Source organism: Colias croceus, chromosome 6 (assembly GCF_905220415.1).
Source record: "Colias croceus chromosome 6, ilColCroc2.1".
Taxonomy (NCBI): domain Eukaryota; kingdom Metazoa; phylum Arthropoda; class Insecta; order Lepidoptera; family Pieridae; genus Colias; species Colias croceus.
The window spans coordinates 10,823,265-10,895,353 of record NC_059542.1 but is presented as its reverse complement, the minus strand read 5'-3'; the positions used below and the strand labels follow the sequence as shown (position 1 = coordinate 10,895,353).

The window sequence follows — 72,089 nt, the reverse complement described above, 5'->3', positions numbered from 1 at the left end:
AACATTGTCCGGTAACCTTTTAATGAAATCGTACATAATTATAATCTAATATTGCTAGAATCAATATTTTAATTTTAATACCTATCCTGTATACAAAACTAAACATTTTTAAGATTTGTTGACTGAATATTAATAATTTCTTATCTACTTTGTTGTGTACCTTTTTTTTATAGTGGGGAAATTTTCCAAAGATACCCACGGCCCTCGGGGAAGGAGCCGTGGGTTATGTCGGATTCTTACCGACTAAAACCCCACTGTTTTCCATCGAGCCGCTTTAATGATGGGGCCGCGGGTATTGGTTGTTTACTATTGCGATAGTTGCAAAATTTACAATTTTATAATTTTAACTGAAACTGACCTATTCTAATATTTTGATACATATTTTTTTTTTATTTTACAATTATTATTTATCATGGAATTATTATTTATTATTATTATTTATTACTAGTGGTCCGCCCCGGCTCCGCCCGTGGTACATATTTCGCAATAAAAGGTAGCCTATGTCCTTTCTCGGGTATCAAAATATCTCCATACCAAATTTCATGCAAATTGGTTCAGTAGTTTAGGCGTGATTGAGTAACAGACAGACAGACAGACAGAGTTACTTTCGCATTTATAATATTAGTATGGATTATTTATTATATTCACTACTTTTATCATGGAAAAAGCAAATAAATAAATAAATATTACATCACCACTAATCAGAACGGTGAAGGAAAACATCGTGAGGAAACCGACAAGTCTAACGGTACATTTACTTCAAAGTTCAAACGAACATAGAGCTAGAGCAAGATTATTTCGTGATCTTTTAGTGTAAACAAAAACTTGTATTCAGTGTTGTTCAGTATTAGAACGTTGCATAGAATATTTTCTAACGCACGCAAGAACAACGACAGATCACAGAATGCTCTATGCCTGTTTACACTATAAAAATTTGACATAGTGGGGTTAGAATGAGCATCCGCTCGTTTGATGTAAATGCACCAGAATCAAATGCTCGGCGACATGTGACATCTGTCAACCCACACTTGGCCAGCGTGGACTGCGATGGAAAGTACACTAATAGGACGTGTTCCAGCAGTGGGAACGTATATGGGCTGATGATAATGATGATAAGACGTCATTATAACCTGATCTAATCGGCATTTATCATACTAATAAAGATTTTTATACGATGCTTACCGTGTCCATTAGGTCGACAATTTTCAGAAGGAAATAATAATACACCAAACTGGCCATCGCCAAGGCGCTTTCTGAATTAGTTGGGTCAAGTGGTTCGCATATCCACTTGTATTTAGATATCCAGATCCGTACCGACTGAAATGGTAATTATTAAGATTATAACAAGAGTTATGAATGTCACTCAATAATAAATACATAATAAAAAATATACACGGTGTCCCAATATTGGCATTATAAGTACCTACAAAGGGACTTGTAGTTTTGCATACACTGATTACGCAAAAAATACTTACTAAGGGCTGATTTTTCAATCCTTGAACTTATTCATCGAATAACGTATTAAAATACCATTTCAAAAATGTATTCTAATTCTCCGTATTTGACAGTAAACAGGTGACATTTTAACCAAGGATTGAAAAATCGGCCCTTAAACAATAAAATTACGTCAAAAAAATTGTATTCGAAATATATTTGCAAGATTTCTTTCCTGCCAAAAATAACTCTTAAGCCTTGTCAAGCCATCTACAAGAGCATGCTCAGGCGAATGAGCGGCTCATTTTGGCAGGAAAGAACCATATACTTATTAATAATGTTTTATTCAAATTTTACAAAATACTTACGGCTATAAAAAGATACGCACAAGCAACTACTTGTATTGCGTTATATACGATGAGGGTACGTTCCAAATTAAAGGGCTTTCTATTCTTCATCCACTGAGGACCCCATTTGAACACGAAAACAAGGTACAGGGCCAGCATTGACATTACAAGGTAGGGCTTCGCTACTAGCGGCCATTCCTTCGTTCTGGTATCTGAAAAATATTATAAGATTAATAAAAAAAGACGTGTGGCACTCGGGGACTGCCGCGGTAAAGCTATTGCATAGCATGCCTTCAAGCCACACCTCCGAGGCCGTCGGAGTGGGGAGCGGTGGACGGAATTTCTCGATTCGGTCCCCGCGCTCAAGGCCCGTGATAGAAGCTATGCAATAGATTAAAAATTAAATCATGGTTTTCTTACGAGTAAGGCTACAAAATAAATTAAAGAAAAATGAGAAACAAACAAGAAAGTTTATAAAATACTAGCTGTGCCTTGCGTTTTTACCCGCAGTGCTCCGCTCCTGAGATGATATTTATAGCGTCGATAAATGGGCTATCTAACACCGAAAGAATTTTTTAAATCGGACCAGTAGTTCCTGAGATTAGCGCGTTCAAACTAACAAACTATTCAGCTTTATAATATTAGTATAGATTGTACTGAGGCTTATTTTCCTTTAATTAATAATAATTATTCATACAAACATAAAAAGTATGAAAGGTCAATCACGCAGAGAAATTTCCACAATACGTTACAATTTTGTTTTTATTGAATTTATAATTACCAATAATTAATATTAAATATGATGTGAATTAATTTTCACTATTCATGCTTAAAAACTACTTTAGCATACATTTGCATAATATCAGCAAGCAAACAAGTGAATTCAGATTTCTGGGTTGATTAAATTTGTCGATATTATTTCTAATGCCTTTTCACCTTTAGTTAAAATATCCTACTTCACTACATAGTATAAAACAAAGCTTTCGCTTTCCTTATGTCTCTTTGTATGCTTAAATCTTTAAAACTACGCAACGGATTACGATGCGGTTTTTTTTATTAGATAGATAGATTCAAGAGGAAGGTTTTAGTATATAATATATTAGGTTTTAGACCAAGCGGGTGAAGCCGCGGGCGGTTAGCTAGTCCTATCCTATCCTACTAATATTCTAAATGCGAAAGTTTATGAGGATGTGTGTGTCTTTGTTACTCTTTCACGCAAATACTACTTAACCGATTACAAAGAAATTTGGCACACGTATAGATATGGCAACTTGGATTAGGATAGGTTTTTCGGGTAGGATTAGGATAGGCTTTCCGCCCACGGCTTCGCCCGCATTTTCAAGTAAAAGCCGCATAGTTCCCGTTCCCGTGGGATTTCCGGGATAAAACCTATCCTATGTGTTAAATCAAGTTATCTTCTATGTGTGTGCTTAATTTTATTGTAATCGGTTCAGTAATATTTGTGTGAAATCCACACCAAATCTTCCATCCTCACAAACTTTCGCATTTATAATATTTCTAGCGGTCCGCCCCGGCTTCCCCCGTGGTACATATTTCGCAATAAAAGGTAGCCTTTGTTCTTTCTCAAGGTCTAAAGATTGTCTGTGCCAAATTTCATCAAAATTGGTTGAAAGGCTTAAGCGGGAAAGCGTAACAGATAGACAGACTTACTTTACTTTTGCATTTATAATATTGGTATGATTAGTAGGATAGGATTAGTAGGAATTAGTAGGACTATTCAAATTCGTCTACGAAATTAAACTACTAATGGTATAAAATAGTAGTCACATACTGTAAATAGTTCATACGTAAATTGTATGTTTAAAATTCGGGAATTCAATGTACCTATTTAATTTCAAATGATCTTTAACACTGTTCTATGACAAGTTTTGTCCAGTAAATACAATATATATTACTAGCTTACCGCCCGCGGCTTCGCCCGCTTTGTCTAAAACCTAATATATTTTATACTAAAACCTTCCTCTTGAATCAGTCTATCTATTAAAAAAACAGCATCAAAATCCGTTGCGTAGTTTTAAAGATTTAAGCATACAAAGCGACATAAGGACAGAGAAAGCGACTTTGTTTTATACTATGTAGTGATAATTATGTAGGTATGTAATTATTAGTGTTTGTATTTACTTAAAATCGAACGTTTATTCTTACAACTAGACATCCTTCGGGAGTTCGAATGCCGAAATTGTTTAATTTAATAGATATGTATTATGTTTTTTATGTAAGTAGTATGTAGGTAGGCATTTTTATATTCATCTTCTTTTAAAGGCTTATTATAGTACGGGAGCTAGCAACGTTTAAAAAAAAAGTCATTTTAGTATAGTTGGGTTTTTGATATACTGTTTCTCTTGCTATTTCGGTTAGAGTCCGGGCTGTCTGGCTGGCCGCAGTGGTTGCGTTTATTAGTGCGCATCTTATCTGCACAGGAAAATATCCTTAATTTAAAGTCATTTTTTAACGCGTAATTTTTAATCTTTTGCCTTTAGATAGATCCATCAGACATAATTTTTTTATTGCAAGACGTTTTTTTCGTTGTAAAATAGGTGCCATACGCAATTTTTATTTCAAAATAACTAAAATGTCATCGAAATAAGTGAAATTACATCAACATGAGTCCGCTTAAAAGGTAAGTAATAACTTTATTATTTATATTATATTATCCTTTTTTAATACTTATATTGAATAATTAGTAAACTAATATTTTTAATAGATGGTTTCATATTTATTACACTTTTGGGTATAAATATGAATTTGATGATATTTGTATTTTCTGGTGTTTGATTTTACGCGAGTATTATACATTTTGAAATTAAAGACTTGGGAAAATAATACAATGAATAAATCGCGTTTAAAATCCGTTAAAAAGTCTTTAATTTCTTGATGATATTTGGTTTTTATCAAGTTTACATTAACGTCCTATTTGAGGTTCGTTAGGAAAAAGGAGGCGATATGGTAGATTGTTGCAAAAAAACTGTAAATAGTAAAATGAATATTATATATAGTATAAATAACACAGTGATTACTTATCCTTCACTTGGACTCATGTTGATGGAATTTCACTTATTTCGATGATATTTTAATTATTTTGAAATAAAAATTGCGTCTGGCACCTATTTAACAACGAAAAAAACGTCTTGCAATAAAAAATGTATGTCTAATGGATCTATCTAAAGGTAAACGATTAAAAATTACGCATTAAAAAATGACTTTAAATTAAGGATATTTTCCTGTGCAGATAAGATGCGCACTAATAAACGCAACCACTGCGGCCAGCCAGACAGCCCGGACTGTAACCGAAATAGCAAGAGGAACAGCATATCAAAGAACCAACTATACTAAAATGCTCACTTGTCAACGTTGCTACCTCCTAGAATATTAGACTTTACTAAATTCAGTCTTCTAGATGATTTAAGCAATAAATTCAGACAAATGCAATCGCATTTAGGAAGGTAGGTTTCTAAATTTAGTAAAAAGTACGGCTACTGACTCACTAAATCGTTGAGGAACCTACCTAATTTGAATCTTTAGAAGACTGAATTTAGTAAGGTGTAATAAGCATTTTGCACTATCCCCTAAATCTTTTACATTTCATTTCCTAGGTTGCCTGGCAGAGATTGCGTTATAGCAATAAGGCCGCCTTTTGTGCAAAATGTTTGTACCGCATTAATTAGTATATACCTAAGGTCTACTTATAATGTTTTGTATATGAAATGTGAAGTATGAAATGATATCTAAGATTAGAATATGAAGTACCCACTATATTATTATGTAAAGATATAAAATAATTATATAACAGATTCAGTCAAAATATAAACTTTCGAATCGATTTCAATTCTTTGTCTTTATTTATTTATTTACTTGGAGCACCAACAAGATATTTATGTTCCGATAAATACATAAAGAACGCGATGGCGGCGCACTGTAGACGCCCTCTGCCCCACATAGGGGCCACAGGACATTAAGTCAAGTAAGTCAAATACATAAAGCCAATTAATGATTTATTATATAATAGGTTTCCGCCCGCGGCTTCGCTCACGCAGTCAAAGAAAAACCCCTAGTTCCCGTTCCCGAGGGACTTCCGGGATCGCGTCATTTTCCCGGGATAAAAAGTAGCCTATGTCCTTTCTCGGGTATCAAAATATCTCCATACCAAATTTCATGAAAATTGGTTCATTAGTTTAGGCGTGATTGAGTAACAGACAGACAGACAGAGTTACTTTCGCATTTATAATATTAGTATGGATTTATGACTTGAATTAATTCCGAGTAAGATTAAAACAAAAATATGAAAATTATAAACACTTACCAACCAATTCGTCAAACAAAAAATTGTAACCCACAAATAACTTCCTAATTAAAACCGCCATTTTGAAAAATAATTTTTATTATTAAAAATAGACCCTTCCTATTGCCAACCGGTGCTGTACTAAACAAAAAATAAGAAATAGCTCCACTTGTCGGAGTGTACATACATTTACATTTATTTTATAAATTCACTTCATTAGTAATTTTTTCTACTGACTCATTAAATTACTTTGTTAATGCAGACGAATTCAAATTATTACTTCGCTCTTAATGCTTTGTTTAGTATAAAAAGTAAACAAAAAAGGTCACCGACTTTCTTAAATTCGAAGTATATTATGTTTTATTCGATTTTTATTGAAGTGAAACTTCTTTATCGGGGTTGGAAAAAAAATTAGTGTAAGTAACATTTTTTCGTTACGCGTGATGTTTTACCGTTACGCGCCATCTTTTTCGTATCCCTACCACGCGTGATTTGACGTATTTCTTTAAAGTTTTAATATTGTAAATTATTTTTTGAAAAATAAGGTCATAAACGACCTTCCTAATGTACTAAGATCAGCCCAATGTCTCATGTTCGCCGATGACTTAAAACTATTCTTAACTATCGAATCTTATTCTGATTGCTTATCTTTCACCTATTGTATACCCAATTACCCATACAGCTTAGAAGGCACAACGCTGCGCAGAGTCGACCACATCCGCGATTTAGGAATACTTTTTGACAAAACCTTAACGTTTGAACACACAGTTTGAACATATTTAGGCTCTGTGTCAAAAAGCGTACAAATCCCTCGGCTTTATCGTACGGCAATCGGTGAGGTTTCAGGATAGAAACACTGTCGTCGTATTGTACTCGGCCTACGTACGCAGTATATTGGAATACAACGCAATAATATGGATAATGGAGCCCTCACGAAAAGAAATACACACTACTGCTCGAGAGGGTTCAGAGAAAGTTTGCTCGTTATTTGTATTTAAAACTTTACGGATATTATCCTTACATGTATCCATCTGTTTTCGTTATAGGCATGGTTGGCTTAAATACACTGGAATTGAGATGAAAACTTGCTCTCTTAATTCACTATTACTTATTATTAAATAATCGTGTCGACAATCCTATCGCTTTGGGTATGTGCGGGTTGTGGGCGCCGCCTCCCGGCGTGTTACTGCGACGCGCGTGTGCTGGCCTCCGATGCCACAATTGACATTTTTGCTAGCAGTACAAATACTGTCCTAGACCTCTGTATCAGGTACTTGGATGCACATTAGGGTGGAGTGATAATGTATGAAAGAATTTTTTTTTTGTTTTTTTCAAATGGCATAGCGACAGAAAGGTGCCTTTTAATGAGTGAATTCAGCATACAAAATATTGTTTACGTGTCTTGATGTTTTGAGGTGCCCCAACCCAATTGAAAATTAGAAAAATATGATTTTTTAGCAAACTTTGATTTATTTTTTAATCACAGTATTTTTATGGCCTTCAAGTCTATTATATATAACAAACTTCTTTGTGATACATTAAATAATAGTCTGATTAGTTGTTTTAACGTTTTACATTAATGAAAATCGTAATATAGAGGAATGAAAATATCAGAAATAAGTAATTATTTAGTACTAGCTGCGCTTCGCGGTTTCACCCGCGTGGCTCCGCTCCTGTTAATCTAAGGGTAATGTTATACAGACTATAGCCTTCCTCGATAAATGGGCTATCTAACACCGAAAGAACTTTTCAAATCGGACCAGTAGTTCTTGAGATTAGCGCGTTCAAACAAACAATATCTTCAGCTTTATAATATTAGTATATCTTTTAAGGTTTCTTCAGATAAATTAGAAGTCAGAGGCTCAGTTTTCTTACATTCTTGCCGCATAGTTAAGTCGGTATAATCTTTTGACCAAGTACAAGAGAGTTAAAAAAAATGCATTTGCAACTTCAAATATCAAATAACCTTTGGTACCGAGTGACAAAATACTTCAGTTATCTTTTCTTGTTCTTTTTTGTTCGTTTGTCGGTCTTGATAAGGTTTTAATAAGCGTCTATATTCATCGAATATGGTGTGTCGAATAAGTTGTAGTACTCTGTTAAAGCTAATAGTGGAAAGCGATGCTTTTCGCCACACATCAAACATTTCCGTAGCTAATCTTTCGGATAAATCATGAATTTTGTTATTTTATCAGGTTTAAATTCATATTTAATAAATAAGTAATAGTTTCTTAGCATCAGTATAAGTTGGTAATTGATTCACTGGGTACTTCTCTGGCAAACAAAATACAGAACAACATGTCGTTTGTCGTATTTTGACTTGCAACATTTTACTGTAACAAAGCGAAATTATAGATAGAACTCACTTCAAAAATATGAAACTATGATCTTAATTGTATCTACGTGTAACATTTAATTTAGAAGTATTACTAACATTAGTGTTATTTCCTTAACGGCACTGTTTAAAATCAATGTTTCCTACAATAAGAGTCGGCGCAAACGGGCCACCGACCAGAGCCACTGGTAGCCAGCAATAGCCACTTTTTTATATATTGAAATATTGTGTATTCTGTGTCTTCCCGTTGGCAACCAACGAGATAACACAGAATCTGATTTAGCGTTAATTTGTCAAAATTAAACTTTAATGATTTTCGACAAAATTTTTAGAATTTCTTAAAGTTCATGATGTTGGGGGCACCTCTAAATGTATCATCTGCAAAGTATAATTTTGCATGTGTATTTATGAGCAATAATGACATCTTTTTACAGGTATGCCGAAACGAAAATGAAAAAAAATATTTTTCACTCCACCCTAATGCACATAGTATGTAACTCCGTTTTGTTTGTATTTTTGATAACATAATATTGTCACTAAATTCTATGTACGCTTTGGTATTTAGGTTCTGTTAGTACAAAGAATGATTCTGTATCAATAAATAAATAAAGAAGTTTCACTTCTTACGTGTGTACACTAGTACACGCACACATTTTTAACTAACTTTAAATAACTAACTGTCCCAGACGTTGTTCTGTCTTATTGCCCTTTTCATGAATAAAAGCATAAAAAATTCCCTTCCTTGTGCGACAAAAACGTTAAAAACATTTGCAAACATTTGGCACTTCATTTTTATTACATAGATAAGTAGCGGTCCTCCCCGGCTTCGCCTGTGGTACCTACATGTTTACGTTATCTCTCAATAAGAAAAAAGAATTAACGAAATTGGTTCAGCTGTTCTCGAGTTATGCGCACCAATACATTTTGCGATTAATTTTTATATTATATTATCTATACATAAAACTTTATCACTAGACTTTCTTATGTACAATCGTGGTACAGTTATAAAATAAATTCTTATGCTCGTGAAATCACTTTAGATGTTATTATTCTCTATTAACTGAATTTAATGGGAGATAGAATATCAGAATATTAATGGTTTCTGTAAAAAAAGTCATTTTCGGTTTGTATCTATTTAGTTGAAATAACCGAGTAGCACTTGTTCAATAAAGTGTATACAGAAAAATCCATAGATGTTTTTATATTTTGTGGGATTAGAGCAAAGCAAATTTATTAGGAACATTTAATAAATATGGAAATGGCCCTTTGGGAGAATCTAGAAATATCGGACGGCCCTTCAGGACGGGTGAGTCGAAAATTGCTAAAAGATGAAAATTTCACAAAATTTATAACCGATGTTGAATTTAAATTATAGAGAGGTACTGTGTTGGTTAATCTAAGGTAAATTGAAAGCACCACATTATAAAACAAAATTGTGAAAAAGATGTTGAAAACCTTCACTTACCTACTTTATGAGCAAATCCGAACATAAAGCTACACTTGCCCCACAGTCTCCTGGATAGATTTCCAGATAATCTGGAAAATTTTCCGGAGAAACAGGAAGAACGTATCTCAAAAGACCTAAAAATTATTAAATAAGGGCCGATTTTTCAATGCTTGGATAAAACTTATTCATCGAATAATGTATAAAACTACCACTTTAAAAACGTATTCTAATTGCCCGTATTTGACAGTTTACGTGACATTTTAATATTTTTGTGTAATAAATTGTAAATACTTTATTGGACGGATAAGTTTTATCCAAGCATTGAAAAATCGGCCCTAAAGGTAACAAAGTACATGGGCAAGCACATGAAGGCAGATTACTGATGGTCCTTTAGAAACGATTGTGCACAAATTAAATATACTTACAAGAAAAGCTTATAAAATGTTAATGATTTTTGTTTGTTTTTATTTATTTATTTTTTTTTTTTTTGAACACACTGCTCAGGAATTTGACCGCCATCTCACCTGATGGTAAGTGAAGATGCGGTCTTTCAGGTTAGCATGCCTGATCAGTAAGGTAAAGCCTATTCACTTTGGCCTTGAATAGATCCAAATTGTATCTATCGGGAAACACGGATGGCGGTAGGGAGTTCCACATCTTCGCGGTTTTTATTAAAAAACTGTTTTCGAAGCGCTTGGTGCGCACATGGGGTATCTCGACCACGAAGGGGTGGAAACCAGTATTTCGTCGCGACGTCCTGTATTGGAAAGGAGAAGGTGGTATAAGGTGGTGTAATTCAGTCCCACATTCACCGAAGTGAAGCCGGTAGAAGACTGAAAGGCAAGCAATTTTGCGTCTGTGCTCCAGAGTGTAGAGTTTGCCGCTGAGCAGACTCGGGTCGGCTATAAGTTTTTTAGCACGCCTTTCCATCGAATCTAAGGCGCCTAGATGAGTTTTTGCAGCTCCAGCCCATATATGGCTGCAATATTCCACACAAGACCGAACTTGGGCTTGGTATAATCTAAGAAGCTGGTCAGGTGTGAAGTATTGCCTTACTTTGGCCAAAATGCCGAGCTTTTTTGCAGCAAGTTGCGCCTTAGATTCGATGAACTGTCTGAAGTTGAGGTTCGACGAAACGGTGACGCCAAGCAACTGCAGACTGTCTGACACCACGATCGGCACATCACGAAAAGTCGGAGCTAGATGAAGTGGACTTTTTTTCGCTGTGAACAGGCACGCCTGCGTTTTTGACGCATTAAATCTCACCAGATTCGCATCGCCCCATTTGGAGATATCCAGTAAAGTGCTATTCACTCGTTCAATCATGGCCTCTCTCTCAGTCGCTATAGTTTCTTTGGATGCAGCAGCATTGGATAGGTATCTTTCTACAACTGTACTGTCGTCCGCGTACCCAAAAATGTTTGGCCGTAGCATATCATTTATGTGCAGCAGGAACAGCGTTGCAGAAAGTACAGACCCCTGAGGAACACCCGCGTTAATATCCAGAGGATCAGATATGCATCCGTCGATAACTACTTGAATAGAACGCTCTCTCAGGAAGTCGGCTATCCAAGTGCAGAGATCAGGGGGTATTCCGTATGAAGGAAGCTTGCTTAGGAGGCTAGCGTGCCAGACTTTATCGAAAGCCTTAGAGATATCAAGGGAGACAGCAAGTGCCTCACCGTGATTCTCTATGGCTTCTCCCCAAATATGAGTAGCGTGTACCAGGAGATCGCCAGTCGATCTATTCTTGCGGAAACCATACTGCCGGTCATTAAGAAGATCGTTGGCCTCTAGGTACGCAAGGAGCCGGTTGTTCAATACACGCTCCATAATCTTGCAGAGTATGGAGGTGATTGAAATCGGGCGATAGTTAGTGGGGTCCGCACGACTGCCTTTTTTGGGCACAGGTTGCACGTTTGCAAGCTTCCAGGACTTAGGGACTAGACCTGACTCTAAAGACAACCGAAACAAGCGGGTCAAGATAGGAGACAGCTCAGGAGCACACATTTTCAGGACTATTCCAGGGATCCCATCCGGACCACTTGCTTTATTGACGTCAAGACCACGCATAATGTTAAGAACATCTTTTTGCCTTATACTTATGCTAGGCATAACTGAGTGGCAATGTGGTAAGGAAGGTGGTGTTGTGTTCGTTGGATCAAGACGTGAATTTTGTGCGAAGAGATGTATTTCTATGTAAATTAATTAAAAAAAGCAAAACAATTAGTAAAAGATTGTCATTAATAAATGATATAAAAAATCTACTATTTCTTTCTGCGTTTCATAGTCTAATAAGAAAATTAGGATAAAAAAAAACTAGAGCCAATCTAACAAGGCCGATAGGGATATGGGAGATATTTTGTTTCATAACATAAACAACAATTTTAGATGTTCAAAAATTTTAGATATCTTTCATTGAACAACATAAAAGTAGGTAATATACTTAAAAAAATAATTGTTTAATAATAAGTCTTAAATACTTTTCGATGTCCTGCCACTTTTTAATAGCTAAATATTCTGAAGAGCGCCTTTTAAAAAAATATAATTAATAATTTATAATATGAAATTTCTAGCAACTTCTAGAAAAAGTCAAGTTTTGCATGCAAATTATTATCGTTATAAAGTTTCACAAATCTCAGGGATATTTTATTTTTGTTTTAAAATTATCGCGTTGGATAAAAAGTGAAGTCCCATGTCCAAATAAAAATATATTTATTGACATAATATCATACGTTGTGAAACGTCTTCTATTTTTCAAATTTAAAGAACTAATAAACATACCTCGCACACTCTTGCTTGTATTGTATGCGCAAAAACCTAGCACCGCTGGGCAGTTTCCACCAGAGCTTTGCTAAATAAAGCTTTACTATTGGTTCTTAAATGGACATTCCTCGTTACACACCCTCGCACATTATTAATGGAAAAGCACCCTTAAAGATCAGCCAGAAGAAAAAATAAAACCACTTGAAATTAGGCATACAATTTATTTATTGTCACATAAACATAAATATTTTTAAATATAAATCTTCACAATCAGATTTTCGGTAGACGTTAAATTCTTAAACTAGCTGTGCCGCGCGGTTTTTCCCGCATTGCTCCGCTCCTGTTGATATAGCGTGATAAGAATAGCCTATAGCCGAAAGAATTTTTCAAATCGGACCAGTAGTTCCTGAGATTAGCGCGTTCAAACAAACGAACACTTCAGCTTTACAATATTAGTACTTACAGATTAACACTCAGTTAAGAAAACCTGCAACATTTTACATGTAAAAGAGTATAGGTATATATAGGTACTGCGAATATTATCTACACGTTAATAAATGAAAAACTTAAGGACATACAATGTTGTACTAGTTTTAATTTTAGACAAATTAAAATGAGCTCAAATGTGAATACATTTTATTTTTCACCGGCTTTAAAAGCAGCCAAAATCCCACTTTGGCCACCCAAAACTCATAATGATATGAAGTTGCGACGTGAGATAAAGACAAACAAACAGACTTTAGATCTAATAATATTAGTAAGGATAAAAATTTTACCATTCGCACTTACAATGTGACTCAAAAAGTTTTCATGTAGCGTAGGTAGGTACAGGAAGAAATTGCTTTTAAGTAATAAGGCCGCCAATTGTATATTAAGGCCGCCTATATTAAGGCCGCCAATTTCATATTTTGTCCTGCTTTATAAAACTATTATATGTGCGCAATAAAGGATATACCTGGCAGGTGATTGTTTCGTAACTATTACAGACATCACAAAACTGATATCGAAAGTAGCTAATGAGTAAAATGACTATAATAATAACATTTTTTTTTAATAAAACTGGAAATGTGTATGTGTTTGTATGTGTGAGTGGTTTTTTCGTGAAAGAGTAACAAGCATACTTACATCCATTCTCACAAACATTCGCATGTATAATATTAGTAGGATTTATATACGCATTCATATGATTTAACATAGAATATTATGTTATATTGTTGTGCACTTAAAATAAAATAGTCAAAATAAATATAAAAAATACAAAATAAATTTAGGCAAAAATACGCTTTAATAAGACTAAATTCATATAATAATTATTGTACCTATCCTTGATGAGTATACAAAGTTCGAATTAAATTTGTCAAAATCGAGTCTTAATAATTTTTAAGATAAAAAATATGTATTGTATTTCTCGACAGCAAATTTTAAATTACCTAAATGTTTAGATATATTGGAGCGATAAAATATTTTAATCAAACTTAAATTTGTAAACTAACACTAATCAACTAATTTGTAGATAAACTATTCCGACTATATAATATATATTATGTAGATAAACATCCGCCCCGGAATGGCGCGAAAGGATGCGGGTTCGAGTCCCGCCTCGTGATCGAATTTTTTCTATTCTTTATAAATTTATAACTATTCCGACTAGTTTAACAAAATTATAAAATCTTCGTTGATTTTGCTCTATAATTAAATTTAGTGAAAATAAATTACAAATTTCAATATAATTAATGCACTACATTCATTGAGTTAATATTATGTACTACGTACTAGTGACGACATCGCTACTACACTATTTGTAACACGAGTTAGTGTCAATTTTTTTTACTGCCGCGGCCGCGCTTGTCGCACAGATTTTGTTCGTGGCGTCCTCTCTATACGTAGTAATAATATCTACTCAATGACTAGGAGGTAGCAACGTTGACAAGTGAGCATTTTAGTATAGTTGGTTATTTGATATGCTGTTCCTCTTGCTATTTCGGTTACAGTCCGGGCTGTCTGGCTGGCCGCAGTGGTTGCGTTTATTAGTGCGCATCTTATCTGCACAGGAAAATATCCTTAATTTAAAGTCATTTTTTAACGCGTAATTTTTAATCGTTTGCCTTTAGATAGATCCATTAGACATACATTTTTTATTGCAAGACGTGTTTTTCGTTGTTAAATAGGTGCCAGACGCAATTTTTATTTCAAAATAATTAAAATATCATCGAAATAAGTGAAATTCCATCAACATGAGTCCCAGTGAAGGATAAGTAATCACTGTGTTACTTATACTATATATAATATTCATTTTACTATTTACAGTTTTTTTGCAACAATCTACCATATCGCCTCCTTTTTCCCAACGAACCTCAAATAGGACGTTAATGTAAACTTGATAAAAACCAAATATCATCAAGAAATTAAAGACTTTTTAACGGATTTTAAACGCGATTTATTCATTTTATTATTTTCCCAAGTCTTTAATTTCAAAATGTATAATACTCGCGTAAAATCAAACACTAGAAAATACAAATATCATCAAATTCATATTTATACCCAAAAGTGTAATAAATATGAAACCATCTATTAAAAATATTAGTTTACTAATTATTCAATATAAGTATTAAAAAAGGATAATATGATATAAATAATAAAGTTATTACTTACCTTTTAAGGGGACTCATGTTGATGTAATTTCACTTATTTCGATGACATTTTAGTTATTTTGAAATAAAAATTGCGTAACTATGGCACCTATTTTACAACGAAAAAAACGTCTTGCTATAAAAAAATTATGTCTGATGGATCTATCTAAGGGCAAAAGATTAAAAATTACGCGTTAAAAAATGACTTTAAATTAGGGATATTTTCCTGTGCAGATAAGATGCGCACTAATAAACGCAACCACTGCGGCCAGCCAGACAGCCCGGAGTCTAACCGAAATAGCAAGAGAAACAGTATATCAAAAACCCAACTATACTAAAATGACTTTTTTTTAAACGTTGCTAGCTCCCGTACTATACATTAAACAATAAAAATAATAGAATAAAGTATTTTAAAATCATAAATTTGTTTGAGTTTGTTCATACCGTTGCCGCACTATCGTGTCTTCAAACAATTGCTTTTTGTTCTCACCGTTTTGAATTTGGACTTGTTCAACTTTTGCTTTTGGCTTTTTAATGTATGTTTTTATATAAAAATCGACGAATAATGTCAACATGAAGAGGTCGTTGGGAAGAAATACAAATACCACCCATCGGGGGTAGCCACAATCTGGCTTGAAGACTAACGCAGCCATGTGAAGACAGCACCAGGCCAGTTGTATCTGTAAGAATTTATAGGAATTAGAGTATATTTTATCAACAACACAATATTCCAAACATATTAATGTGAGCTATTATGTTTTACATCATAATAATTGACATTATATTTATTTATAATCATTTTATTACTATAATTTTGCATTGTACCTATTGAGATCTAATGTTGTGTGACGTAATCTTCTAATATATAAAAATCAATGCCACTTTTCGTTGTAATTCCATAACTCGAGAACGGCTGAACCGATTTCGATAATTCTTTTTTTATTATATTCCTTGAAGTACGAGGATGGTTCTTATGTAGAGAAAACGTTAATATGTACCACGGGCGAAGCCGGGGCGGACCGCTAGTATTGTATAATTTAAGATATTTGCACGCTCAACTACGAGCTAAGACTAGCTAAGACTAGAAGAGATCTACTGTCTAAGAACCTATAAAATTTGTACCTGAGTTATGTAACTACATTCAGCAAATAAAGACAATAATTTGAATTTGAAAAAAAATTGAATTTGAATTTACGGCTTTTTTTTAATTGGTATCAGAAATAGAAAAATGCGTACCTACAATATCTCTTTCTTCAGAATTCTTTAAAGGGGATCAAATACTAGGATAAAAAATCTTCAAGACAGATAACAAATAAGCGTATCAGGATTCCGTGGAATTTCCCTTATACCTACTGATTTAAAAGTACCATTCATACAACTACACACCCTCGCACATCATTGGTGGAAAAGCACCCTTTGACGCTTGGGCGTCATAGCGCAGCGTCAGGTTAACGCTCTGATGCAGTACGCGTCCTATTTAGCAAGCCAAAATCTGGTCCAATTTGTGTCAAAGCCGTTTAAAATCATGTGGACTTACAATTTGTAACTGTGTGATATGTTTCTTCCACCACAAGGAGTTCTTGACGCTCGGCATGGCGACGGTCAGTAAATAGTAGCTGTACATCACGACGTGGACGAAAGAGTTGATCATACCAATGAGTGTACCGTGGCCACCTAGTAAACAAAATATGTAAAAATATTTAGTTCGTTGATACATAAAAACTATAAGTTGAAAAATGATTTTGTTCGCTCTTCGTTCCGGTAAAGGTCAAACCACTGATTTTTTTATTTAGTTGTGTATGTTCACGGAAGTGTATATATTCCGTCATTGTATACAATTCCTAGGAAATGTATGTAATTCCTAAAATCGCACGGAAATGTAATATAAACATCTGAATATCAATACCTACTTTAGATGTAAAAAGTTGGATTGTAAAAGTAGTAAAAGTTTTCAGTATCTAATAAAAATTATACGATTGAATTATACGGGATTCAACGATTTTTTTTTCATATTTCATATTATTATTAAAATACCTGGTAAATAAGTAGTAGCTCCCCAAATCAAAGCTACCATGCCGGTGTGATGGTACACATGAAGGAATGATATTTGATTTTCCTTTTTCCTCAACACGAAGAATATCTGAAACGAGTAGACAATAAATTAATTTATAAAAAACACACCTATAGGTAGATCAAAGTGTTTTTGATTTAATCCAATAGTGAAAAGTGATTATCGCCACCAATCAAGTTGCATAACTAATGAACCTATGTACCAAAATAATTACTGTAGTATTTTTAATAACTCTATCTGTAATTTCTGTTATAATTAAGATGTTTAAGAACAATTATTTTAAAAAGTCCCATTTCTTTAGTGTATAGAAAACATAAATAGTCAATTTAATTGTACAGTATTTTAAGCACGAAAAAATTAATGGCGTTTCTGTCTCTCACTTCTTTTTACATGAGGGCTATCTCGCCACTGCATCATATTCAACAATTATCCATACTAGTACGTAGTACACTGTTAGATACTTATGAAAATCATGTAGAAAATAAATATAACTTCCCAACAACGTACAAGTCATTCTACATTTGTAAAATACTAGCTTACCGCCCGCGGCTTCGCCCGCTTTGACTTAAACCTAATAAATTATACAAAAACCTTCCTCTTGAATCATTCTATCTATTAAAAAAAACCGCATCAAAATCCTTTGCGTACTTTGAAAGATACAAAGCAACATAGGGACAGAGAAAGTTACTTTGTTTTATACTATGTAGTGATGATAAAAAACTAACCGTATCAATCAGATCCAAATACTTCAACATATAATAGTGATACACGAAGCCAGCTACGTTCAAAGCATTTGGATTGTCAGAGAAGTCTATCGGCTCACAGAACCACCTGTAGTTCCAACCCCATGCATATACGATCGTCTGGAAATAAAAATAACAACGATAAGTAACTAATAATGATATGGACCACTCAATAGGCAGCGTTGGCCCAAAAAATGATCGTCGATGTATGCCGCCATTAAGAGCTAGCGCGCACGAGCAACTTTATCTCCGCAACTATTTTGTCTTTTTCCATCAACTCTATAGGAAGTTGCATCGCTACGTGCGCGCACTTTCTTACTAGCCCATAGAGTTGATGCGATGCGTGTGCGCTACCTCTTATAGTAGAGCGTAGACGGACAACATTGTGACATCTGTCTTCCAAGCCAGAGGTCGTGGGTTCGATTCCCACCCGGGGCAAATACTTGTGTGATTAACATAAATGTTTGATCTGTGTCTGGGTGTTAAATATCTATATAAGTACCTATGTATTTAAAATTATATTATCTATCAGCCATCTGGTTTCCTTAACACAAGTGAAAAGCTTAGCATGGGATCAGATCGTGCCGTGTGTGAAAATTGTCCTGAAATATTTATTTATTCATGTTGTATAACTGCATGTTGTCTAGTGGAAACGTTTCACTCATAGTTAAGCTTAGCTAAGACTTTATTGGTTAGGGACTTGTTAACCGTAGTAAGTAAACCATTAAAAGCAATGATATACGTAGATTTGACGTAATAAAACATTAATGAAACTAAAAGTTTCCGTGTTTATATTTGTTCAGGAAGGGAAAAAATAACAGTTAAATTATGTGCATTATTTAAAAAAGAATAGCATCCAATGATAATCAGAATATAAAGTTCAATAAACAATTGTTATTCAATTATACGAGTCTAAAGGACATTAACTTCTGATATACTTCGTACCTTCGCTACACTACCACTGATTTACACAATGGACATGAAAATCAGTAATTTTATTTTATTTTGATGTAATATAACGTATTGTATTATATTTTGTTTGGATTATATAGAGATATATAACATTATGTATGCTATCTTATACAATTCTACCTTTATTATATTCTAGCTGTGCCGCGCGGTTTTACCTGCAGTGGCTCCACTCCTGTTGATCTTAGCGTAATGATATTATATAGCCTTCCTCGATAAATGAGCTATCTAACACAGAAAGAATTTTCAAATCAGACCAGTAGTTCCTGAGATTAGCGCGTTCAAACAAACAAACTCTTCAGCTTTATAAGTATAGATCATCTATTGCATAAAACAATAGCCTTCTTTTTAAAACTTTTAAGTCTGTTTAGAAATTAAAGACTTTTTAACGGGTTTTTAACGCGATTTATTTATTATATTATTTTCCCGACGTTTCGAACACTTTACAGCGAGCGTGGTCACGGGGCCCCGTCAAGGGGGGACGCCCTTGTGCATGTCGCTACCAGGGTGAACCTTCAGTTCACCCCCGCGTCCGCGTTAAAATGTAGAAGCCCTTCTGGCTAACATTGAGAAACACCTTACAAAAAAAAAAAAGGTGGTCACGGGGAGACTGAGATGTTTATAGGTCTTGACGGTCATTAAAATATTGCTATTTGTAAACTACCTCCACCTATTCCTCCGTAAAATCCGTTAAAAAGCCTTTTATTTCTAAATGTAACTAGAATATAATATCTACTATTTAAGTCTGTATTTATGATAAACTAGCGGTTCGCCCCGGCTTCGCCCGTGGTACATATTTCGGAATAAAAAGTAGCCTATGTCCTTTCTCGGGTATCAAAATATCTCTATACCAAATTTCATGCAAATTGGTTCAGTAGTTAAGGCATGATTGAGTAACAGACAGACAGACAGACAGAGTTACTTTCGCATTTATAATATTAGTATGGATTGTAACAGCTGTATACTTACAGACACTATACTGTTGGAAGGAAATAAAAAGCATTTTTGGAGACGTTTAAGAATCAAAACCATGAATAGATACTTATATATTATTTTTTATAAATTACTGATCTTATTGAAATTGATTTGTAGATCGTTTAGAGAATAACAGAGAGGCAACTATTTGTGTAAAATTCAACCTTCTTAACGATTTTTATTGAACATACACACATCACATTAACACATTCTAGGGACATTTGATAGGGACATTGTAAATGGAAAAACTTTCTTGATGTAACACACACGACAATAACACATCTGACATTAATTCAATCGTAATTGTAAGTACCTAATGATATAAGACAATTTGTAAAATGGAGAAGAACTTACCTCTATAAAAACGTAACCACAAGCCAACACTTGTACTAAATTATGTAAGATCATCAATTTATCAACATTGTATGGTGGTCTATTCTTCATCCAGTTTGGTCCGATTTTCAAGACAAAAAGTAAATATAGTCCAAGTATACACAATCCCTGGTAAGGCTTCGCAACTAAGAACCAGGTTTTCGTTCGTGGATCTGAAATATAAATGAGATTATATTAGACTAGCTGTGCCCCGCGGTTTCATCCGTATTGCTATGTCCCGTTGGTCTAAAAGTGATGATACATATTCTATAACCTTCCTCGATAAATGAACTATCTTACACCGAAAACATTTTTCAAATGGGACCAGTTAGTTCCTGAGATTGGCGCGTTCAAACAAACAAACTCTTCAGCTTTATAATATTAGTACAGATATATTAAAAGATCGCTTTTATTTGTTAATTGTTATTATTATTTTATTTATTTATTTTATTTTTTACATACATAGATTCCTTACAGCTCTTTGTATTACAATATTTTTATTTAACTTTAACAAAACAATACGCCAATAAAAAGGAATACCAATAATAAGACAATTAATGTGACAGTAGTTTTACATTAATTATAACAATGATAAAGTGGATATACATATATATTTTTGGACATGATATACAAAAAAAAACTAATAAATAAAAAAAATAAAAACAAAACTGAATTAAGTATGACATAACTTTTCAACTGCGTGAGCTGAAAATATTACTCGTGTAATGTGTTTACAAAATGCAAATAGACAAACATATGAACACGTTAAAATAGTGTAGGTATGTGTTTTTGTCACGGAGTAACATTCAGGAAAAAGGCAGGGCAGTAACCCTCCCCAGCACTCCTATCTCTCTTTCTTTGCTGTCAATCTTAGCTTTTTATGGCGCAAATAGAACTGACACTGTTTACAATATTCGGCATAAAGCATAAGAAGAGCATATTTGATTAAACCAAACTATTTTTTCGTCATAAAAAGGTCGTTTATTTCGACTAGCCAAATGCTAAGAGGATACATTATACATATATTTTAGTCACATTAAGTTAGTATGTTTAGTCGTTATTAATTATAAACACCAATGCTATCTCTACAGGGTTACTTGTAAAACACCGGCAACCTCGCAGGACAAGATAGCTAACATCATAAGTAACAACATTTGTTCTACGACTTTTGATAATTTGTTAGATTTTATTTTCATACAAAAATAAATATTCATTTAATTTTCCGTTTGAATATTATAAACTCTACGCGCATCTAAAATTTACGTAAACAAGAAGTGAACGAGAGGGGGAAGGGGGCGTCGCGTCGTCCTTTCGATAATGAATAGAACATAGGCTTACAAATGTTAGGAGAGTACAATAAAAGCTTAAAAAATCATTTAAAAATAATTTATTGTGTTATGCCAAAAGTCTTAGAACAAATGCTGTTACCTAAGATGTTAGCTATCTCGTCCTGCGAGGTTGCTGGTGTTTTACAAGTAACCCTGTATATCCTATTAGTATTATACCTATACGTATATTGATTATTACCTGCTAGTTCGTCGAAAACGAAGCCGTATCCTTTCCATATCATTTTCAGGAGAGTGGCCATTTCTGCAATATCATCGTTATTTTAAAAAGTTACATAATTTTGTAAAAGTTGTTATGAGAAAAATATAGGAGTAGGTAGTTATACTATTTGAATAGTACAAATAATACAAACAAGTGATAACTGCGTTAAAAACAACCGACTTCAAACTTGCACTTGTAAAATTTACAAATACCTACAGACAAAAATGCTCATAAAATAAAAACTACTAGGCCTATCCGAATAAAATTTTTATGGGACCAATTCGACACCATCCCGCATCGAACGAAAAAAGAATCACGTAAATCGTTTCAGAAACCTCGGAGTAATCGGTGTACATACATAAAAAAAAAATAAAAAAAATATACCTGCCGAATTGATAACCTCCTCCTTTTTTTTGAAGTCGGTTAATGAATACTGAATAATACAAATTTTATTTGTTTGAACAAATAAAATTTTATTTGTTTAAACAAAAAATACAAAGGAGAATGCCCATTTTTGGTACTGGTTTTTCTCATGCATCAAGACAACAATACTATTAAAAAAATCTCGGCAATTTAGAGGCCTTCTTACCATCGGAAAATATATTTTGAACAGGGAATGTTTTGTAAAATCTAATAAGACATGTAATTGTTTAGATCCGTTATTATAGATTTAGTGTCCATCTTGTGTCCATTACCGTTTACATTTTTAGTACAGGTTTTTCTCATATATCAAGATAAAAATACTATTAAAAAAAATCTCGGCAATTTAGAGGCCTTCTTACTATCGGAAAATATATTTCGATCAGGGAATGTTTTGTAAAATCTAATAAGACATGTAATTGTTTAGATCCGTTACCATAGATTTAGTATCCATTACCGGTTACCACGGTAACCAAGCGGTAACTATTATGACATTTACTATGGTAAATAGCTAAATGTATTAATATCGAATTGTTTTCATTGAATTACTAAAAAAATCAATTAACATAAAATCACTCTTTAAGGTATTGTTTATACACTGTAGGTTGTTTTAACAAAGATATAGATAAGTGAAGTAAAATAATATAAATATGTATATATAAAAAAAAATATTATTATGACATAGCTTGGTAGGTAACCAGTTATTTCTTATTTGTTTCTTTCTTCGAATATGTAGTGAAAAAATGATTCAAACAACAACAACAACAACAACATGTAAACCGAATAAAAACTCAATTGGCATTTTTTAAGTATAGGTACCTATATTTAGGTTTTCTTGAAATCCGTCCCGGAAGATTTCTGGTGCCTACCTACACTAGCCGATGAACAGATAGACTTTGTCTGAAAGCATTTAAAGCTCTACGCATAGATTAAATATGTTAAACGAAAAATAACCTTCAGACGATAAAATACTACCTAAATCACACATAAACCTAACTAAATCGGGTTTATTTAAGTTTCGAGGTTAATTCACATTTTTCTCAATATCTTGAAAACCCCTGTTTTTATCACAAAAAAATCAATTAGTAAAAATCTTTTGAATATCGAAGAACCCTCCAAAACCACTCTGGCATTGACGCAACACTATACTGTGGTCCATACTTTCATGGGCATTCTCCTTTGTATTATTCAGGTTAAGAAGTCGTTAAAAGAAAAATTATTTTGAGTGAAATTCTTCAAATCTAAAATTTCACCAAGCTCTTAATACATAAAAAAAAACATTCCACAGTAAAAAATCAAACACAACAGGATCTAACTTACTTTTTTTGTTCAAAAACTTTTTTAATGTAAAATGTTGACCACTTTTTGATAAAATAAACCAACTGCGGTCATCCGCGAACGAAGTACGCGACAAATGTATTTAAAATAATCCGTTGACATAATATTTGAATAATGAAAATCGAAAACTTTCGCTTTGCATTGCAAATTAGAAACATCGTTAACACTTTCCTGCTGTTGAATGTTTCGAAGTAAGTAGTAAGAGTTAGAGAGTATTTTAAATATGCTCTTCTTATGCTTTATGCCGAATATTGTAAACAGTGTCAGTTCTATTTGCGCCATAAAAAGCTAAGATTGACAACAAAGAAAGAGTGCTAGGAGTGCTGGGGAGGGTTACCTGTCCTGCCTTTTCCTGAATGTTACCCCGTGACAAACACACATACACTTATATAAGGTATTTGCGTGAAAGAGTAACAAACATGAATCCATCCTCACAAACTATCCCATTTATAATATTACTAGCTTTCCGCCCGCAACTTCACCCGCGTTTTCAAAGAAAAACCCGCATAGTTCCCGTTCCCGTGGAATTTCCGGGATAAAACCTATCCTTTGTGTTAATCCAAGTTATCCTTTATATACACATAATATAATAATTTTTAATTGCTTAATTTTTAATTGTATGTAATCGGTTCAGTAGTATTTGCGTGAAAGAGTAACATACACACACATCCATCCTCACAAACTTTCGCATTTATAATAGCTGTTATTAGTAGGATTAGTAGGATACTTTTTATGCCGTTGTTGACAGCACTACGCGTACGGAGCCAGGGCAACCAGCTAGTGTTTGTTTTTATTCATCAATAAAGGGTTAACGAGTCACATCAATAAATATATAATATGAACAATTGAACAGACATTTAACATTTTAATTAATATTTTACAAATCACTTTTTTAAATAAACTTACATAATATGTTACAATTCATGAAATAAATAAGACACTCATTAAACAAAACTAGTACATCTTATTAGAAGTTTTTCAATACTATCTGGATGTATGTAAATTTCGTTTATAGGCTAGAATAATTACAATAGACATAGTTTGAGGCATTACATTAATTCATTTTTAACCGACTTCAAAAAAAGGAGGAGGTTATTAATTCGACCGGTATGTTTTTTTTTATGTATGTACACCGATTACTTCGAGGTTTCTGAACCGTTTTTTGTTCGGTGCGGGATGGTGTCGAATTGGTCCCATAAAAATTTTATTCGGACATGCTCAGTAGTTTTTATTTTATGAGCATTTTTGTCTGTATTTGTAAATGTTGCAAGTGCAAGTTTGAAGTCGGTTGTTTTTAACGCAGTTATAAATAAATTAATTATTGAAATATCCAATTAACATAACATATTACATACATTATATACTACATACTTATCTGCGCATGTTGTAACATCACCACTGCTCGAACGGTGAAGGAAAACATCGTGAGGAAACCGACATGTCGAAGAATTAAAAAGTTCGACGACATATTGTGTCATCCGCCAACACGCACTTGGCCAGCGTGGTGGATTATGGCCTGTACCCTCATAGGAGGCCCGTGTCCCAGCAGTGGGAACGTATATGGGCTGATGATGATGATGATGATTACATACATATACAATTTTAGGTAATGATTGGAAAACAGCTACTATATAGAAATTATCCTCATAAGATTGGCATTAATACATATATATACGAATATACTGAAAAAATCAAAATAAACATTATAATAAAATAAATAATATAATATACTAGCTTACCACCCGCGGCTTCGCCCGCTTTCTCTAAAACGATTTGAGATTTAAACTATCCTATCTCTCAAGTTGGATCGAACTGCACATGGTGTGCGAATTTTATTATAATCGGTTAAGTGGTTTAGGAGTCCATTGAGGACAAACATTGTGACACGAGATTTATATATATTAAGATTGCTTTATCCTAAAAACTAAAACTAACACCGAAATAATTTTTCAAATCGGACCAGTTGTTCCTGAGTTTAGCGCGTTTAAACAAAAAAACTCTTCAGATATTTCAACTTAAAATTATTTTGTGACGGTCCTAGTAATTATGCTACCTTAATAATATTATCTATGTATGATATTTGTGCTAATTTTAATAAACAAAGTAATTCTCGTATCTGTCTCAGTTTATCTTTCAGTACCTACTTACAGGTTAAGATTTATATAAAGAGTCTCACAGTGACCATGTACTTGGGCAAGTTGTATCACAAAATAAGAATTTTAATTTATTTTTTTAGGTAGTCATTCTCGTGTTACATCAGAACGAATGAACGAATTTATATAAAATTCATGGCAGTCGCTCAAAACAGGACACAGATTGTGCAGTTATTTTTAAGGAATAAGTTTTCTATTTTCTATATTACACGCAATACCTATAATAATGCGAGTATTATCAACTCCAATGCTTATATCATTTTTTTACCATTTCATTTCAATACAAAGAAAAAAGCTACGTAAATATAAATAATATATTCAATGAATAAATTCATTAATTAAAGTCAATATAAATGGTACAATGTACTTTGTGATGATTTTATGAAATTAGCGTGTTTCTTTGATAATGTATAAACTGACCAAGCGTGACTTGAATTTTTTAAGCGGGTTCTGTACGGTATATAAATAATTATTAACTGTTAATACGATTTTCAAAGGTGATTTCAAAGTGGCTCCAAAGAGTACTGTATACAGTCGAATTGATCCTCCTTCTTTTGCTTTTAGGAAGTCGTTTAAAAATCGATTGAAGATGGGGCTAACTAAAAAATTCATTTTGGAGCTTTTTTTGCTGTTGCAGAAATGAACAGTTACCACAATAGGTCCTTCAATCCCAAGAAGGCCCCCGGGGCGGAAGACATCACGGCCGACATCTGCCAGCACGCTGTAGATTGTAACCCGGAGTGGTTCCTTGCGCTGTTGAACAAGTGCCTTTTTATTTATTTTTTTGTAAGGTGTCTCTCAATGTTAGCCAAAAGGGCTTCTACATTTTAACGCGGACGCGGGGGTGAACTGAAGGTTCACCCTGGTAGCGACATGTGCAAGGGCGTCCCCCCTTGACGGGGATCTCGAACCTCTGATTGGGCTGTCGCTTGAGTAGAGGAGGCCAGAAGGGCCCTAGTCGGACGGGTACAAGTGCCTCACTGTCGCCTACTTCCCCAAACAGTGGAAGTGGGCGACTGTGGTGGTCCTGAGAAAGCCGGGCAGGGAATCATACCGGGTACCGAAAGCCTATCGATCGATCGGTCTCGTACCTGTTATCATAATATCCATTTGATTCAAAAACAATTATTGAACGCCAATCAACTATTGATATCGAAAAAATCAATTCACATACGTAACTTTGTCGGTACAAATGTATTGAAATTTATGCGTAAGGTTAAAGTAGCGCAAGTTGGAGTGACAAACATTATTGTGTAGATCTGTGAGGAATGTGCCACGTCACGATGACGTAAATGCGGGTCAATTTATATGGAATTAAGGGAATTTATGGACCATAACATAGGTACAATTGACTTTGACTGACCGATTGCCTTCCAAGCCAGAGAAGAAGAAGAAACAAGAATGAAAGAAAGAGCAGGATAATAGGGATGAGGATATCTTCTATACCAATATTATAAATCTGAAAAATTTGTTTGTTACTTTGTTAGAACGTTCTAATGTCAGGAACTACGAGTCCGATTTGAAAAATTATTTCAGTGTTATGTATACATATTACACCATTACGCCAAAACTAACTGGAGCAGAGCAATACAGGTAAAACCGCGGGTTACAGCTAGTATAAAATATAATCAATGTATTTCTGTATGTCAGATTCTAAAATAGATGATAGATGAATTTGTAGTTATTATAATAGTATCTTCCTGAAATTTATTTCAGAAATACTGAGGCACAAAAAATCTCAAATTATCTTTAGGTATCTAAATGAGAATCCACAGTACCTAATTTCAGTCATTTAAGAATCACGGCCTCTAGTGGATAATAGTCAAACTTGTATAACCGTGAGAAATACGAAGAGGTTAGAGTAAAAACCACGAATATAGGTATATTTATTTATTTAATTTTTCATATAAATATTGAAACTTAGGTACTATTTTATACACCTTTACTACCTACCTGCCCAAGTAACTATAAGCCCAACTTGATAGTCGCTGGTCGTTCTTATCTGTATAGGAGACATATGCAGACTACAGAGAAACTTTCAACTTTTATAAAATAACGAAGGTCTTGCCGTCATGGGCTCTTGGCCCCATTACTTAAAGGATGTATTTTGATTTTGACATACTGGTATACTTACTATAAAACTATTATTAATTTAGATTTAAAAACCATTGGATCACTTACATGACATACATTATAAGGTATATACTACATTACAATATATTAACTATATTATTATAGTTAATATTAATAATATTAAATCCCCTTGTTATTATTTACATGTCATTCAGAATAAGGTTAATCAAAAAATAATTGTCTATGAATCAATTTAGTATAACATTATATTTTAATAGTAAATAAAAGAATATTTTAATTTACATTTACTCATGTAGTACAATAGAAACTGTTCAAAATTGTTTATTTGCTTATGTAATTTGAGATATTCATTGACTGTTCTTATATAATAATAGAAGATACTAATTATGTTAATTTTATCTGAGGTAAGGCTTGATGCAGTCAATCATGAATTTAGTTTTCATGATAAAATGTTCTCATTGTTCACAATAGATTCCAGGATAACTAATATCTATACAATAAAGCATTCCTTTATTCATTCATTCATTCATATTTATAACGTAAGAGTAACAGGCATATTTTTCCTTAAATTCTGCCTGATAGGTACACTTTTTTACGGATTTTACGGATAGCAACCATTTGAATTAAATAGAGGATGAATGCTTTCGCTCTTTTTTATCCACAATAATTGAGACTGCGGGATAACTCTATATAAGTATTTATATAATAAACTTCCAATAATCATTAGGTACATCTGAATAAATAAAACATTATCACATTTTAATAGTTTATTTACAATTTAATCAGCCTAGTCCACCCGTGATTTCTTTACACCGTTTTTCACTCCGTTCTTATCGCTTTTCTTGGCCTGTTTCTTGGGTTTCACGTAGCTTTGGTAGTAGAATTGACCAAACATGTTCATGAATACTATGGAGTACATTACTGTTAGATATTTGATCGCAGTCGGATAACCACATGGGTAGAACAGGCTTCTAATACTGTGGCAGAAGATGAACGCGAACTGCACCTGTAAAATAAATTAGTTTGTCGATTGAAGTATGTAACAGATGTTCTGGTGCACGTTTCTTATTATATAAACATTTTTATATGAGTATACGAAAGAACGTAGTGTAGGGCGCCCTGTAGCAAGGTGGAGCGACGATATACGCAGTGTTGCTGGTACTCAATGGCGGCGAAAAGATGAAGACCGAGCTCTATATGACGTGCCTTAGGAGAAGCCTATGTCCAACAGTGGACGGAAAAAGGCTGAAGAGAGAGAGAGAGAGAGATACAAAAGAAATGCTAGAAAACAAAATATAACATAGCTGATCATCTAATCCTAGTATAGTATCCTATGTGTAGTATAATGGCCTTTGATCCGCATTCCAATCTGAAAAATAAACAAGTGCATTCTTTTCCAGGAAAGCAAGATCAGATTTTTTAATGTTACTATTTTTTTGGGACTTTATCTGCTTGCATTTGTTATCAAATCTCCTCAAAATTCGAATTTGTCAAGATAACTTGAAAAACACATGAAATACATTTACTATTTATATGCAAACAGTTCATACGAATGATTCCAAATAGATTTGCTCGCGATAGAAATGTAACGATCGAAATGAATAGCGTAATTAAATATCGAAGTTGTACATCAAAACAGGCTAATGCACCTAACATCTTACAAGCAATGACTTGACAGTTAGAACCTTTTGATTCCACTTGTAGGTCAAGATATAGAAACTGGGGAAGGACTTATATATCTGTATTATTGGTAATATTATGAAGAGTAAAGATAGTTGTTTATTTGTTTGCTATGACATAGCTCAAAAACTACTCAATTGACATTAAAATGGATGTTATTTAAGAGAGTTATCTTTACACATGAGCAAAACAGTGGCTAGTATACGTCCCTCCTTAACTTTTGAACACTTTGAAAGTTGAACATCATTATGTATTCAAGTTTTGTGTAGAACCCTTCAAGGCACAAATTATTATAAGTAGCTAACGCTTTTGTTTTTTTCTGACTCTTTGGGTATAATTCGTTCATGTCGTCGAAGAATTCGACACAATACCTGCGGCCCCATCATTAAAGCGGCTCGACGGAACACAGTGGGGTTTTAGTCGGTAAGAACCCACGGCTCCTTCCCGGGGGCCGTGGGCATCTATGCAAGATTTCCCCACTTAAAAAAGGTTGCATTCATTCGTTTGACCATACAGCCATTTTTATGCTTAAAGAATTAAAGACTCTATAACGGATTTTAAACGCGATTATATTATTTTCCCGACGTTTCGAACACTTACTACAGCGAGCGTGGTCACAGTCACAAAGAGCAATTTTTGAAAATAATATTATAATGAATAAATCGCGTTTAAAATCCGTTAAAAAGTCTTTAATTTCTAAATGCGTAAAATCAAACACTAGAAAAAGTATTTTCTAATAATTAGTTTACTTACATTCAGTAAGTAAACTAATTATTATACCCTGTCATTTTTGAGCCATGAAGTTTTCTTTTTTGTTTTAGCATAAGGTTTTAGCTAGAGTTGTTAAGTATAATATACTAGCTTACCGCCCGCGGCTTCGCCCGCTTTGTCTAAAACCTAATAAATTTTATACTAAAACCTTCCTCTTGAATCACTCTATCTATTCAAAATAAACCGCATCAAAATCCGTTGCGTAGTTTTAAAGATCTATCATCTAAGCATACAAAGGGACATAGAGACAGAGAAAGCGACTTTGTTTTATACTATGTAGTGATAAAACTTATTTAATGAAAATCTTACCAATTGCAAAACGGTCACATATTTCTTCCACCACAAGTACTTTTTGTACTGCGGCCCCATTCCAGATATTAGATAGTAACCGTACATTATCACGTGGACGAAACTGTTCACCCATCCTACTAGTACACATTGACCACCTGAAACATTTTTGATAAAGTTTTAATTCTTGTTAGTTTAAAAAAACTTTTTGAAGAAGAAAGTCATGGTGAGGGCTATAATTGGCTAAAAGCTGGGATGTTTTTAAAAGATAATATTTGTTATTTTTTTTTTTTTGTTAAGATAGAGCTTTTTCTTTTGTTAAATGTTTTTAAAGGAGAAATCGAAATAATCATTTTCGAGAGAAAATTTATTCAGTTATTTAGTTTAATCCCTAGTAGAAATATTGTAAACTAGAAATATTGTAATATTGTAAACTAACTAAGAATTACTCTATATATTATATAAAATCTCTAAACTTTGCTTCTTGTCAATATAATTCATAAAAATAAAATGAAAAATTACCTGGAATATACTTAATAGCTATCCACGAGGCCATGGGCATCAAACTGTGGTGATGTAAATGCAGTGAAGATACTTGTCTGTACGATTTTCGGAGCACGAAGAATATTGTATCTAGAAGCTCGATTAGTTTTAACGCGAAGTATATGTAGATGTTTCTTGCTATCTGAAAATAAACGTTAATCACTTGTAATATGGTCTCGTTTTGTATATTTAACTAATAGTTACGCGAACAAAACCCTGAATGTAAAGTTTTTTACTAATTTTAACACTCTAGGGTTGATTAAAAAAAATTACCTGTTCGTTTAGTACTAGACAAATTATACAAGTAGCTTTTCATACATATTATTATAATAAAGCGAAGGATTTTTTTAATGTATGAAAATATATGGAACTGCTGAATCGAATAAAAAATAATAAAATTACTAAAAAGTGGTTTACACCACTCTAACAGTCGAAAGTAGACAGTTCAAATTATAAGTGTGCTTAATGCTTATGTAGAGTCAACAGCTATACTAAAAATATAAGACAAATATATTTTTAAGATTTTTTGAACACACAAGAGGTCTAGAAAAGATATTAACGATAAGATACTAAAAATAAATTTACCCTATGACTTCTAGGAGAGTCGACATCATCAGGTGCCTGGCATTTGAAGTCATAATCCTGGTGAGATACATATATGAAACCCTGGAAAGAAAAGAAATATATATTTATATGTAGGTACCTACTTACTACTTAATTTTTAGCTTGTTTTACAGAAATTTAACTAATAGTTTTTATTTTTAATTATCTACCTATTATTATATAATTCAAAAACTCACTTTTATTTGTTCTATGAAATTTTGTGCGTCTATACATAACTTATTATAGGTATATTAATTTTTATATTGTAATGAGAAGGACTTATTATTAAGACTTACACAATAATAAAAATAACTTTATCTCTACAAGATCTCTACTATATGAAATCGACTAGGCTTGTAAGTTATAATTAATCTCATATACAGGGTGTCCCACTGTTGGTATACTAAGCTCAAAGGAGGTTATAGTTTTGCATACGCTGAGTACGTAAAAAATACTTATAAAATTCCAGACGCATTTTGTTTTTCAAATAGATGAATTCTAAAAACTCTATGTGTACACCCATAACAAGCAACCTCGCCCAACTTTGCGACCAGCACGTGATATCGTTTAAGATTATGTTTTCATAGACAAAATGCTCATATTAGAGAAGCGGTAGGTATATGCCGGCTGCGTGAAGCTAGAGAAGAAAACATGAATTTTCAAGAAAAATTTAGCAAACAATTTTTGACGTAATTTTGTTGTTTAAGTATTTTTTACGTGATCAGTGTATGCAAAACTACAAGTCCCTTCGCCCTTAGTATACCAATATTGGGTCACCAACTTACCTCATAAACTAAAAACGAGCTAATTAGCACTTGGAATATATTGTATAATTTTATAGCCGTCTTCAATTCATATGGCTCTTTGTTACTCATGAAGTAAGGGCCGAGTCTCGTGCAAAAGAATAAATAGCACGCAACGATTCCTAAAACGGGCCATGGTGTAGATACTAGAAACCAATCTTTTGTGACCGGACCTGAAATTGAAAAAAAAAAAATTATATTTTAAGGTCTAAAAGTGAAAGCTTCATAATAGTAATTTAGCGTGTTATATGGGAATATACTACGTTGAATCGATTTTTTTTTATTAGAAACAAGCGAAGAGTGAACCGGTAACTACTAGGGAAGCGTACCATCTTAGACCGCATCTTAGCTTTCCATCAGGCGAGATTGTGGTCAAGCGCTTCCCTATCTTGAATTAAAAAAAAGGTGCGCCATGCGAACACTAACAATTTTATGAATATCTAGCTTAAAATTTGGTAGCCGATCACCCGCGGTGTTACCCGCGTAGTCGAAGGAAATTAAATTAAATGAGAAGGTTTCACCGGGGTAAAAAGTAGCATAATATATTATTCTTTAGCATTTTAAATATCTTCAAACATAATATTTTTTATAGATCACTTCGTTGCAACGGGACAGAAACACAAACAAACAAATTCAATAGTTAATAATTTTAGTAAAATAAGTCTATTAACACACCATTAAGTACATGATTTCAAAAGAACTTTACCATAATTATTTTTTTAAATGAAGAGCGACCGAAAATGCTTTTTTACGTATAAAATACGTTGAATTTCATACTCATTCCAAATTAAACAGCTGAAGGCTACGACTACTACGACAAACTTTAATATTATTTTATTTTTCAAATCAAGTCACGTTTCAGTATTCGTATGTTAATCGCTGATTTAAATCGTCCAGTCATTATGACAACAAAATATAAACACGAGTGCGTTGCTTTGTGCTAAATCATTTTATTTTAATCGATAATTTTATTTACTTTACATATTGTTAAAACTTGAGTTAAACGTTTTAATATTCACATAAATTATTGACTATTTACTGTATAGATAATTCGAGAAATATAATCGATATAATAAATTTCCTTTTAATAAAAATTAGGTAGGTACTACTACGAATATTGGTCAAAATCTTTACCAAGTAATAGTCAAAAGTGTGTGAAGTCCCGTGTTACATATATACATCATATACATAATTATACATATCATATTCATATACATCTGTTTCACTGATCGATTTTCTTTTTAGGGACAAGTAGGCAATCAGCCTTCTGTGTCCTACCAGACCGAACATTTTTTTTCTTCGTCTCCACCGGGAATCAAACCCAGGACCCCTCGGTGCTACGCTCATGCGTCAACCACTGTACCAAGGAGGCGGTCAAATAGTCAAATGTGTTGAATGGAATAGATTACGCCGATTACAGTTCAACAACTATAAACAAGACTCGATTGTGTAAAAGCACGTGGTTTCTTCCGTTGTTTTAGAGAATTAATTATTTTGTACACTGAATATAGCATCTATATAGTGTATCTACTGTTTCTCCTGTAACTATATGAAATTTTATTGTACTTTCGACTTTTTGAGGACAAGGTTATCAACCTCTTCACATACATTTTTTAATTGTGAGAAACTTTGTTTATAATGTATCATGGAATTTTATTTAATCATTTTCTTCATTAAATCTATAAAATTTAGAAAAGAAATAACAAACACGACTCTACAATTTTGTGTCAAAGACATTATTGTAACTAAATAGGTCACTTGAAGTAGGCTAGAGAAATTACCATCCATGCATTTTAATCCACCAACATTTAAAAGAGGTATTTTTTATGAGACAAAAACAAATCTTTCGATGGACGTTTGGGGATTATGCAGCATCCGAAGACATCTGATATAATTAGAGTACTAAGTAAGTAAGAGGAATCTGTACTTAATATTATAAAGCTGTTTGTTTGAACGCGCTAATCTCAGGAACTACTGAGATTTGAAAAATTCTTTCGGTGTTAGATAGTTAGTAGCCCATTTATCAAGGAAGGCTAAAATATATCATCACGCTGAGACCAACAGGAGCAGAGCACTGCGGGTAAATCCGCGGGGCACAGCTAGTGAGTAATAAAAAAAGATAGTTTACCTACACTGCTTAGATAATATATAAAAAGTAGGTTTTTAATTGAATTTGAAAGTAATTAAAATTCATGAAGTTTTCCGCAAATTAATTTCCATGACGATAATAGATCATATTATTGTGTCCATTGTCAGTTTGCGTAATTACTTTTTGAATATATTAACCTATTTTTTACAAAACGATGTTAAAAGGTCAGTTTTATAATTTATGTGAGATGCTCAATTTCTTGAAGTATTTGTTGACCCAAATTTAAATCATTGATTTATATTTTAGAATTGTTTTATGATATTAATACGATTTTGAACAATGATGGGTAACTACAATAAGTCCAAAATTGAAAATATTTATTTATTTATTTTTATTTTTGTATTAAGTAAACGTCTATAATGTACATTGTACATGTAATAAAACTCGATTTTTCATAGAGAATTGTTAGAAATTTGAATTTGGAATTGATAGTTATTTTTTTTTTTCGAAGAGACCTTTTTAAAGTTATACTTAATTTGAATTGATGAAAATAAATCAATATTGTGTTAAGGTTAAAGTACGTCAATTGTTTTTAATGAATAAAGACAAGTCAGTTTTATTGAATACATTACTTTTTGAAATATTTTAATTATTAATTCTTCAATTTATTTTAGAAATGACATTAGGAGTGTAGCCTTGTAATATTATAAATGCGAAAGTTTGTGAGGATGTGTGTGTGTTTGTTACTCTTTCACGCAAATACTACTGAACCGATTAGAATGAAATTAAGCACACACATAGAGGGTAACTTGCATTAACACATAGGATAGGTTTTAACCCGGAAATCCCACGGAAACGGGAACTATGCGGGGTTTTCTTTGAAAATGCGGACGAAGCCGCGGGCGGAAAGCTAGTAGGTTCTATAACAAGAAAGGTAAACAAGAGCTAACAAGTTTTGTCTAGATTTTGAATACCTGATATTAATTTTGGGTTAATAAACTAAATATTTAGGTCCAGGGTCCTAGGTTAACTGTCACACGCTTCATTGTAGAATAGCCGTAAACAAAACATAATATCATAGGAACATAATATTATTATGTATTATTATAATACATAGAATTAAACACAATTTTCCGCATCATAATTAGCGGATGAACACACTTATAGTATCTTATACACACATAATTTTTGATTTTATCAATACATAATATATGGATATTTAAAACTAAATGTTAGAGTCTGAATAATTCTTTAAATAGAAATGATATTTTAAAACATGCATTCAAAATGTACTAAGTAGTAAATTAAAATGTAACCTTTTGTGTTTATAACGAATTAAAAATGTATTTATCATTTCTATAAATAAAGTAATAGTGAATAAAATAAAAACAATACTCACTTGCCAAGTCTTCATTTATATATTTATACGCATTTATAATGGAATCCATTGTGCCGTAAAACAAATATAATAAAAAATTAAAATTAAATAAATACAATTTTAAACTTTCATTCCTCCTTCTCCCACGACAATGACCAAATAATGTGACCAAAAGTAATTAAATCACTTTAACAAATTAAAATAATTTAACATTCCATGCATAATTTATTTGAAAACCATGCGCTCCACTACTAACTTTGTAGAAGTGTTTAACCAATTGCGAAAAGAAGGATTTTATAAATGTTTATTTTATCTATACTATAATTAATGTAATAAAGCTGAAGAGTTTGTTTGTTTGAACGCGCTAATCTCAGGAACTACTGGTCCGATTTGAAAAATTCTTTCGTTAGCCCATTAACCGAGTAAGGCTTAAGGCTATACAATTATACATATATATCATATATCATATGTATATCATCACGCTAAGACCAACAGGAGCGGAGCAATGCGGGTGAAACCGCGGAGCACAGCTAGTATTCAAAAAAAAAATATTATTATGTTTCGATCTTTTATGATGGTAGATATTTAAAGTATTTTGTGTAATATCAATTTGTGTAGCTAGAAACTAGTTTATAATAGACACTTAAATGCTCGTCTTTGATCTATTAATATCAATCCCACCAAAACATAAATGTAAAAATTGGAGCCGAGTTCAATCGTTGACTTAATTTGCCAAAAAAAGAAATGAGATCTAAAAGTGTGCCAAGTTCTGTAGACTGTCCAGAAATTTATTTACGAAGAAGTATTAAGTTCTTAGGTGAACTGAAAACTCAATTGTTTTATTTTCCCTTTGAGAACAACGTTTATTCCAAAATATGACTTTTTTTAATTTGAATAATATAATTATTTTCATAAAGCAAACAACTAATGACCTATTGAACCTCATAATTTGACTTGGCTAGTTTTAGAACCTCACAAAATATATTTAAACAGTATGTAAAACTAGCCTCATCAAATTATGGGGTTCAATTGGTCATTAGTTGTTTGCTTTGTGAAAATAATTATATTATTCAAATTAAAAAAGTCATATTTTGGAATAAACGTTGTTCTCAAAGGGAAAATAAAACAATTGAGTTTTCAGTTCACCTAAGAACTTAATACTTCTTCGTAAATAAATTTCTGGACAGTCTACAGAACTTGGCACACTTTTAGATCTCATTTCTTTTTTTGGCAAATTAAGTCAACGATTGAACTCGGCTCCAATTTTTACATTTATGTTTTGGTGGGATATCATTACTTTTTGTACAGAAAATTACTCTGCAAATTTGATTTACTTTATGAATATAATACTTTTTATATATCTCTTTGGGTTTGTTTAGTATTATCCATACTAATATTATAAATGCGAAAGTAACTCTGTCTGTCTGTCTGTTACTCAATCACGCCTAAACTACTGAACCAATTTGCATGAAATTTGGTATGGAGATATTTTGATACCCGAGAAAGGACATAGGCTACCTTTTATTGCGAAATATGTACAACGGGCGAAGCCGGGGCGAACCACTAGTTTTCTATATTTCCTTGTATGTTATGAATGTCAGCGCACATTGCCCTGTCATTAACTGCAATTTTTTAAACTCGTTTTCTGTTTAAAAGATTACATGATTTTCTAAACATCCAGCGTGCATTTGTACACACACTATTACCAAGATGCAAAGATCGTTGTAGAAGAATCGTCGCCTTAGGGTCAACTCACACCAAAAGAGCGGCGAAGCGCAGCGCAGCGCGGCGAAGCGCGGAGTAGCGGATGCCCGCGACTTCTCGAGCATTCCAGCGACTTCTCGAGCAGTCGCGGGAATCCGCGCGCCTTCCCGCGATGAATTCACGGGTCGCTCTTTGCGCAGTTCGAATGCTCGCGCGCACAGACGCGTGCGGGGAGCGGGCGCGAGGGGCGGGATATTGCCAGCGGCCGCTCGCGAATGCTCGAGCATTCTCTGGAATTCCCGCGACTTCTCGCGCAGTCGCACGGTCCGTCCGCTGGAATTCCACGGAATTCCAGCGGCGCCGCGGGCATCCGCGCGACTCGTTCGAGCTTCTCATGCGATAATAAGTATTATAGTAATGAAAATAAAGTTAAAATTCATATGACACGGAAACTGCGCTCCGCTTCGCCGCGCTTCGACGCTCTTTTGGTGTGAGTTGACCCTTACTCCATGACATGACGGTATTGCCATGACGCGATCTTGAAATTTTACTCTAAACGCGCCTAAAGATGTTTCACATACAATAATATTAATATTACGCAAATTAAATCATTTCGACCTTCGACGAAGCCTTCTTCCATTACACTGAAATTAAAACTAAACTAAACACTCATAAATAAAGAATAAATAAATGTGAATATATAAAATTATATATTATTTTTAACTGTAACTGAGCAATATTTTTATTAAAATTTTCTTTTATTTTACGTTTAATAACAGTTTTGAATAAAGAAATCATGCAATCGAAGTAATGTGCCCTATAGCGATACTAACGCGAGTGAGTGTGATGTCAGAGGTGCATCGATTCCACAGTTGTTTCGTGCTAAAATATGTAAATTTCAATAATCTATATCTCAGTCATTTATTGATGGATTTCAAAATTTTTTTCGGCCACTCATTAGTTTTGATCTATATTTTAACACTATTATGGTGAATATAATATTTTCTACTTTTATAAACTTTTCCATTTTTCCATACAAACAAAATTAATGTCATTGAAAAAAAAAATTAAATACAGATAAATTCAGTATTTTCTGATTTTTTCCTTTGTAGACACACTATTACCTAGTTGATTACAAAATTTGAACTTTCTGGGTCATCTGGAAGTGGGTTAGGTTTTGTATATATATAAGTCAGTCAGTCTTAAAAATTCCGATTTTTGGATATTAATATCTACGCAACTGTTTAATCTGTATTTATGAAATTTAAGGTTCTTGTTTATCTTGGGGTCCTATATTTACCAAATTTGGTTTGTTTAAGTTAAATAGTTTTCGAGTTATAAGGGGGTGAAAAGTGGGTCCAAATGGTTCGTGTAAATATACACACGGCCGCTGCTCGCCAGTTCTCTTCGCTTGAACTCGGCTGGACACGCTGCCGCGTGTCTAGATTATTATCATAATCATATTATGCAGTGCCGGTTTTAGCCTTACCAGCGCCCTGGGTGAGATTTATACGGCGCCCCTTAACTGCAATTTAAACCCATCTATACATATAATAAAATCGTAGGAAAGTCAAAACTGTACATTGAATATTTTTTTAAAAGAATACATAATCCATGATCTATAATCGATATAGAAGCCAAAAACATAGTTTTTAGAATTTTTGTCTGTTTGTCTGTTTGTCGGTTTGTCTGTTTGTCTGTTTGTCTGTATATTTGTCCGAGCTAATCTCGAAAAGTACCGCATAGATTGACTTCAAATTTTGCATGAATATTACTAACAGGTCGGGTGAGGCTTTTATATACACATTATCATGCTATCACCTCCGGGGGAGGAGTTGTGAACCTTTATTTTTCTAACGTATTCCGTGTATTACACAGCGTACAATCTAAAGACTCATGTTTAAATGTTGTTTTTGGGTAAGCCACGCTATTATCTAGCTTTACACTATAAAAACTACGTCATTTACGTAATTTTGGCAGAGAAACAGTTTAATGAATCTTAGTAGTATAAAGACAAATTTGAAACAGCGCCATCTATGAGACTTCATTAAAATCAAATCAATTTACATGTTTAACGCTTCTTGCAAATTTATAATTAAAAATTAAATAATATGATGTTGGTGGGGTTTTTAATTGTACTTATTTATTTAACTTTTTAACCCATGTCTTCCCAGAGTCCACTTCAGGTGCTTATATTTTATGTGAATATACTCAATAAAATTTTACAAGTGAGGGTAGATGTTTATTATTTGATGTCAAACAAGACACTATTAACAGTTAATTGTGACATTTTAAAAAATCCTTCTTGCGTTCCCACAAAAGGTAAGTTGTAGCTTTTATATTTATTCTTTATCAATTAATTATATTGTTAGACTCATGTTTTAATTAGAATTGAAGTTACGACAAAATAAGAAAATGATGAAATTTTATTTTTATGTATAACTTTTACAAGACTATATTAAACGCCCAAAGAAGGTCACTTTAGTTCTTGATAGAATTTTATTTGTTAGTAGCTTTTTAATAAAATTAGGTAAAGTAATCTTTTCATTTTTTTTATTTACAGATTCAATGTTCATAAAAATTAACGATTTGCATGAGGATGTAGTAGAAATAAGTATCCTGGCGCGTGGTCAATTGTTGACTAAAGTTAATTTCCAACGTATGGTACAATCATTGGAAGAATCTTGGGTAATTTTAGAGGATATTTTTCGGGAATGAGAAAAGGGGCAGCCAACCACGTATCAGCGTGCGTGCGTGAGAATCTACCTACGTTTTAGTACCAAAAAAAATGTTATTTTTAACCGACTTCAAAAAAAAGGAGGAGGTTATCAATTCGGCCGGTATATTTTTTTTTTTTTTTTTTTTTTTTTATGTATGTACACCGATTACTCCGAGGTTTCTGAACCGATTTACGTGATTCTTTTTTTGTTCGATGCAGGATGGTGTCGAATTGGTCCCATAAAAATTTTATTCGGCTAGGCCCAGTAGTTTTTATTTTATGAGCATTTTTGTCTGTACTCGATGACTTAATTGGAATGTAGCAAGTAACTTTGATTCACTTCCCGGTAACCGATTGAGCTGAAATTTTGTATAAGTGTGTAAATTGGATAGCGATGAAACATTATCATGACATAGAGCTGATTTGATGATGGAATCGGAAGGTGGCCATAGGAACTCAGTAATATATTGACTCAACTTTATCGAGTTTGGGCTCGTTTGATTCGTGTTGAAAATTACACTAAAAAGTATTAAATAAAATTAACTGCGTTAAAAACAACCGACTTCAAAAACGGAAAAGTAAAAAATAAAAAAGATTTGATATTATTAATTACTACATATTATTTAGATGTGCTATTTATTAAATAGGTTTGAAGTCGGTGCCAAACACTAAGCACTTAGTATTAAGCCCGTGCACCGACATCAAACCTATTTAATAAATAGCACATCTAAATAATATGTAGTAATTAATAATATCAAATCTTTTTTATTTTTTACTTTTCCGTTTTTGAAGTCGGTTGTTTTTAACGCAGTTAATTTTATGAAACGTAAATATTGCACTCACAACTACTGTACAAGTATGATTTTTAATCGTGCTTTACTGTCATCTGATTGTTTTATTATCGTTATGGCTATCGCGGTACAGATCATACTGGGATCAGAGTACATATTATTTATCAATTGGTGTGGTAATATTATACGTACCACACCAAGTAAAATATTTACAATCATACCAAATGGATTAACACGGTATGTACATAAGGCGGTCTTATCGCTTACTAGCGATCTCTTCCAGACTGCCCAAGGTAAGAGATAAAGAATTATACTCATGATCCAGCAATTTTCAACCGAAAAAGAAGTTTTTCTGTAATTGGTAGTTGTTTCATTTATTTATTTTAAATACCTAATTTTACTTTTATATTTGCCCATTTGCATTACATTCAGCTTCCATAAAACTTATAAAAATTTTATGTTTATTTCTGTCTAATATAAATACTCTTTTTTAGATATAAATAACAAAAACAACTTTTTTATTAAAATTTAGTACCTTGGGAAAATATTATCTATATGTTAATAGAACAATACATAAAGGAAATTATGTTACGATTTTATACAATGAAAATATGTAAAAAAAATATTAGCAGGTGTAATTATTAAATTGATCCCGAACCCAAAACTGTAGTTATTTTTTTTTGTCATTTATTCTTAAAAATCATTATGATCATTTAAATATTCACGGCGAACATTTGCTAAGGCATTCATGTACAAGGTGTAATCGTTAAGTGTGCTCAGGCGATTTTTTTTTGTAAGTATTACAGATAACAAAAAACTTTAAACTGATATCGAAAGTACTAAACCTAATAATGGCCGTAATCATTTTTTTTAAATAAATCGAGAAATATAAAAAAAAAATATCTTTAAACCCTCCCATACATTAAGTACATAATATGAAATATGAATATCCCATATACATTTAGTATGAAAGATTTTAGCTTTCTTTTTCTTTTTTTGGTTGTCTGCCTTAATTACTTCGCAAATTTGAAGTGGCATTTTGCACGCTTTTTCCGGACATTTTCACGCATTTTCCGGATATTTTCCGGGCATTTCCGGAAAGTACGTAAGTTTTTTAGCTTAGATTAGTAATAAATTCTATTGACAATTCTATGAATTGTTTATGGTAGTACGTGTTTACTAAATAATTGTATGTAAAGTAGTAACTACTATGCAGTCGCTATTCCACGCGGACGAAGTCGCGGGCACAGCTAGTATGAAATAAATATACGAAAACGTGTGTAAAGAAGTCGGTTAGTTTACGTAAGGAAATATTTAATCTTGGCCATCCTTATCAGGATAATAAGATAAATTCATGCAATTGTTGTACTGTTAACGGGTTTTGATAAGTTTACAAATTTTTAATAAAATCCGTCGCTGTAAAGTGGGTCAAAATGGAATCGAAGGAGAATTTGTAACATACAAACATATTATGTTTTAAGCTAATCCTGGCTATACTTAACAGGATAATAAGATTTATGAAATTACTAGCTTACCGCCCGCGGCTTCGCCCGCTTTCTCTAAAACGATTTGAGATTTAAACTATCCTATCTCTCAAGTTGGATCGAACTGCACATGGTGTGCGAATTTTATTATAATCGGTTAAGTGGTCCATTGAGGACAAACTTTGTGACACGAGATTTATATACAGGGTGTCCCAGAAGTCGACGTCAAGCCGAAATTTTCTGAAAGGTTTATATGCCACACCAGTTATCAGAAAAATTGAAAAAAAAAATTAAGTCATGTATTTTTGAAGTTATGGATTTTTTTATTTAATTCCAGAAAATGTACACCATGTGATAGTTTTTTCATTCCTGTTGTTACAAATATTTACTTTTTGCCAATTTTTTTTCTCTTACGTCATCCCGAATAGTGCTTTATGTAACCTGTGATCCTAAACCCTGTGCCGATCACTCCAACTTGTAGGAAAATGTCATTTTATACCGTACCAAGTTTTCAAAATTAATTTTTCGCACTACTTCAACTGATCGTCCTGAAAAAAAATGTACTACTCAAGTTTGGCAAGTAGCTTTAAAAGTTAGCGCATTTAATAAGGATTCTAACTTACTCCATTATATCTTAGATCGGCCATAATTTTTTTTTTTGTGAAACAAAGTCTTTTTTTAACAATTTATTTGAAATTCCAAAAAACTATTCTAGTGTACCCAAAGCGTTCCAAATGACCACAGCGTGGTTTAAATAAGATGGAGAGAGACATTCCATAAAGTGTGAGCGAGACAGATAGTGACGCTTATGACATACGGACGCAAATAAGTGCATGCGAAAAATAAATTTTAAACTATACAATTACACAAAACAATTAGTGAAAAAAAAGAAAACCAATGATTATATAATATTATGTACTTAATCTATCCTATTCCTTAAAAAGTGAATTAAAAGTTTTGCGGAGCTTGTTGGGGGAATCTACAAATATATCAAACAACTGACTGTAGTCATTTACAGTTTAACAAATTCTCGGAATGGGTGAGTTCCGACCCGATACGGTTCTGCGTTGAGGAGGACACAGCGGCAACAGAACCTTACAAGGATAACTGGAAGGCACCTTTAAGTGAAATCTTTGAAGCAATTGGGGGCAATCGATTTTACCATTGAGCAATTTTAAGGCAAAGAGTAAAGCCACATATTTTGACTAAGGTGTAGAGTTTGTGAAGTTAGGCCTTGTAGAGTTAGGGCGTGTAGTGTTAGAAGCTTGGCTCTACATGAGATCTGATAACTTTTTGACAGTGCGAGGCATATGGGCTCGTCTTGGCAACATTTTACATGAAAATGTTTTTGGTGGGATTGTAATGTATCAAGTTTCCTTTGCGTGCGAACCAAAACCTTACTAAAAAACACTTCTTAGGATTTAAATCCATTTTGTTAGAGTGGCACCAATCAACCAGTTTATCTAAGACGCTTTGTATTTTATAAGTGTCGTCATGGTATTGATTGTTGTACAGAACTTGAGATCATCAGCATACAAATAACTTTGGGAGCAAGACAACAAATCAGGTATCTCATTTACGAATATGTTGAATAATATTGGGCCTAAGTGAGAGCCCTGTGGGACCCCGGAAGTTATATTATACGTTTGCGATCGAAAACCATTCACAACAACAAAAAAACTTCGTTTACTCAAGTAGGATTCTATCCATTGTAAGAATAGATTTGAGAGCCCGTACATCAGTAACTTTTTAAGTACATCAGTCAGAATCGACATTCGAAATCGAAAATTTAACAATAATTCCAAAAGTTTAAAACTTCAGTCAAGTGAATGGTTCATTGGGACGACAATAAATCTCATTTTGCAACCTTGTCCGCAGTCGGGAACATTGTTAAAATTGCAATTAATTTTTTTTTGCTGTAGGGTCGTGAAAAAAATTCCAAAAGTTCTGCAAACTTGGGAAAGTTTTCGATATAATACTTATTTCATATCACGTATTAAATTTGCAACCAATCTAAGATTACAGCAATAGATAATAGGAAAACCTAATTTTGAATTCTCTCACTCGTTTTGTTGGCTCATAAAAACAATATATATTATTACTAGCTTTCCGCCCGCGGCTTCGCCCGCGTTTTCAGAGAAAACCCCGCATAGTTCCCTTTCCCGTGGGATTTCCGGGATAAAACCTATCCTATCTCTCAAGTTGGATCGAACTGCACATGGTGTGCGAATTTTATTATAATCGGTTAAGTGGTTTAGGAGTCCATTGAGGACAAACATTGTGACACGAGATTTATATATATTAAGATTATTGTTTTTTATATTTTTCATATCTTTTGCAATAAAATAATCCCAAAGCTGTGCGAGGGAATGTGTGATGCGAGGATGCATTGGGAAGTTAAATAAATAAAACAATAAAAATATATTTATTGACATAATAATATCATACGTTGTGAAACGTCTTCTATTTTCCAAATTTATAGAACTAATAATAAACATACCTATTACCTACCTAGTTACGCATCCACCCCAACCCTCTGTATTAGGTTGAGCAATAGCCTTCCGCTGGCCTCAGCAAGACCACCGGAAAGTTCTTGCAAGTTAACATAAGCATTCCAGTTATTGGAAAACATTTGTTTCGCAATGTTGTATCGATGGTACCATGTATGTAATTCTGATCATTAACATTTGTGACTCCAAATCGTCCACTTGTTATAGTTAAGTAATTAAATAAGTTTAATTTTAATTTTATTTTATTTCTTTTTAAAAAAGTCAAATCGCTCCCGCAAAGTTTAACTACCTAGCACACATCTCTCGCTTGTATTGTATGCGCAAAAACCTAGCACCGCTGGGCAGTTTCCACCAGAGCTGTGCTGAGCGAGGCGAGGTAAATAAAGCTTTACTATTGGTTCTTAAAAGGACATTCCTCGCTACACATCCTCGCATATTATTGGTGGAAAAGCACCTTTAAAGGTCAGCTACCAGAAGCCAAAATAAAACCACTTGAAATTAGGCATACAATTTATTTATTGTCACATAAACATAAATATTTTTAAATATAAATCTTCACAATCAGATTTTCGGTAGATGTCAAATTCTTGCAAATTATTAAATGGGTACTAGGTATTACCGTTATATTATACTAGCTGTGTCGCGCGGTTTTACCCGCGAAATAATTTTTCAAATCGGACCAGTAGTTCCTGAGATTAGCGCGTTCAAACAAACAAACAAACTCTTACGCTTTATAATATTAGTATAGAATATAGATTAACACTCAATTACGAAAACCTGCAATATTTTATATGTAAAAGAGTATATTTAGGTACTGCAAATATTATCTACACGTTTAGAAATTAAAAACTTGAGGACACAATGTTTTACTTGTTTTAATTTTAGAAAAATTAAAATTAGCTCAAATGTGAATACATTTTATTTTTCACCGCCTTTAAAAGCAGCCAAAATCCCACTTTGCCAAAATGCCACCTTATAATAAGACGAAAAAATCTGCATAAAAATATGAAGTTGCGACGTGAGATAAAGACAAACAAACAGACTTTCGATCTAATATTATTAGTAAGGATAAGAATTTTACCATTCGCACTTACAATGTGACCCAATAAGTTTTCATATAGCGTGGCGTAGGTACAGGAAGAAATCTCTTCGGCAACCCTGTTGGCACGGAATGTTGAACGAACGCGATGGCACAAAATAATTAATAATAAGAATGTGAATAAGTAAAACATACCTACTTAGTTACATATATATTAGTGCTATAACAATATAAATTTTATTTATTACTATTAATAATACATATTTCACAAATACACATACAATATACATATTATATAAAAACGACGTGTGGCACTCGGGGACTGCCGCGGTAAAGCTATTATGCATGCTATGCCTTCAAGCCACACCTCCGCCCGACAGAGTGGGGAGCGTGAGGTTTTTTCGTTACGGAATTTCTCGATTCGGTCCCCGCGCTCAAGGCCCGCGATAGAAGCTATGCAATAGCTTAAAAATAAAAATACATATAAACTACATACACTACATACACACTAATACAGTACGAACACGTATAATAATAATAACTAATAATATACTGATCATTTAATAAATAATTTAGGCAATATGATAAGCAACACATTATAATGACACGAAATGATTTTTAACGAGCACTTTAAAGCTATTGATAGTATTTGCACGTCTGATGGATTCCGGCAGAGCGTTCCAAAGCTGAATAGCGCGAACAGTGAATGAAGAGCCGTAAAAATTAGTGCGATGAACTGGTGTGGAAAGAAGTAGAAGGTTGGATGAGCGAAGAGAGATTAATTTATTAGTACCAAGATAATTAAATTGATTTTTTAGATAACAAGGCGTTTTAGGGTCAAACAGCACACAGTACAGAAGCTGAAGAATGTGCGCATCCCAGCGAAGACGGATGGGAAGCCAATTGAGTTATTTGCGGTATTCCGTGACATGGTCAAATATACGCAAGCCGAAAATATTTCTGATACAAAAATTTTATCCTTGATGAGTATACAAAGTTCGAATTAAATCTGTCCGTTTAAAATTTGTCAAAATCGAGTCTTAAATATTTATTTTGACAGCAAATAATTTTAAATTAAATATTTATAATGGAGCGATAAAATATTTTAATCAACCTTAAATTTGTAAACTAACACTATACTAATTTGTAGATAAACTATTCCGACTAGTTTAACAAAATTATAAAATTACTGGTCTTCGTTCATTTTGCTCTCTATTTAAATTTAGTGAAATTAAATTACTTTAAACCGTTGCTGCGCTATCGTGTCTTCAAACAATTGCTTTTTGGTCTCACCATTTTGAATTTGGACTTGTTCAACTTTTTGTTTTGGCTTTTTAAAGTATTTTTTTATATAAAAATCAACGAATAATATCAACATGCAGAGGTTATTGGGAAGAAATAAAATGGCCGACCATCGGGGGTAGCCACAATCTGGCTTGAAGACTATCGCAGCCATGTGAAGACAGCACCAGGCCAGTTGTATCTGTAAGAATTTATAGGAATTAGAGTTTATTTAATCAAAAACATAAGATTCCAAAAATATTTATATATTATTTATGAGAGATATTATATCGTACGGCTTTCTTTTAATTAGTGTTAGAAATAGAAATATGCGTACCTATATTATCTCTTTCTTCAGGATTCTTTAAATGGGATCAAACACTAGGAAAAAAAATCTTCAAGACAGATAACGAATAAGCGTATCAGGATACCGTGGAATTTCCCTTATTTAAAAGTAGATTTAAAAAAATTAAAAGTGATTTGATTCAGTTAACTACAACAAAATATGTTAATTTTGGTAATATATTCCCTAAACATATATATAATCGAATTCAGCAATCACAATCACGTGAGTAGGTAGATAGTAAAGTTATAAAAAAAAATTGTCAAAGAAAATAAAATGAAGTATTGAGAAGAGTGAGAATAAAACAAAGAAGCTTTCACGTACTAATTTTTCTGTCCTCGCCTAAGGAATTTATAGCACATACGCCAGAAAAGCTTAAATCTTAGTCAGTTAAAGCGCATATTAGCGCATGTCACAGCGCCCCGTTAGAGTGGTTTTCCACCAACAATGTGCGAGGATGTGTAACGAGGAATGTGTTTGTAAATAAACAATAGTAATTTTCTATATACTGTGGTATCGCTTCAAACGCTAAACGCTTCAAACTTCAAACGAAATGAAGCGATATGATTGATTGGTTTTTACAAACACATTCAATCATACACACACCCTCACACATTATTGGTGAAAAAGCACTTTTGACGCTTAGGCGTCATAGCACGGCGTCAGGTTAACGCTCTGACGCAGTACGCGTCCTATCTAGCAAGCCAAAATCTGGTCAAATTTGTGCCAAAGCCGTTTAAAACCATGTGGACTTACAATTTGTAACTGTGTGATATATTTTTTCCACCACAAGGAGTTCTTGACGCTCGGCATGGCGACGGTCAGTAAATAGTAGCTGTACATCACGACGTGGACGAAGGAGTTGATCATACCGACGAGTGTACCGTGCCCACCTGGAAAATAAAATACGTAAAAAAATTTGCGTTTCGATGATACATAAAAACTATAAGTTGAAAAATGATTTTGCTCGCTCTTTCGTTCCGGTATAGGTCCAACCACTATTTTTTTTATTTAGTTGTATACATAACTAGCTGCTCCGCGCGGTTTCACCCCCGTGGTTCCACCCCTGTTGGTCGTAGCGTGATGATATATAGCCTATAACCTTCCTCGATAAATGGGCTATCTAACACCGAAAGAATTTTTCAAATCGGACCAGTAGTTCCCGAGATTAGCGCATTCAAACAAACAAACTCTTCAGCTTTATAATATTAGTATAGACTAGCTGTTGCCCGCGACTTCGTCCGCGATTACGTCGTTTTAGGTCATTCTTCGTTTAAAAAAAATACGTGACACTATATTTTTGAATGTTCTTAATTGTCTCTTATAAAATTTAACTACATTAAAATTGAAAACTCTGATAAGAAAATCTTAAAATCGGAGAAAATCAAAAATCTGAGGAAAACATGAATGAATGTGATTTAAATTCTACATTACTTAGTATTTCAAAATATAATAATCTAAATTAAATGTAGATTAACAGTTTGAGCGCACCGATATAGAATATGTAGCGAAGTATTAAATTACGTTAGTTTACATAGTAACAAAACAAAAACACGATGACTTTCTTTCGCGATCGGTACCACAAACTAAGCATGTTAATGGTACGTGGCCCGCGTCACTTGACCCCCCGCGAGTTCCCCTCCGTTGCTATGCGAAAATACATTCGTCGCCCTGCTGTTCCTACAGCATGCTGTAGGAAAAATTGTAATACTGCACTGTGGCCTAGGCGTTGTAACACGCCCAGGGAGTTCCTGAGTACCGATAGACGTCCGTCTATCTATGCACCCTATCATTTGTCAAACGGTCTTCATATTGAGTAAAAGTTTCAGATTCAGAGTGTTATAGACAAATATAATCAGAAAGCTTCGAACTCCTAAGCTATCGGAAGTTACCGTGTTATTGTGAGTCAACCATAAAAGATAGACATTTATGATGTCGGGAGATATTTTTTATATAATAAGGAGAACATTTATTTCATACATGATTTCTGTGTACCATAAAGGTTGCACACGCGACGAAAGCTTAAAAATGGAGTTACTGCTCTGCTCAGGAGTATGAAAAATAATTGTACCAAGTTTCGTTTAAATCCGTCGAGTAGTTTTTGTTTCTGTAACGGTTATACGGACAGACAGACGGACAAAAATTTTACTGTTTGCTTCTTTAGCATCAGTGTCGATCCCTAATCACCCCGTGACAGTTATTTAGGAAATATATTTCATGTACAGATTTAATATAAGTATACATAATATATTTAGATTCCAATTTCCATGTAACGTTAAATTCGACTATACAATAACTAACAGACAACGCAGGTTACTCTCGTTTCCGTAGGTAAGTTGAGGCGGCTACATATTCGGTCCTCATAACATCACTTTTAGTGAACGAAACGACAGCGCGGTTTAATTCGATGCCAACACCATAAGAAAAAAGGAAATATTTTTAATTGTGAAAAAATATTATGATTTACACTATTAACACTATTTTAATTTTTAATCTATATTATATTATTACATATAATAAATCTGTTGAAGGGTTAATTCTGTACATTGAAAATATTGAAAAAATAAATAGCAGGGGGTGTTACTGGATCGATACCAAACCCAAATATTATGTGATTAAAAAAATTTTTGTCTGTCTGTCTGTCTGTATGTGAAGGCATCACGTGAAAACTAACGGTTCGATTTCGATGAAACTTGGTATAATTATACCTTATTATCCTGGGCATAAAATAGGATACTTTTTATCCCGGAAAAATACGTAGAAAAAACTAAATCTTAATTTTTCCGCGCGGATGGAGTCGCGGGCGGAAGCTAGTATAAAATATATGGCTGTGAGTGTGTAAAAATAAATCCAGCTAGTTTCACATCACACTTATGTTTATAATTAGCTATACGACATGAAAATATACATATTAATTACCAAGCAATAATCATACAGGTAAATACTGAAGAAAAGTATTAACAGTCAAAGTTTATTTTAGTAATAACATTTAACAACATGTCAATGATGAAGAAATAATAATTATCAACGAACTAACCTTTTCTATAATACTTAACACAGCACATTTTTTAAATTATCTTGCTCAACTCTGCTCAAAAATTTGAGGGTTTTGTTGGAACTTTAATGTGTCAAAACTATGATATATCTAAACTACGATACAACTTGCATGCGGAAATGCTCATTACAATCAGTAAATTTAAAGAATAACTAACAACATACTATTCAATTTTATTGAGCTGTTGAATATCTTTTGCCTGGAAGAGATCACCGCCGCCAAGCCGCCGCCTAATAAATATACTGTGTTTTCTTATAAAATCGTAACATACTTAATTTCTTTTATCTACTAAATTTTAATAAATTTATAACTAAGTTCTTTTTATCTAAAAATGAGCTTGAGCTTATATTAGGCAAAAGTATACATTAACTTTTTATAATTTCAGGACCGCACCTTAAATGGGGCCTCGGAAAATATGCCTACGGGTTTAATATAAATTTATAAACGTAATATTTGCCTACGGGTTATTAATAGAGAAATGATACACAACAAAGTTATGTTGGTTCCATTTTATTTATAAAATAATATAATAAAAATGGACAAATATAAAACATATTATGTAAAATGATTAAAAATAAATAAATGAAGCAACTACGATTCAAAGAAAACATCTTTTTCAGTGTGAAAATGCTCTAAGCAATCCTGGATGATGAGTCATGTACTCTCATCCCAGTACGGTCGGTGCCTCGATAGCCTAGATAGCCTAGATAACGATAAATATTATAATCAGATAACAGCAAAGTCAGAATAAAAATCATAACTTGTACAGTTGTGAGTGCAAAATTTATGTTTCATTTGGCAATAACATTTTTTTCGGTACTAAAACGTAGTATGTAGTTTGATATATGGTTGGCCGCCCCTTCTCTCCTTCCTGAAAAATATCCTCCAAAATTACCCGAGATACTTCCAATGATTGAACCATACGTTGGACATTAACTTCAGTCAAAAATTGACGAAGCGGATGATTACTAATTTCCACTTAATCCTCGCTGCCACTATCTTCATCATCAAATCATCAATTTTCAAGTGGTGTTGTAAAATTGTCAGCAGAAATAGTCTTCCAAAGGCGATATAATTTTATGAATATTGAATCTGTAAACAAAAAAATCAAAAGTTAATTGTAAATCTATAAAAAAAAGCTACTTACAAATAAAGTTTTATCAACAAACTACTGTTCCCAACGCACCTCAAAATCTTGTAAAAGTCAAAAAGAATTCATCATTCTATTATTTCATTCTAAAAGTGTAATAAAACATTTTATAAAACCAATAAAATACACGAATTGCTATCATTATAAAAAATAAATACCTATAAAAGTAATAACTTACCTTTTGTATGGTGAAAATTCACAAAACACGAAGATTGAATTTGATATTTTTGGTTGTATGACATTCAATTTATAAAGAATAGAAACATTCGATCACGAAATTATGCGGGTTCGAGTCCCGCCTCGTGATCGAATTTTTTTATTCTTTATAAATTTATAAAACTCGAAGATTTTAAAAATGTAACCAATGAACACAATCAATGTTAGATTAATTGTAATGGTGTCTAGTTTGACTTAAAATAATAAACATCTACCTACCCTCACTTTTAAAAATGTAGTATATTCACACGAAATATAAGCGCACCTTATAGGGAAGGGAAGATATGGGTTAAAGAGTTAAATAAATAACATGATTATATTTAAATTATTAATTTTCAACAGTATGTTCAGTAGTGTTAACATGTAAATTGATTTGATTTTTACGAAATCTCATAGATGGCGCTGTTTCAAATTTGTCTTTATTATACTACTAAATTCATTAATGCCCGGTTCCTATATTTGAAAAACGATCCGTTTTAGTTACGAATAGTAGTATAATTAACCAAGCGTAAGCGAAAATCATTCCTATAAAAAACGTCTCGTCAAGCAACTTACCGACGGCTTCCTACTGACGGATGGGAGGGTTACTATTAACGAACGGTAAGCATATTGTATGGAGAAGACAGTTTATCGCGTTCCTATAAATATTTTTAATGTCATTATGCTGTCAAAGTTACTATTCGTATAGCATTTTGTTTACCCGTCGATTTCGGGCGGTTAAATTCTTACTATTTCATTGTTTCCGCTTCAATATCGAAATGTGGAGTTCAGATAGTGATAGAGAAGTGTTTAATATTATATCGAATTTCGGAAGAAGATAGTGGGCGTGAAAGAGTATATACATATTATATAGGAGTGGATTTTTTTGCGACCCTGGATTCTCACGAATTTCAATTGAGATTTCGACTTGATAAGGAATCTGTTGAACAATTACTTCTTGAAATTTATCCAGACGTACGAATAAAAGGAGCCAGGTTAGTTTAATGGGGCATTAATATTAAACCAAACACGTCTAACCTTATTACATAGGTACCTAATTTATGTTGTCATTTCAGGAATCATGGGGTATCTCCATAACATCAATTACTGTTGACGCTGAGGTTCTATGCTTTAGGCACAATATCAATATCAGTGGCAGACCTATTTCCCTTGGTCACGGCATCACGCGTGAACGGGTGGACCGATTTCGATAATTATTTTTTTATAATATTCCTTGAAGTACGAGGATGGTTATTATGGAAAGAAAACATAAACATGTACCAAGGGCGAAGCCGGGGCGGACCACTAGTATACATATATGTCTATGTTTGCAATGTAGAAATCAATTTTTTAAACATTGTATTGTAAATAATAAAAAATAAATAAAAGAACATAATAAAATGGAATAAAAGTTTTATTTCTTTATTACAGTTTAATTTTACATAGTAACATGTAACTACATAATATATGCCAAAGAACTGTCCTGTGATTCTTACGCGACAACCCTCCATCGATTATCATCTTCTATATTATATTCCTTAACGCTGTAATAGGCTCTCTGAACTAAATACATTTTTTACATAAGATTTACATTTAGCACTAACAAATTCTTTTTCTATCGTATGTCTAGATATATTGCTTAATAATATACAAAAATTAATTAGTTATTGTGTGTTCAGTATTTCAATTATTGTGTGTTCAGTATTTCAATTATTTCTTCATAATATTTGTCCATCATCCTTATTATGTTTGAATTTTTTGGCTGAAAATAAAAAGTTTTCCTGGTAGGTAGGTATTTGACCAATTTTTGCATTAAATGTGTTGGTCAACGAAGTCCAACATTCATCCTTTAATTTATTCGTAGAAGCATTAGTCTCCTTACTGGTTATAATAATTGAGCAATCTCGTCTTTACTCATAGCCTTCTTCGATTTCTGTAACAGAAATATATGTTTGACTTTAAAAGTGTCCGAAGCAAAAAGTAAGCGGCAGACGATTTTAAAGAAGAAATATAAAGGCGTACTTACCGGCGTAATATCCATTTTTAATAAATATATAAACAGTGGTCGTTGTATTGTTATTCTGTAATTATAAAACTTGACAATGAATCATCAATCAACAATGAATGACAATAATTTGACAACTGACAAGCAATGCACGCGTGCGCGAGAAAAACGTTCCGTTTTTGCTTTCTGTGTAACGCATTAGGTTGTTTAGAAGGAAAATTATCACGCAGATGTCTACAAATATATAGTTCTTTAGTATTAGTTCTTTATTAATAAGAAACTTTATTCTTAAAGTTTATAATTCGGCTGTATATTTAACTTATTTTGTCCTGAATTTTGTGTTATTTTAATTTCAATTTGGCTTATAACGAAACGCACATCTGTGAGTGAAGAGGGCTCGGTATTTTTATGACCAACGGATGTCCGTCGATAGCACGTTAAGAAATAAAATTGTGGAACGGTAATAACGACTCGTAGTTAGTTCTAGAAAAACGGATAGTAGCTTTGATACTATGACGATCCGTTGAATATAGGAACCGGGCATAAACTGTTTCTCTGCCAAAATTACGTAAATGACATAGTTTTTATTTTGTAAAGCTAGTTAATAGCATGGCTTTCTCGAAACCAACATTGAAACATGAGTCTTTAGATTGTACGCTGTCGTAGTACACGTAATATGTAAGAAAAATAAAGGTTCACTGCTCCTCCCCCGAAGGTGATATCATGATAATATGTATAAACTATCCTCACCCGACCTCTAAGGAATATTCATGCAAAATTTGAAGTAAATCTATTCAGTACTTTCTGAGATTAGCAAGGAAATACATACAGACAAACAGACAAACAGACAAACAGACAAAAATTCTAAAAACTATGTTTTTGGCTTCTATATCGATTATAGATCATGGATTATGTATTCTTTTAAAAAAATATTCAATGTACAGTTTTGTCTTTCCTACGATTTTATTATATGTATAGATATGCAGCCTTAATCGTAATTTTTTGTATAAAAATAACTACGTTAAAAACAACCGACTTGAAGCACTTAGTATTAAGCCCGTGCACCGACATCAAACCTATTTAGTAAATAGCACATCTTAATAATATGTAGTAAGTTTTTTATTTTTTACTTTTCCGTTTTTGAGGTCGGTTGTTTTTAACGTAGTTATACTTTTTAGTGTATTTTTCAACACGAATCAAACGAGCCCAAACTCGATAAAGTTGAGTCAATATCTGAGTTCCTATGGCCACCTTCCGATTCCATTATCAAATCAGCTCTATGTCATGATAATGTTTCATCGCTATCCAATTTACATACGTATACAAAATTTCAGCTCAATCGGTTACCGGGAAGTGAATCAAAGTTACTTGCTAGATTTCAATTAAGTCATCGAGATAAGACAAAAAGGCTCATAAAATAAAAACATATCCGATTAAAATTTTTATGGGACCAATTCGACACTATTCCGCATTAAAAAAAAAGAATCACGTAAATCGGATCAGAAACCTGGGAGTAATCGGTGTTGTACATAAAAAATACCGGGGCAACTATCCTTATCAAAAAGTATAGTTTCCCTGTTTTTTCGAGGGATAGATTCCCTTAGGGGACCCTAAGGGCATCTATCCCTCAATACATAATATATACATGTCATTGTCGATAAACAATCATGCAGTTTATATTTTTACCTGATTGTGTCAGAGGTTTTCTGTATGTTAACCGATTTTACTTGTTAAATTAGCTTTTTTACTGTTATGTATACTTACTTATTAATGATTTGACCTTATATTGATTGTATCAGAACCATACCACGAAAATACAAAAGAAAAGAAGGAGTGCGAGCGCGAGTGTATTCTTGGACAACAGAACAACTAGTGTTAGTTATGTTAACATGATAATATTTGCCGGTTTATCATGTAAATTTTATTTGATTTCGCGTTTATAGAGTATGTATGGCATCTATCCCACTCTGCAGGCATCTATCCTCGTTAGTATTTTCATGGTAGGGCAACTATCCATATAGGTAGGCATCTATCCCCAAAAAAAGGTGTTCTACAAAAATTGTTATTACACTTTATCTAAAAATGATAGGATAAAAAATATACACAACAATTCAAAACAGATAATTCACCTAACTATATTCATGCAAAGTGTTCGTATAAGATTCATATTTTTTAAATTATGAGGCTATTTCAAAAAGTGGGGCATCTATCCCGGTTTTACCCTAGGTCGACCTTCACCGGCGTGATAATAGAATGAGACCAATTTTATAATAAATTTAGTGTATTAAAAAATGAATTAAAAATGGGTTTACTGGGAAAATCCTGGACAGGATATTTTTTAATTAATTATTAAAAAATATTTTATTTTCGTTTTTTATTAATTGCAGTTTCGAGATAATAAAACATTTTTGTAATAAAACAGCGCTAACATATTTTTTTTTCATCATCCTATCAAGTGAAAGTAACTGGTACCGACATACGTGTTTATACCTGCCAACCTAGCCGTTTGTCCCGGAAAATATTAGAAAACGACTATGACTGCACATTCTGTAGGTTTCATACTTTAAGTCTATTATAATTTTTTTATTATCTTGATACTGCAATTAATTAAAAAAAATGTTTTTTTTTTAATTCATTAAAAATTTCCTGTCCAGGATTTTCCCAGTCAACCCATTTTGAATACATTTTTTAAATAGACTAAATTTATTATAAAATTGGTCTCATTCTATTATCACGCCAGTGAAGGTCGACTTATGTTCGGATCTTCTACCATAGAGGAATATACGTACATTTTTGTGAGGTAATGCTCCATACCAGATAATATAAACGTCTGAATATCAGTACCTACTTTAGATTTAAAAAGTTGGACTGTAAAAACAGAAAAAGTTTTTCAGTATCCAATAAAAATTGTAGTCTTAGTCCTTCTAGTCTGTCTTAGTCTTTTTTTTTTGGTAGGATTTTTTTTATATTTCATATTATTATTAAAATACCTGGTAAATAAGTAGTAGCTCCCCAAACCACGGCCACCATGATGCTGTGATGGTACACATGAAGGAATGATATTTGATTTTCCTTTTTCCTCAACACGAAAAATATCTGAAACGAGTAAACAATAAATTAATATAAATTAAAAAAAAAACCTGTAGATCGAAGTGTTGATTTGATCCGAATAGTGAAAAGTGATTATCGCCATCTATGATCAAGTTGCATAACTAATGAACCTATATACCAAATTACTGTAGTACTTTTAATAACTCTATAATGCAAATTCTGTTAATATGTTTTAGAACAATAATTATTGTAATCAAGTCTCATTTCTTTAGGGTATAGAAAACATAAACAGTCAATTTAATGGAGAATATTGTAAACACGAAAACATTAATGGACTTTTTATTTCTCACTTCCTTGGACATGAGGGTTAGCACGCCACTGCATCATATTCAACAATCATCCATGCCTACTAATGTGAAAAATGTTTATCGTAGTACACAGTTAGATACATATGAAAATAACGTAGGAAATAAATATAACTTCCCAACCACGTACAAGTCATTGTACATTCGTAAAAAAAACTAACCGTATCAATCAGATCCAAACACTTCAACATATAATAGTGATACACGAAGCCAGCTACGTTCATAGCATGCGGATGGTCAGTGAAGTCTACCGGCTCACAGACCCACCTGTAGTTCCAACCCCATGCATATACGATCATCTGGAAATAAAAATAACAACATTTTAACAAAGGCAAATGCCACAAAATGCACTGATATTAATATGGACCCTCTACTCAATAGGCAGCGTTGGCCCGTAGGAGGTAGGTACGTAGGTACCGTAGGTGGAGATAGGTAAACAACACAACATTCGATCTTCAAAAACGGCACAACAGGATCAGACGGTATAGTAAGATCATAAGAAAAAAAAATTGGTTGTCTGTAAAGTCGGTTTACTGACGATAGTTGAACGTGACAACGTCCGATTGTGCTCCTTTGTCGCTCGTTCCGCGCTCTCGCTCGCACTACAAGCCTTGCATGGAACGCCTCAGATGAGTCAGAGCAAGGTAACGCCGCATGAGTCATGTTTTTTCGTGCGTGCAGCCGGCTTTATCGAATTATAAGACGTTGTCACGTCAAAAAAAAATGGATGTCTGTAAAGTCGGTTTACTGACGATAGTTGAACGTGACAAAGTCCGATTGTGCTTCTTTGTCGCTCGTTCCGCGCTCTCGCTTGCACTTCAAGCCTTACATGGAACGCCTCAGAGCGAGGTAACGCCGCATGAGTCATGTTTTTTCGTGCGTGCAGCCGGCGCTATCGAATTATAAGACGTTGTCACGTCAAAAGATAACTGAAGCAAAAATAACATAGTTACAACTTTTTACTTATAATATTATCATTGCAATGTTTGGCGCATATTTTAACACAAAATTTGTCATTTTTAAGCCTCGATTCCACGACGCAACATTATTATGGCTCGCAAAAGGTGACGTGCAACATATGTAAAAACAAATTTCAAATTTCAAATTTCAAATCATTTATTTAATAAACGTTGCACAACAACAACGTTGCAACAGCGCACGACGTTGCCAGTTGGCGCCCATACCATAACGGACTCAATGTCACGCTGCAAAGCCTGGTATTGGGTATGATTATTTACTCCCATATAAATTTTGAGGTCATCTGCGAACATTAAACACTGAGCGCTGCTGACAACATTCGGTAAATCATTAATTAAAATTAAAAACAGGGTCGGTCCTAGGGTCGATCCCTGACTTATTCCTGATTTAGTGAAATAAATATTTGACTTATGATTACCAATTTGAACATATTGCAAACGATTCTTTAAATAATTCGCAAAAAATTGCAAAAGTTTAGGACAGAACCCGAATGAGGCAAGTTTGTTTAAAAGGATATCGTTATCTATTTTATCGAAAGCTTTTTTAAAATCAAAATAAGCGACGTCTACCTGCTGGTTTTTGTCTAGGCATATATTAATATAAGTAACAAAGGAGAATGGCAAACTCCCATAGGACTCTGGGCCTGATCGTTACACTGATGATTTATGGGTGATTAAAGAGATAAAAATATACAGACTCTATGAATATAATAATTATAGATCTTTTCTATGGGATAGCAGAGATATTGGGATATTGATTAAGATCAATTTTGAATATAACATTACTAAGGCCCTTCTGCCATTAGGTACGATACTTTTAGAATACGATACTCGCGTAGAATACTACTTAGATATTTGCTGGCTACCCGATGCTCGCATATTATGCGACTGAAAAATGACTAAATTCATCATTATTGTGCCTCGTTTTTGTGGACCGACGTTATAATAATAATAATTCATTTATTTATTGCAACAACAGTTACGTCGTTATGTCGAGCAATCAGCAATTCCAGTGACGAAGAAGCTCTTGCAGTTTTTCTTTTTTATAGAAATAGAAGACGCCAACGTAAGAGTAAGAAGTACTGGATTCATCCATATATTGAAAGAAACATAAATTGTAGAGTTTTTGTAGCCGAACGAGAACTACAACCTGATAATTAGATATTTTTATCTTTCTAACGAAGAGATACGCGCGAGAGTCGAGATACGATGCAAAAGCGACCGACACGGTGAGTAGTGCTATACTAGTCGCGGGCGTGTAGGATACCAGTAGCGTAGTGTGCGAGCCTACATAAAAATGTATGTGAGATACTCCGCGGCGACTAGTCTCCGAGACTTGCAGGATAATTGAATCGCCTATTCGTATCGTAATGGGAGAAGGGCCTAAAACTTCACTCAAATGTCAAACAACAAATATAAACAAATCACTCATCACTGACACAATTATGATTAATAATTTGACATTTTATTAATGGCCAGCTACCTAAATAAAAATGTTATAATTATTATTGATTAAGTAAAACATGTTTTTATTTTATAGAATGATCTAAATAAATTAAGATATGTGTTAAAAATAAGTTAAGTTTTGCTTCTGATTTATAAAGCATTTGAATTCAATAAAATTAAAAATAAAATATAGAGATTCATTCGTATTAATCGATATATTCGACTTTTTTACTCCTGACAACACTGACAATCTCTGCTTGATAAGACCGGTAGTCATAGAAATCTAAATAACAATGCCGGTAGTGAACACATTATCTTTTTTTTCAAAGATTTGTTTTCCCATAGAATCAGAAGTAAATATTTTACCAAGAATTACTAAAAATAACATAATGAATTTTAAATATATTATGATTTCTGTAACAGTTAGGCCCAGTTTCGCCATTCTCCTTTAAATGATTAGTTACAGTTGACCGCTTAGACCTAAACTCATGCTGACAATCACTGAAGTAAAAACCAAGAAGCTTATATCCTCTAAGTAAAAACCGAGATTTATTATGCGATTCTCTATTAGCATTTCAAATAATTTCCCAAATGTTGAGAGGACAGCAATTGGTCTATGATTTGTTACATCACAATAATTGCTATCTTTAGCTACGGGTGTGACGCGAGACGCTTTCCATACGGTAGGATAGACATTATTTTGCATATACAAATTATAAACATATTATAACAACGGTTTTTTAAATGCAGATATGCAATCCTTTACCAAAAAGGGTGGAACTTCATCTGGACCGATAGATGAATGTGGCTTTAACCGTCTAGCTGCCTGGTTTATTTATATCTTTAGATATAAATTTATTTATACTCACATGCAAAGAACTATTATTTTCTAAATAAATAAACATCGCGAATGCTTATGGGCGGCGGGCATCACTTTCCATCAGGTGACCCGCCAGCTCGTGTGCCTGCTTAAGCGATAAAATGATAATCAGAACATAAAGTTCAATAAACAATTGTTATTCAATTACACGAGTCTAAAGGAACTTCTGATACATAATACTTCGTTCATTCGCTCTATATTGATTTACATAACGGACATGGAAAGCAGTAATTTTATTTTATTTTGATGTAATATTACGTATATTTTGTTTGATAAGAGAAGAAAATATTCTTCATTATTATATATTATTATCTATTGCACAAAACAATAACCTTCTTTTTAAAACATTTAAGTCAGTATTTATGTTAAATTGTAAAGGCTGTATACTTACAGATCTTATAGGGAATTGTACTTATAATAATTAATGGTGTAACGAAATGAAAAGCCTTTTTGGGAGACGTTTAAAAATCTAAATGATGAATAAATGCTTAAAATTTTTTTTATAAATTACTGATCTTATTGAAATTGATACGTAGAGCGATTAGAAAATAACAGAGAGGCAACTATTTGTGTAAAATTCAACCTTCTTTAGTCTAACGAATTGTTTTGAACATAGATACATCAACAAAGTCTAGGGATATTTGATAGGGACATTTTAAATGGAAAAACTTTGTTGGCGTGTGTAACAAACACATCCGACATTAATTTAATCGTAATTGTAAGTACCTAATGAAATAAGACAATTTGTAAAATGGAGAAGAAGAACTTACCTCTATAAACACGTAACCACAAGCCAAAACTTGTACTACATTATGTATGATCATCAATTTATCAACATTGTATGGTGGTCTATTCTTCATCCAGTTTGGTCCGATTTTCAAGACAAAAAGTAAATATAGTCCAAGTACACATAATACCTGGTAAGGCTTCGCAACTAAGAACCAGGTTTTCGTTCGTGGATCTGAAATATATTATAAATGAGATTATAATATTAGATAAGATTTGATATATTAGAAGATCGCTTTGTTCATTATTATTATTAACATTAACAATACTCTTAACACAGTAAAGCCTCTAGCAGTAAAGAAAGGTGGTATGGCAAACATTTGTTGAGCAACAATTGATCAACATTGTTGACTATGGGTTAGAATGTTGCGCGAAAATTTGTTGTGGGTGAGAACTTTTTAGCATACCGTTAACAACTTTGCAGTATTCAAATCTTTGTTATAATGATTCAACTGTGTTGCTAATTTGCAAACTTTGGTAACAGTGAATACAAGGCTTCATAGTGTTATACAACGTTTTATACATTAATAATACACAAATATATAAATTACTAACAAAAATGAAGAAAACGACTGAAAGAAAAAAGTTGGACATAAATTTTCAACTGCGTGAGCTGAAAATATTACTCGTGTTATGTGTTTACAACATGCAAATAGACAAACATATGAACACGTTAAAAGTGTACGTGTGTTTGTCACGGGGTAACATTCAGGAAAAAGGCAGGGCAGTAACCCTCCCCAGCACTCCTAGCACTCTTTCTTTGCTGTCAATCTTAGCTTTTTATGGCGCAAATAGAACTGACACTGTTTACAATATTCGGCACTAGCTTCCGCCCGCGACTCCGTCAGCGCGGATGTCGCGGTCTTCGCGTGAATGGTTTATTTCTCCATTTTGAACTGGGAAGACGTTTCTCACTAAATTAATATTAGACGATCACTCTCGCTCGCCACACTGGACACGTCCGCTCGCATCAAAATTCATAAATTATATGCATCGCGCGCCGTCGTTATGTAGGAGTCGGGGAGGCATGGCGTAGTGCGGCCCGCGTGTGCCGCAAACGGTTCAAGCCAAATCCGAATTTCGGCACTACAGGTTACGGCGCTGAATCCACTGCGGGTAACGCAACGTGTGTTCGCGGTTCTACAGAACAACGTCTATGGATAAATTATTTTTTTTCTACGTATTTTTCCAGTATAAAAGTATCCTATTTTACGCCCAGGATAATAAGGTATAATAATTATACTAAGTTTCATCGAAATCGAACCGTTAGTTTTCACGTGATGTCTTCACATACAGACAGACAGACAGACAATTTTTTTAATAACATATTTGGGTTTGGTATCGATCCAGTAACACCCCCTGCTATTTATTTTTTCAATATTTTCAATGTACAGAATTGACCCTTCTACAGATTTATTATATGTATAGATAAAGCATAAGAAGAGCATATTTGATTATACTAAACTATCTTTTCGTCATAAAAAGGTCGTTTATTTCGACTACCCAAATGCTAAGAGGATACATTATATTATGTGTTCCGTTTGACGTCCGTAGTCCATTATGAGAGAGTACATCGCCTTTTTCCCCGTGAAGTCGCTAGATGGTGCTAGTTTTAAGCCCGTCACGTGGTACCGCCGCCAGCGCCGCGAGTGGTGGGGACAAAACTCACCACAGTTCCGGCAAGCCACCAGAAATATCCTCATTGTTGCGTCGTTTTTCAAACCGTACGCAAGTCGTTAGATTATATGTTATTTTAAAATACTGTATTTTAAAATACATATATTCACAGAATATATTCATATATTCATAATTTAAATTCAAGTTACAATTTTAAACGAACTTTCGAGATTGAAGTAGAAAGTTCAGTTTTTTATTTTTAAATAGTTTTATAGTTTTATAAAAAGTCCGTTACGTTTCATAGTGAAATGAATATTCAAGTGTTACCTGCGTTATCGTTATTTCAAACGAAGAACGAAAATCGGATTTATATGAAGTATAAATCTGCAACCACGAGCGTGGCATCGCGACCATAGGTCTATAGTGCAGGCCAAGGGCCTACCGAATCGTGTCGAGCGTCTTAACAGCGCGCTTCCTACGTGTTCCGAGCTGAGTTCTACTTGTTCGGGGTCCAGCGACGACGAGGAATCGCCGCAGCGTGTATGGCGCCGCCAGCGCGCGCTCAGCCGCTCGTGTGCAGGTTTGAGATATTGTCTCAACACGGTGAGTCATGTTATTAATACATTATACGTGATTTACGATGATTTCAATACAAATCTTTCAACGTGAATGGTTATTACTGGATGTTACACGTTAGATAATCCATTTTCACAAATATCGGTTTTAAAATAGTATTAATTGCCGAAAGCAGATCCGAAACGTGTTTCGATCTTTTGATTTTATTCCTCCTTGAATCGTATTCGCTACGCGGAAATTATAAATGTATGTGAATTGTGCCTTCCTTTTCCGACTTGAGGGTAAATATAAAAAAACGAATTCTTAATATCGTTAGATTAGAAAATCCATCCGATACGAGTCGAATCAAGTAGAATGTAGTTGCCTATATCTTGTAAGCACAATAGAAATAGGTAAATTATTATTATCAATTTCCTACAAATATATTAATAATAATTTTTGCCTGACGTATTAAATTAGTCCGCGACTCTGTGCCTAATTACTGCTAAATTTAAATGCGATTTCTATTCTCTATACAAATAAACTTAAGAATTAATAGAGATGCTTTGAAGGAGATTATTGATAAGTTTAAATTCATATAAAATTCCTCCCGCTGTGGAATGTATTTTTTAACTTACTAATCAATTAATCATGGCGTATGCAGATAGGCGGATTTGATAAGTTGGTTTAAAACTCGTCACAATCAGTTTTTACCAGTACATTCAATAACCGCTAAGATAGACTTTTTAAGTCGTTTCAAATCATTTCATCAATAAAAAAGTTAGAATCAGGGGAAACACCAAAAGAATAAAAAAGGGGGGGGGGAGAGATTTTCAACAAACAAAGCTCAAATTAATCTCATCACCCTCGAATACCATGTAATTCGAAAACCAGCCATAGTTTTCACTTAGAGGTAATAATATTTATTTATTCTTTAACTCGGACATCATAATATTTTATGTCTTTGGAGATTCAAGCCACTATTGAACATCAGGGGTTCGTCAATCGAACACCATGACTCTATTGTTAATCACCCCTTTTTATCATTAAGAAAAGCAAGTTCTGCAAATACAGAGTAATTTTCAATTTCACACCCACTGTTAAACTGTGACATGACATACTCGACTTAAAATTATAATTTTTGTATTTGCGAGGCTATCGACTACCCGTACGTATCGACGCCTCCTATATCCTTGTATCACTATTGAATACCATATCGATATTATAAATACATCATAAACGAAGGTCGATTACTAAGATAACGTATCAGCCCTTCGGGCTAGCGTCAGATCATAGAATGTTTGCGACAGTCACAAACTGGACTGCTCAAGAACCAAGGGACTGTGGCCTTTACTTGGTGATCTACGTGGGCAATGATTTGCATTCACCAGAACAGCATGTATACCACATTGAAAATATGAAATGAAATTATTTATTTTGCAAGAAATGTCAAAAATTTACATATGTATATTTATATTGTTTCATTGTTCAGCACAAATCGCCAATTGATTGGCTTGCAGAGACTTTGGAATTGCAATTCAACTCAATTCGAAATAAAGTTCGTCTCTAACCTACTTTGGAATATCAATCCGATAGAATCTACTCTGACACCCGAGCGTTTAAGATTTTCTACGAATGGTTTGGAGCACGGGAGCAAGTTGTAAATTGGCGATGGAAATGGTAAATTGTAAGTGTCAGTGCCTAAAAACAGGCTTAATAGCAGGCAGTTGGTCCCTCAAGCAGGCACACCACCTCTTAGGGTTTCTCAACTTTGCAACCTTCATCACCCTCCGGGGAAGGATGCACTGCCGCATGCTATAGCGCTAAGGGAACGCCTCTCGGGGCTTATTACCTTTGCAACCTTCATCACCCTCCGGGGAAGGATGCACTGGCGCACGCTGCAGCGCTACAGAAACGCCGCACAGGCTTAGCACTTTTGCAACCTCTATCACCCTCCGGGTAAGGATGCACTGGAGCACGCTGCAGCGCTACACGAACGCCCCACGGGCTTATTATTTTTGCAACCTCCATCACCCTCCGGGGATGGATGCAGTGGCGCACGCTGCAGCAGTACAGGACCGCCTCTCAGGCTTATCATTTTGAAACCTTCATCACCCTCCGGGGTAGGATGCACTTACGCACGCTGTAGCGCCACAGGAACGCCTATCAAGGTTTGTCATCGTTGCAAATTTTATCATCCTCCGGGGAAGGATGTACTGACACACGCCACAGCGCTACAGGAACGCCTCTTAGGGCTAATCAACTTTGAAACCTTTGTCTCCCTCCGGGGAAGAATGAACTGCCGCACTTGTTAAAGATCTAGTTCAAAAACATCTTTTAAAAGCAAGTAAGTGTAAAAACAAGTATATCTACCAGCCGTATCCAATTCACAGGAAAGTTAAAGCATTGAATGAAAGGACCTTGGACCCAGTGTCAAAAAGTTGGTATGGAAATTGAAATGTTTGCAGTAATAGCTTTCCTAACCTTGTTGACAGTCGAGGTAGTAAGAAAAAAATTTCATTCAAAGGCAGAACGAGATCTCTTTGACAAGAGTTATTAGTTTGAACGTTTGAACACTTCACAAGCTGTACGGCTAGGAAGCCGAATCCTCGCGCAATCGCGCCGGCTCCTAATGCAACGTGCTCGAACAGTCGACACAAACATTTTCAGAGGGGAATTCTACAAATAAATTTTAATCACAGCTCAATCAGCTTACGTCATCTCAAGTAAGACAGACTTAAACTTAAACAACCGGCTCTATTGCCTCGAGTTTATTATAATACTACCCAAGTGGAAGAACCAGTCTTTGCACCCAGACCTCAAGAGCCGTGCTACTATCAGGATAAGTCTTCTCAATCGTTCACTGACAAACACGCACAGGTTCAGCACCAACTCAAATACAGAACCTACAGCTGAAAGTCTGGCTCATTTTGGATAGGTCAATCTGTTGTACACCTTGATGGACAGCTTAAAAAAATAGAAACATACATAGACTGCTGGTGACCACTGACCAGGCTATAAAAGGATGCTAAATGCTTAGCTAAATTATGTATAACTGACGGTTTAGTACACTATTCTTATACATAAAATCAGTCAGTTTGTATTAAAATTTCATGTGATCATTTAAGCAAACATTACCTCAGGGTATTTCCTTAGCTAGAACAAATCTTTCAAAATTACAAATCCGGAAGGCAAGGAAGGTTATTCAAAAACTCTTATCGAAATATTTTTAAAATAAATCAGCATAATAAAAATAATTATTTATCTATGTGATTAATAAAATAAACAAAAAATTGTTTGCATTTATTAACGCGCAGCTATGTGATTACTGTTATTAGCTTTTGGACGTGTTCTCTATTTATTCCTGTTTACATTACAATTCAAAACAATGGGTCGATAGTGAAGACGCGTTTTAACCTCGCATTCCGCATTGGGCTCCAAAACATATTCTTCCTCATACTAGCAATTATTATGTAAATATAAATCCAGTTTCAAGGCACATAAGAACGTTTCTTTGCATTTCCAATCCATAAGAGGTTCTCTGACTAATTTGTTTATTACTACACAGCATCCGGTGAGACCAGCTACAGCGGCTATCATAGGTGGCAGGGTAAAGCGAGCTGTTTTCGAGTCGAGGTCGAAATCTGGGTGATGTTACATAGTTATAGTAGCATCATCAATCTATTTGGAAAAATATCTAGTTAATGACATTCTTGCAAAAGTAAACTAGAGAGATGTTTATAAACATTATTATTTAGTATTTACATACAAATTTTTTAAAGAATATAATAAATTCGATCACAAGGTGGGATTCGAACCCCCGTGTTTCCGCCACATGGTGGAATTATTATTATATTATTGTCGTAGTGTATATAATGCTAATCAAAATAGAAGTCATTAGTAATCACAATCGAGATTTTTCAGCCTACTCAGGTTGAAAGGCATATACTGATTAAAATGTTGACAAGATATACTTGTAGTATATTTATGGATGTATTATGTACCATGTATAAGGTATTGAGTCAAATTTTCAATAATTATCAAAGTCATGATTTTATACATTATATACTTTGTTTATAGGATATATATAACCTTTTTGGGGCATTACTCTATCACATTGTTGCGTTTTATTTATCAAGCCACCAGGAGATAACAAACAACTCTCTCATAATGGACTACGGACGTCAAACGGAACACATAATATAGAAATTTTACCTGAAAATAAAATTTGTATTATGTTTCCTAAGACGTCCGTAGTCCAGATAAGGTCTTCCTGGTGTTATTTTTGCACCAGTGCTACCGTATCATTTATGAGACGAACAATGAGGATATTTCTGGTGGCTTGCCGGAACTGTGGTGAGTTTTGTCCCCACCACTCGCGGCGCTGGCGGCGGTACCACGTGACGGGCTTAAAACTAGCACCATCTAGCGACTTCACGGGGAAAAAGGCGATGTACTCTCTCATAATGGACTACGGACGTCTTAGGAAACATAATACAAATTTTATTTTCAGGTAAAATTTCTATATTATTTAGTCACATTAAGTTAGTTTGTTTCGTCGTTATTTATAATACTAATAGAATATAAAGAAAACATTGTCTTTATATCCTATATATGTTGATTAGTTATTACCTGCTAATGTTTCGTCAATAACGAAGCGGTATCCACTCCATGTCATTTTCAGGAGAGTGGCCATTTCTGTAATATCATCGTTATTTATTTATTTTATTTATGGAACACACAACAATAAATACACATTACATCACATAATATTATAAGAAGACATTATCTAATTAATTGTATCGAATGTATTTATCAATTATAGGTGTACACAACATTCGCATTACTAACACTTATACAATTAAACATAAAACGAAAGAAAAAAAATTAATATTGTTTTATTTTATAAAGTTACATCATTTTGCGCCAAAACTGACTTTCAAAAATTGTTATGAGAAAATAAGAGTAGATTATACTATTCAAACAAATAAAATTTTTATTAAACAGGATAAGAAGAAGTCGTTAAAAGAAAAATTATTTTGAGTGATAGTCTTCAAATCCAAAACTTCACCACGGGTCTTATTATTTAAAAAAAAAAGACGTGTGTCACTCGGGGACTGCCGCGGTAAAGCTATTGCATGCTATGCCTTCAAGCCACACCTCCGCCCGTCGGAGTGGGTAGCGTGAGGTGTTTTCGTTACGGAATTTCTCGATTCGGTCCCCGCGCTCAAGGCCCGCGATAGAAGCTATGCAATAGCTTAAAAGCATTCCACAGTAAAAAATCAAAGACACAACAGATAATTATTTTTATTTATCTAATACTTACTTTTTTTTGTTCAAAAACTTTTTTAATGTAAAATGTTAACCACTTTTTGATAAAATAAACCAACTGCGGTGCGGACAAATGTATTTATATAATAATCCGTTGACATAATATTTGAATAACGAAAATCGAAAACGTTCGCTTTGCATTGCAAATTAGAAACATCGTTAACACTTTCCTGCTGTTGGTAATGCTTGGAACACAGACATACACAGACATACATTAAGACTATTGTCTGCGGCTTGGAAGTACCCTCATAGGACACTTGGAAGTACCCACATACCAGTGTCCCTGCAGTGGGAATTTTGATGATGATGATGTCGATTTTTTCATTTTTAATTAACAAAAAAAATAGATTTTTTCGTTTATAAAAATATAAGTAATTAAGTGACATATATGTAGATAAAGAAATAGTAATTTGTAACACCTTTATATAGGTACCATGTTTAATTGCAAATAAACGATTTATTTATTTTGTTTTTAAATTTGTGTGACGTCAATGTATATGTAGGGAAGCAACACACATTATTATCCTAACCAAAGAATAATAACTATATAGTAGCTAGCTACAGAAGCTTTTCTTCGCGATGATTTTCAAATAAATATGTACTCAATCTGATCATAGAGCAAGTAATATAGGATATGAATCTGATAAACAATATGATTTAATTTAGCTCGCGTTCCAGGTCGAGCACGTGTTCATTTACACATCTACCATTTTTTTTTTGAGGGAATATAGGCCTTAATTCACGGGACAACAGCTCATAATAAGTTATATAATAATATGGTTATAAGTATTGAAAGAGTGCGGATTAGGGTTGCTTATGTATGTGTAAAAATATCTGGAATTGTTTTTGTTTTGGACGAAACATAAAAATTGTATCATTGTTACCTCACTAGTAAATTAATTTATTAACTTAACTGATCTCTTATGAAATATGTACTCACAACATAATATTATAAAGGCGAAAGTTTGTGAGTATGTATGTCTGTATGGATGGATGTTTGTTACTCTTTCACGCAAATGCTACTGAACCGATAACGATGAAATTTTGTATTTATGTAGCTGAAGACTCAGAATAACACATAGGCATAAAATGACGCCACCTCACTTAGAGGGTAGGCAGAAAATTCTAATATGCATGTTTCTTAACCGATTTTGATCAAATAGGAACATAATGTTATCCAATCAAAGTAGATTTTACCTGTCAGCGTAAATGTAAGTTAAATTTCGATTACGATCTGTATTTAAACAATTTAATACTGCACGTTATCATTTTGATTTTTTTCGTTTTGTGTCCATCTTGCAATTATTGAGAAAGTTGGAACATGGTCGAACAAATAGCGCGCGCGTGTGTCGCTTGCGGCAGCCCTGGCTAGATTGGCCCTTGCGCAATGGCCCTCGTCTGTAGGTATGTTTTTAATACCTACACGTGGAGATAGGCTTGTCCTAACTTAATATTATAAATGCGAAAGATACTCTGTCTGTCTCTTTTTCACACCTCAATTATTGAAACGATTTGGATGAAATTTAGGACACAAATACTCTGGTGCCCGAACAACGACAAAAGATAGTTTTTATCCCGGAAATACCGCAGGAAAAGGAACTTTGAGGGTCTTCTTTAAGCTGAAATAGGTAGAGATATAGCTTAGAACCAGAAGGCGTATATAGGATACTTTCTATCCCGTTTGACCACTTTGGCATGTCAACGCAGGCGGAGACAGGGCAACCATGTTTGTTTTTATTCGTCAATACAGGGTTAACGTGTCACATTAATAAAGATATATGAACAATTGAACAGACGTTTACCATTTTAATTAATATACAACTCATTTTTTTAATTACACGTGTAACGAAAATATTTTAAAATAAACTTGCATAATTGAGCAGTGGTGGCTCAGTGGTGAGACCTCGGACTTCGAATCGATAAGTCCGGGGTTCGAGACCAGGCGAGCGCGCAGGAAATAAATTGATTTTTCAATTTATCTGCGCATGTTGTAACATCACCACTGCTCGAACGGTGAAGGAAAACATCGTGAGGAAACCGACATGTCGAAGAATTAAAAAGTTCGACGACATAATATGTCATCCGCCAACACGCACTTGGCCAGCGTGGTGGATTATGGCCTGTACCCTCATAGGAGGCCCGTGTCCCAGCAGTGGGAACGTATATGGGCTGATGATGATGATGATAATTTTTTCCCTATTTCGGATGGTTTTTTGTGTCTACGAGTCGCTGTACCTAGGTATAATTGTTTTCAAATGCCCACTTGCTTGGATTTTACTCTTTTTACTGCATATGCCAATTGAAAGCAAGCTCTTGTTTTACTTTCTTTCTTTTTTAGCTGGCAATGTGATTTGAAAATTCGGTATTGTTATTTTTATATACATTGACCTATAATTATTATTTAAGTAAGTGTTGGTAAGTTAAAGTTCAAGTGGGAATAGCTTTAGCTCCTCGTCACCGAATAAAATAAATAAGTGAAACACACGTTTTAAATCTCTTTCGGAACTTTACTTTTTATTTTAAAATAAGATAAGATAGCCTTTTATTTCAGATCAAACTTAAGTCAATACATACGTATAATGAAAAAGAAACAATTGCAAAAACTAACAAACTATTCACTATTTTAATTATTTTAATATTTGGTGTTTCTTTATTTTCTGAAGATCTGTTTGCCAATCGGCAAAGCCCTCCTCCAACCGTTTCCATTC

The 72,089-nt window shown here is 33.6% G+C and overlaps 4 protein-coding genes across 7 annotated transcripts in view; all 4 read right to left on the bottom strand.

The window, feature by feature from the left end:
* The window catches only part of LOC123692654 (elongation of very long chain fatty acids protein-like), a 17,182-nt gene extending 10,968 nt beyond the window's left edge, over positions 1 to 6,214 (bottom strand). Inside the window, exons 1-3 of the mRNA XM_045637423.1 lie at positions 6,103 to 6,214; positions 1,803 to 1,993; positions 1,183 to 1,317 (exon numbers count right to left, since the gene is read on the bottom strand). Coding sequence (XP_045493379.1) covers positions 1,183 to 1,317; positions 1,803 to 1,993; positions 6,103 to 6,163 — 387 coding nt within the window. The 5' untranslated portion in view covers positions 6,164 to 6,214. The remainder of the gene's footprint in view (positions 1 to 1,182; positions 1,318 to 1,802; positions 1,994 to 6,102) is intronic.
* An 8,090-nt stretch (positions 6,215 to 14,304) lies between these two features.
* Positions 14,305 to 23,766, bottom strand: LOC123692653 (elongation of very long chain fatty acids protein 7-like). The gene is made up of 8 exons (XM_045637422.1): positions 23,678 to 23,766; positions 21,917 to 21,979; positions 20,372 to 20,562; positions 18,056 to 18,193; positions 17,294 to 17,399; positions 16,797 to 16,933; positions 15,637 to 15,939; positions 14,305 to 14,539 (listed from the first exon to the last, which is right to left on the bottom strand). Exons 2-7 carry the CDS (start codon positions 21,975 to 21,977, stop codon positions 15,676 to 15,678), a joined length of 897 nt encoding a protein of 298 aa, XP_045493378.1. The 5' UTR covers positions 21,978 to 21,979; positions 23,678 to 23,766; the 3' UTR covers positions 14,305 to 14,539; positions 15,637 to 15,675.
* A 4,930-nt stretch (positions 23,767 to 28,696) lies between these two features.
* Positions 28,697 to 36,254, bottom strand: LOC123692448 (elongation of very long chain fatty acids protein AAEL008004-like). Its single transcript, XM_045637196.1, has 6 exons — positions 36,119 to 36,254; positions 32,613 to 32,803; positions 31,810 to 31,890; positions 31,204 to 31,366; positions 30,703 to 30,839; positions 28,697 to 28,948 (listed from the first exon to the last, which is right to left on the bottom strand). Exons 1-6 carry the CDS (start codon positions 36,165 to 36,167, stop codon positions 28,730 to 28,732), a joined length of 840 nt encoding a protein of 279 aa, XP_045493152.1. The 5' UTR covers positions 36,168 to 36,254; the 3' UTR covers positions 28,697 to 28,729.
* A 10,479-nt stretch (positions 36,255 to 46,733) lies between these two features.
* LOC123692447 (elongation of very long chain fatty acids protein-like) lies at positions 46,734 to 68,746 on the bottom strand. 4 transcript variants are annotated; one of them, XM_045637192.1, is made up of 6 exons: positions 68,683 to 68,746; positions 61,863 to 62,053; positions 57,951 to 58,088; positions 57,364 to 57,469; positions 48,725 to 48,861; positions 46,734 to 47,827 (listed from the first exon to the last, which is right to left on the bottom strand). In XM_045637192.1, exons 1-6 carry the CDS (start codon positions 68,744 to 68,746, stop codon positions 47,576 to 47,578), a joined length of 888 nt encoding a protein of 295 aa, XP_045493148.1. In that variant the 3' UTR covers positions 46,734 to 47,575. The 4 variants fall into 4 exon arrangements, with proteins under 4 accessions (XP_045493148.1, XP_045493149.1, XP_045493150.1 ...); XM_045637193.1 differs by lacking the exon at positions 68,683 to 68,746 and adding an exon at positions 62,794 to 62,853; XM_045637194.1 differs by lacking the exon at positions 68,683 to 68,746 and adding an exon at positions 62,434 to 62,674.
* Positions 68,747 to 72,089: the final 3,343 nt, after the last annotated feature.

Coding starts and splice junctions, on each gene's coding strand:
- LOC123692653 (XM_045637422.1), bottom strand. CDS start 21,977: ATGGCCACTCTCCTGAAAATGATATGGAAAGGATACGGCTTCGTTTTC. Junction 16,934..17,293: donor AGCTACTACTTATTTACCAG/GTATTTTAATAA, acceptor TTTGTTTACTAG/GTGGCCACGGTACACTCATT. Junction 15,940..16,796: donor ATATCACACAGTTACAAATT/GTAAGTCCACAT, acceptor AAATTCTTACAG/ATACAACTGGCCTGGTGCTG.
- LOC123692448 (XM_045637196.1), bottom strand. CDS start 36,167: ATGGATTCCATTATAAATGCGTATAAATATATAAATGAAGACTTGGCA. Junction 32,804..36,118: donor TATAAATGAAGACTTGGCAA/GTGAGTATTGTT, acceptor TTTCAATTTCAG/GTCCGGTCACAAAAGATTGG. Junction 31,367..31,809: donor ACTCTCCTAGAAGTCATAGG/GTAAATTTATTT, acceptor GTTTATTTTCAG/ATAGCAAGAAACATCTACAT.
- LOC123692447 (XM_045637192.1), bottom strand. CDS start 68,746: ATGGCCACTCTCCTGAAAATGACATGGAGTGGATACCGCTTCGTTATT. Junction 58,089..61,862: donor GTGGTTACGTGTTTATAGAG/GTAAGTTCTTCT, acceptor TTTTATTTCCAG/ATGATCGTATATGCATGGGG. Junction 57,470..57,950: donor GTTTGGATCTGATTGATACG/GTTAGTTTTTTT, acceptor TACTCGTTTCAG/ATATTTTTCGTGTTGAGGAA.